Consider the following 72,089-nt stretch of genomic DNA (forward strand, 5'->3'; position numbering starts at 1 on the left):
ATTAAAGGACCGCCTACCCAACTGACGTCCTCTGCTTAAGCAGAAGAACGTACAACAACAGGAGGTTTAATAAAGCTTTATTTAAGCTTTAAAGTGAATAGGCTGCTAGCTGCACGACTAACTAAGCTAATTAGCTTACGGCAGCTACAGTTAGCGGTTACTTTAGCAACAAGTAAAGTTATCTGTTCATCAGGAAACTACGTAAATCACAGAGAGTTGAGGCAGAGTAGCCGGAGGAGACATCAGAGGGAAAACAAGAAAATATATTCTCCATAAAACACGATTAAGTTTCACCACAATCAGTGAATAAAGTTATGAAGTTGTGTATTTGTACAGTAATCAGTGAGGCATTCCGCTCCAGCGACATCTATTGTTTTTCCAGCCTAATCCTTGTCTCATGTATGGTCCGATGTATCCGATCACATGTGGTCGCTGGAGACGCATGTGGAGACGTATAGTAATGTCAGGTGTGCACAGACGTACTTGGAGCTGTCCACTTGTGTAAACAGGGCCATTGTGACTTCAATAACACGGTGAAATACCACAGTATTCTTGATTGGTTGATTTTATTCATGGATTTTTAGACGCAGGAAAAATAAAACTACAAATCCAAAGTATGACACGTTTAAGCGAAAACACTTATTTCCAACATGGTCCCAAGATGTTTGAAGACAAAGGAAAACACAAAGAAACACAACATAACAAATGGCTCATCTGTGTTGCATTTGTGGTCCCCAGTTTAACAAAGACCTATATATAACCAATGGTAATGGTGAAGATGATGCTGATGACAATAATGATGGTGTTACTAATGCTACACTGCTGCTAAACTCTTAAGTAAGCACTTAATGTTGACTTAAAGCTGCACCAATCAATGTCTTTTATACAAACAATGGGTTAAATGACAATGTGTAACGTGAAAGACCACCAAACCTCAGGCTTTAGCGAGGGCTGGGTTTTTTAAAAATGTCACTCCATCATTGGTGATAGTAGTAGTACCATATTGGTGTTGTTGTTGTTGTTGTTATTACACAACCCATCTTTAGTCTAGCATTATATGAACAAACTGATACAGAAATGTGGCAGATGAACCAACAGATATAAACTGCTCGGAAACATTATGACAGTGAGTCCTACACGTCATCATGTTATAACTGGGTTAGTACTGTCTGCACCAGCACGGTGCCTCTCTTGTCTTATTTGCGCTGAGGATCCAGAGTCAAACATTAACTTGGGCTAAATCAAACATAAAGTCTACTTTCACTGCATGTCACGGTTTCGCGGAACCACATTGAGGCATCGGTTTATTAGACTGTTGTCAAACCATTCAAAGAGAAAGCAGCTGAATACACCAGACCTGGGACCTGTGTTTCAGGACTCTGTCTGAGCTTTACGCAGGGGAAATGATATTTCTACAGGACACCAAATGATCGCTGAGTGCCTGTGTTCTGAGCTAATTTCTGTGAAGTTGGTTGGAAGAAGGATGCAGGTCGACAGATCACAGCTGAGGGACACCATGCACCCAGGAACGGGTTATGGCTTATAGCAGTAAGTTGACTGCTTGGACTGATGCTCCTTTATTGCAACTCTTATTAAAAAAAGGGGGAGGTCTGGTGTCACTGTGGGTTATACTGTCCTCAGTTTACCTTTTCCTGTAACCCTTCATTCATTCAGTTCCAAGTTTTAACTTCCACACGTAAAAGTCTGCTTAAGTGATGTGGGCATGGAGCATGAGAGGATTTTATTCAACTTGTCAGGGCAAAACCTGTGGGTGGGATTTTGGAAAGATTAGAGGAGATACACAACCTCATTCAGCGGATGTTGGACCCAGGACAATAAAAACAGAGGGAGATATAAAAAAACAAATGCAGGCAGGTAAAATTCTGTCTGCTGCTGTAAAAAGGAGCTAGATGGCAGCTTGTCAGTCATCTCCGCTGTGTGCTCCTCAAGGACTCCTGCTGCTGATAGGAGTGATTTCCTTCCATGTACCTGAAGTCCAGGCAGCACCCGCTGACTTTTGGTGTAACGTTAAAGCCAGGGAATATATGGAGAAAAAGACTGAGGGGCTGAAGAAAGACATGGTGAGGAACAATGCATTAATACTGATTAATACATGTGTCAGTATAAAAACAATCTAACATCATATCGCAAGAGCTTTCCTAATACATTTTCTTTTCTTCTTTTTATTTAGTAGCAAAAATGTTAAAAATGTAAAATCGTTGAACCTGTAGTGAATCGGCTTGAATCTCTTTATTGACTTATGAGTGATTTTCTGTGTGTTCAGGCTGACTGCGTGGGTTCAGATAAGCTGTCCTCTCCCGTGCAGCTACCATGCGTTTGGTTACACGCAGCCGAATGGGCAAATAAAACTGTAAGTAATACCTGACGTCCACGGAAACGGGTAGACACACCTTCTGTTCGTCTGTCATTCATAAATGAGCAGGATGTATGAGGGGTGTTTGCCTTGCCTCTTCGTCTACTACTACTACTATCAGTGAATACAGAAAACTGTGCAATGAGATGATGTGCCTTTTACAGTGTAATAATATGCATTAAGTATTCAGGTTGGATGTAGTATACTGTAGAAGATTCATCAAGCAACTTGACAAAAACGTGGCGGGAAACGATTACACAATGTGTGCCTTCTGCGACTGCCAACTTGACATGCCAAAATGTGCCACTCTTCCTGTCTGACAGCTGTGTAGTTGTGACTGCTAGGTTTTTGTTTCAAGTAAGATTTCACATGCATAAACACTTAATGGGTTAAATTTGAATGACACTGATGTAGTTTAGCAGGCAATTGCCATATAATTGTCTTTTTTGTACAATCTTTGCCAATTTTAAAAACATTACACGAGGAAGAACTCAGCAGTTCCACACGTGTCTTTAATTTGTTGGGGCACTGATGAGGATCTGGGCAAACAGAGGTGGTGGACAAACCATACGGCGCACTTTGTTAAGCTTGGCTCCCGCACACAGCAAAGCAGAAACAAGAGAGTCCACAGCCATGTTTGGAGAAACTGTACTTGCTAACATGCTCACAGTGACAATGCTGAAATGCTCATGTTCAGCAGGTGTTTATACATGTTCACCATTTTAGTTTAGCATGTTATCATTGGATATTGATGAGATTTGGTACATTTAAATTAACAACCCAGGCTGGTTGTTGAGTTTTATATTTATGGTTCAGAGATGAATTGCTGTGGAATTTACAACAGATATTCAAGGTCCCCAGAGGATGCCCTTTAATGACTTTGGTGACTTTTCCGCTAGTGCCACCTGCATGTCAAAGTTTTCACTTAAGTTGTGTCTCAACATCTCCACACATCCATGGTCCCCAGAGGATGTATCTTGCTGACTTTGGCAATCCTCTGACCTTTCCTCCAGCACCACCATGAGGTTGACATTTTAGTTGTTTATTGAAATATCTCAACAACTATCGGATGGACTGCTGCAAAATTTCATGGTCCCCAAAGGACGACATGCAATAACTTTGATCTGCTGACTTTTCATGTAACGCTAGCATCTAGTCAAAACTTCATTGTGTCCAATACTTTGGTTCAAGACCAAATACCTGCAAAACTATTGACATTCCCATCAAGCCTCAGCTGTACTTTTACGTTTTATTGCTAATTAGCTAATATTTTGTTGCACCTATTAAACCACTCGATTTCATTTCACAGCAAAATTCTGACAGTTTGTGTGTGTGTTCATTCAGCTCCAGCAGAAGCGTGCAGAGGTGGTTGGGGCCCTCCAGATGTTTCAGGACGGAGTGCACAGAGTGAATCGGACCTCGTTGCAGTGTCAGACCTCATTGTTGGACCGCCTTCGGGAACACACTGAAAATTATCTGGCTATCATCAATGGGCTTCAGCTACAGGTGATTAACATAAACGGGAATATATATTGTACAATGCTGTAAACATATTGTACATAAACATACAAAAAAGATCCACTAAAAAACTAAGTAAAATTAAAACAATTTATCCATATGATAAAAAAGTAATAATAAATAACTCATAATTAGAGAATCAATTAAGTTTGGATAAACAATGTGACATTTCAGATATTTGACATATAAATGAATTTAATATTAGAAATCATCAAGAAACTGACAGTTCTCCACTTGTTTCACATGACTGATTAATTCTACTTCTGGGTCTTTACAGAATGACACCGTGACACCGTCTCATTCTGCAGTACAGAACTGTTCCAGCCAAACCAGCCTGAACAAAGTGCTGGACGAGTACAGAAATCTGCTCAAAGGAAAACTGAAGTACCTTGCTATTGACCTCCAAAGCAGTATCTGCAAAGTAGAACACAGGACAACCAATACTTAAGATATTTGTGGCTAATTCAACAAATGGAAAGTAGCTTATTTGTGCTGCTGAGCTGTGTTATCTGAGAACTGATCCAAGACACACCAGGATATCAGGGGTGGAACTGCTCTGGGAGGGAAGAAATGACTGGGATTTGATTTGCTATAGAATGGTATGGTGGTGGAAATTTACAGTGGAAACAAGGATGGCTAAAGGCATCAACCAGTGAGTGGTTTTGAAGACCAAAGGAGGTGGCAATGGTTTTGAGATCTAACAAGACTAAAAGTCTACAGCCATGCTAGTGGTCCTGATAGCTAAATGCTAACATCAGCATGCTAGCATGCTCACAATGACAATGATTGCATGCTGATGTTTAGCATGTATGATGTTTACTGTGTTAACCATCTTTGTTTTGTGTGTTAGCATGCTAACATATGCTAATTACGTAATTAAGTACAGCTGAGGCTTGATGGCACCAGAGGGTTAAGGTTAAGGGATCGCCAATCGACTTTGGTGATTTAACAACCAACTGAAACTTTCACAAATATGGGTTCAAGGTCCTACAAGTCAAACTAATCTGACTGGAGTGCGGTTGTCTTATCTTGGCTTTACATCAGACCCCACACATTCATTTGTTTCCGTGTGAGTTAATCTAATTGTGCAATCATCTCTTGTAAACCACACTGCCAACACTAAAATTAGCGTAGTCTGGCAGGGCGCTTTGTTGGTCATACTTCTTGCAACGTGTAATCAAAACTGTGTCTGTAGTGCCCTCTGTGGGGGCTGGATGAGAGGTGCTCTAAGTTGGGTTCTGCAGTGATCTGCCCGCATGAAGACAAAGAAAATGGGCATATCGTCTCTTCTTCATTTCATTCATCTCCCTGAGACTGTGGAAGGCTGGCACATGTAAATCTAAATCTTTAAGCACTGGCCTGCAGGAAGGCTTTGATAGGGGTGAAAAAAGAGAAGAGGAAAGGAAGGAATAAAAGCATGGAAATGCAAATAAGAGCTTCAAAATATGAAACAGAATCTGTTAAAAGATACACTTGGTGATTTTGTTAAAGCACTCAGCAGCGCCCCAAAATGATTTAACAGACTTAACTTTTTAGATTTTGGGAAACTGCTGAGTGCTGCAACAAAATCAGTGAGTGCATATTTAAGTTTATCATGTTTTGTTTGATATCTTAAGATGTGTTAAAAATCCATGTCTGAATTTCTGAATGTATGTATGTATGTATGCACACAGACTGTTTATTTGTCTGCATTACTTTTATAGATTTTGTAGATATGTATATGTATGTATATGTATATATAATATATGTATTAATGCTACAGTATTTTATATATATAATAATATGTAATTCTTGCTGAATCACTGTAGGCGTAGTGTCTAGAAGATGTTTAGACTCTGCGAGTCAGACTCTGTTATATGTGTTAATGTAATATTTATTTACTGGGGAGGACTTTGGACTGTTTGGGAGGGGATGAGCCATTACACTGCTGCAATACTCTGTATTATTTGGATCACTTTTATCAATAGTGTCAACGCAGTCTGAACTTTCAAAATAAAAGCTCAAGACCTCGATGGAAAACAAGTGTTGCATCATTCTTCGAGAATACAGAAGTGAAAGAAGAGGGGGAACAAGTTTGGTTTGGTACAATCATTTTTCTTGGCTGTGCACTGTATTTTCATAGCCATAGCCATACGAGATGCCATTGTTGTTTTAGACAGGAAGTTTCACTAAACAAATCAAGTCAAGTCAAGCAGATTTACAAACAACCATCGTTGACCAAAGTGCTTTACAGAGAGATTTAATACAGGAGTAATATAAATATAAACACAGAAATAAATGAGAGGTGATTTAACAAACGCATATAATACCTTGATAAAATCATAACACAAACAGCATTTAAAAAAAACAACAAATAATAATACATACAAAATAAGAGCCAGAGTGTGGTCAGACATGATGTCTCCAATTAAGAGGCTAAAGAAAAGAACTGGGTTTTAAAGGTATCAATGGATATGTAATGGTTAGTGGCAAACTATTCCACAATTTAGGACCAGCAGCTGAAAATGCTCACTCACCTTTGGTTATTAACTGGGTGCATGGGGTGGAGAGCAGTGATTGGTCAGATCTGAGGGGTCTGGAGGTGGAATGAGGGATGAGTAGTTCAGAGATGTAACCTGGTGCCAGTCAACGCAGTGCTTTAAAAGCAAATAAAAGAATCTTAAAATCAATTCTGTGCTTCACTGGTTACCAGTGGCCAGTGCAGGGGAGATATGCTCTCTCTTCTTCTGCATTTTGAACCAGCTCCAGCCGAGACAGGGCTGACTGATTCCTACATAGAGAGAATTTCAGTAGTCGAAATAAAAGCGTTGACTATAGTCTCCAAATCTTCAACAGACAGGGATTATTTTAATTTTGCAGGTGATCTAAGAAGAAGCCGGTGCTGACAACTGAGTTGATTTGTTTGTCAAGTTTTAAACCAGAATCAAAGATTTTTTGTGTGGGACTCACAGTCAGCAGGGCCGAAGATTAGGTCAGTAATTATTAGGAACATTGACCAGAGAGATATTAATTATCGATAAAACACAAGGCACATAAGGGACATGTGCTAGGGTTCATATGTGAGATACTGTGTGTCAAAGAGGAGAGAGAAATTGATTCTGAGGAGTCAGTTTTAGGAAATGTTCACAGGTATCTGGTGTTGCTTCAGGACAATACGTGACTGCAGGTTGAGTACTGTATGTTTTGTATTAACCTCCTAAGACCAAAGCTCTATCTTAATTTCTCTTTGCTATTTGGGCTTATTGGGACCTGATAAGTATAAAAACTAAGCATCATCTGTTGACATGATGTGGTTCTGCATACGGGGACAATTTTGAATTTCCATATAAGCAGAATTAAGTATTATGGTATAACCCAAAATGTGATGTCCACGCATGTGGATGCCAGGTCCTAGGAGGTTAAATAAAACTTTGTGTCTATGGGCATGTTTAACGATGATATCAGAGAAATATTTGGCTGTCTCTGCTTTGACACACTGTTGATATTTAGCCAGACAGCATCTCAGATGCTGGTAAGAAACTTGGAGTTTAGGTTAAGGTTAAGTTCTCCTACAATAGAAGTTATGGGGTTTAATCACAGCGGAATGCATGTAGGCCTATTGATAATAATTAACCTGCATTTCATATTTAGTATGTTTTCTTCTGTTATCTTAGTATGTTCTACTTCTAAAACTTCTAAACTTCTAATTTTAAGGTGAAATCACATCAACATCACAGTTCCAGAGTTGAAGTGGTTATCTGTGTCTACCTTGAAGCGGCTCCTATCAGCAGGTGGCCGAAATAATGCCATGCTCTTATTGGCCCGGCCAGCCTGATCATATGACCGAAAGCAACAGGCTGGAAATATCACGAATGCGTTATGAGGGCTAGAAAACACAGGAAAATCCAGGCGGTAGATATTTGTCAAGCTAGATACAGACAGGCAAACCGTTGCAACTTGCAAGCCTTTAAAGACAAATCCATGTATTTCCCATATTTAAGTGTCTCAAACACTGGCATTCCTCTTGTTTCTCTTCTTGGTGGATCATTTTGACTGACCAGGCAATGGCTCTTAATACCTTCTGAGTAGTTTGGTAGATGTTTGTATATACATCTTATTTAGCCTATGGCCCTTTTTCTATAGGTCATGATTTATATTATAGTCGGATATGCATATATATGATGGCACGACGAGCAATTGAATCTGCGTTTGCTGTTTAAATAGCTTCTTTCTTTCCAATGTGTCTTGTAATATCTATTACATGGATTGCACTAGCTTGTCAATGGCTTTTATACTGAAAGGTTTAACCGGAAGTTGTACTTGTGATATAGGCGACTTAACGCTCGTGCATCACATGATATTCTGTAGTTTTACTCTGCGATTATTTAGCGACATGGACGACTTGAGTTTTAACTGCCTGTTTAACGACTGCTCATTTTAGTATATAGGTTCACTGCTAGTTTAATTTAAGTTATATTTATTGATAAAACAACCACGTATGTTCCTGCTCTGCTATGCGGCTAGTTATGGCTGAATTTGTACCAGTCGGCAATCAGGACGCGTCACTAACTTCCGAGAGAAACATTGGAAACGTTCATTAACGTGTCGGAGTCAGTCGGCGAAACAGCCAGAGACACATTTCAAGAGCGAAGCTGGAGGGACAGCTCGCTCTGAAGTTTCTCAGAGCACTTCATGAAGTTGTGAAGCTTGTGCAGAGGCAGGTTTCACTATGACAGAGCGGACTCCTCTTCTCCACTACCGCCTCTCCACCAGCGTCAATGAATCCGAGCCGCGGCCACCTCCGGCCGGGCAGGCCCTGGAGCAGCACCCGGGCAGCCCCAGACAGAGGTCTACCCAACAGCGGCAACCACAGAAACTCTCCATCTTCTTCGGCGTGGTGATCCCTACCTTGCTGTCAATGTTCAGCGTGGTAGTGTTTCTCAGAATAGGTGAGTGCTGATAATAACAGATGTGTATTTAAATCACAGCACACTGTTTTGTGATTTCCAAACAACAGAGGTACGCCAAACCCAATTCAAATTTCTGAGATTTTAAGGTTCATGGTGTATAACATAGCTTTGTCCTTTTTAGGAGCTACTAGTCATTTAGGTATGCAAGCCATTCATCACATTTGACTTGGTAATAGCAACTCAATTCAATTCAATTCAATTTTATTCATATAGCGCCAAATCACAACAAGTCATCTCATGACACTTTACAAAATAGAGCAGGTCTAGACCGACTCTTTATAATGTTATTACAGAGACCCAACAGTTCCCACCATGAGCAAGCAACAACACAATGTTCTGCTATCTGAAAAACCATGGAGAGCACTCGTGAGCAGTGTGAACCAATTCAAGAAGTTGAAACAAAGTTGTGCTTGATGACATTCAAACTGGTACGATGAACCCATTAAAAAGTTTTATCCCTCATCATTTCCCTCATTAAATCAGTACTGTTTATGAAGGAGATTAGATTGAGAAGCAGAAGAAGGATTTAATCACTTCTAGGTTTTCTACACACCAGCACTCAAAACCTGGGTCCTGTTTCTGTTTTGGGCCTCTGTCAGCCTTCTGGTACTTTTTCTTTCTTATTTATTTATATCCTTATTTATTGGGTAAGAATAACATTTTTGATCTGACTTATGCATAACCTCTTTTCTTTGCTCCAGTCTCAACAAAAGTTTGTGCACAGCAAAAATGTATAGTTTTTGAAAATTGCTGGACCTATTTCTTGAGGCTTAGGTAATAATTTGACCTGTCAATTGGAGGGATGCGCTTCAGACACTCAGGCTTTTAATTTTTAAGTTATGCAAAATAGAGTAGTTGTAACAATTTCCTCAAAATGTTGTTATCTGTTGGAAAGTGTTACTTACTGGTTTCTACAGGTTTCACTTCATTCAACTTCATTCAGAAGAAAGTTGTTGGTCATTTCGAGTAATATTGTGTTTAATAAGTTTAAGGTTAAAATAGCTGAAATAAGTAATTTTGGTCCCTGTCAAGAGGGTGCAAGTTTCGTTTTCCTGTGGAAAATGCATGTGCAAGCTAGTAATCATATGTCATGCAATCCACAGTTTCACATTTCTGCAGTCAAAGTAGAAAAAAGAGGCCAGTGACACCCGAGAAGCACCAAAAACCAGCACCAAAGTAATCTTCTCTTGTCTCTTAACTCTGTTCTGATTGTTTGGGTGTTGTGCTTATCTGTTTTTCTCCCTGGTGTACCTCCAAGTTGCCCCCCCCCCTCCAGTCTCATGAGCTGTCAGCTGCTGTGCAGTGGACACACATAGTCTATACACACACATGCACACACACATGCACAGACTCACATGGTCACACATAGTAGTTGTCTATATAAGACCTGGGCTACTATTCTCACACTGTAACATGCCAGTCAACACAGGAACTAACAGTGGTTTCATTGTGGATGTGAAACTGTCAGCTGTGAAAGCCTCACCATAGATGAGGATGAAGAGACTTCTGTGTTGTTGGATAACTTATCTTTCAAATCAGTCATTATACACTTAATATCATGGCGGTGTTTAAAATAAAAACATTTGGAGCTAAAAAGAATCCTACATATAAATTGAACTCTGTGCCCGCGGCCTTCTGGCCTTTTCCATGAGATTTTGGTGCTGGTGCTTTGTGATCATGTGACACCTACAGCAGTGCTGTAGATAAAAGCAGACCATGAAAACTGCAGCATTATGCAGTTAGTCACAGTTATTGATTATATAAATATGTTCAATCAAACGTCACAGCAGTATAAAGTGGTAATGATGTTGAAAATGTGCGTCTAACATGGTGTAAAGTGGAACTTTTCTGCCACACTTTGCTGAGATGCACATGACTTTCCTTATGAAGATCAGATATTTTAGTTATTCTAATCAGCCGTTGCTAACATCTGAACTGTTTTTGTTACAAAACTTGTGTTTGCAAGGAGGAGGTGTCACGCCTAAGTTGTTTGGAGCACTGGCAGGATTGAAAACTGTCAAATCCTGTCAAGCTGGCTCACAGATATTGATTTGGACCAGCTATCCTATAAAATGTTTGAATGTGAATCAAACACACATTTTATTGTTTTTGTCTTTCCAAAACAGAAAGGAGAGTTCAACCTAAAAGTGAAGCATTTCCATAAAACGTTTCCTGGACAGGTTATATATATTGAATCAGTTTAATTTGTTTTAATTTTTGTTTTGTTGTTCATTGTCTTCCAAACTCAGCAGAATTCTTATATTTCACACTTAAGCTACTGTAATTATAATGAATTTCACGTTTTATAATTGTTATATATGTGGTTAATGTGAATATTAGGGAAGAAGTCAACTCAATTTCATTCATAGAGCCCAATATCACACATCACAATTTGGCTCAAGGGGCTTTACAATCTGTACAGAATTCACTCAACAACGTGTAAACATTTGATTGTATTCATGCTGAATCCATCACGTCATGAACCTTTTCATGTTGTATAGGTGGTGTTGGTATTGGGACAGACCTTGTATCTTCTCAGCCTATCATCATACATTTCCAAAATATGAAAGCTGCCTCTGTTGGTCACTCCACATGTGATTCCAGCTTCACTTTCAGAGAGGATGGAAAGTTGAAATGAGTAATTTTGCGCGATGGTCACTTTCACTTGCAGGATTTTCACAAATATATCCGTCATTCTTCTAATATGTCTGTATGTCTACCATACACACTTAGTTGACTAGATGACGGTAACGGTGCGGACTAACGTGGCCCTGATGCCACTCTGAATGCTCACATCCTCTTTGCTGTGTGTGGGCTCTTCTCGGGAAAGTTTAACTTAACCAAAGTTCTGCTTTCCACCAGCTGACCGGGTGGCCAGTGTTTCATCTGACTGTGCTAGTGTTTTGTCTGACTTAGGCTTCGTGGTGGGACAGTCCGGACTGTACCAAGCCATTGCCATGTTCCTGGTGGCCTACTTCATCATCTGCATGACTGTGCTGTCAGTCTGTGCCATCTCCACCAATGGAGCCCTGGATGCAGGGGGAGCCTATTGTATCCTCCACCACACACACACACACACGATCACGATCACGTGAATCAAGTTATCAAGAGCGCACACTTGTACTGAACTCCTTGCCACCCTAAACAAAGACAAACTGTCCTCTTTCGAGCATTGTGTTCAGGGAAATACATGTAGTCTGTCTGTGACACTGAATGGGGACGGCCATGTTAACTGCACTTTACGACACTGTTTGCTATTTTGAATTGAATTTGGTCAATGAGTCAGATATTTATCCGTCAGGACAAACCATCTCCATCATTTTCTGTTGAAACACACACATTAACATGCACAGGACATTCAGACACACAGACATGACATTCACATACTTGGGATTCAGTTGTTGCATTTGTGACCTCCTGCAGATGATTTATATAAAAGTAATGCATTAAAAATGGATCATCTGCAGTAATTGGGCAACTTACTGTCTCCCAACAATTTTCATTTGCCCATATAATATTTTGATTGTGGCATGGGCCCAGAAATACACACACTCTATTATAGTGTTTTGACTGTTGAAACCTTCCAGCCGTAATCACGCCCTTTACCGACTTCCAATTGTAATCCTGAGTCCAGTCATTCGCTCTAAAGTGAATCTTAACCTCAGGTGAATAGTTTGACATTTTGGGAAATACGCTTATTCGCCTTCTTTTTGAGAGTTAGGAAGAGAAGCTCGCCACCACTCTTATATATTTAATATGAAGCTACATGTCCCTCTACCAGCACCTCTGAAGCTGACTAGTTAACGCGTTATATCTCATGTGTTTAATCCGTACAAAAAGCGAAGTGTAAGTGGGTTATGTAGGGGTTAGGTCCCTTTGAACACAGCCAGGCTAGCTGTTTCCCCCTGTTTGCAGTCTTTATGCTAAGCTAAGCTAACCGTCTCTTGGCTGGAGATATTTACCGTACAGACATGAGAGGGATACCTTCTCATGTAACTCTCAGCAGAAAAGCTTTTCTTTCCCTAACCCAAACCTATTTCTAATCTTAACTAAACACACACACACCTGTTTTCCGGCGTATCCATCAGACAAGTGCACTTTGCCTTAACGTCACTCAGACATGATCAGCCGAGCGTTGGGTCCAGAGTTTGGTGGCAGTATCGGCATCATGTTCTTCCTGGCAAATGTGTGCGGCTGCGCTCTCTTTGTGCTGGGTCTGGTTGAAGCCATTGTGGCCACCTTCGGCGTGCCAGAAGGTGAGTTTAATATTCAGGTCAGCCTTCCATACACTCAGTGTTCCTGAGAAGATCTGAGGTGTGAACGTGTAGAACTGTAAGAATATAAAGCAGGAAGTCTCTAGAAAAGAGCATAAAGCTCAGCCAGTGTTCCCTGGATAAATAAAGTGTTTTCTGTTGCAGGGCAGTTAGACTGAGGGTACAGACTGTTTATTACTGTGAAAAGTTGTTTGTGTCTTTTAAAAGGCACCAGAGCGTATTGACATTCGTGCTATAACATTACACTCTTGAACATATTCTGTCAATATCTCGTCCCTCATCGTCTCCTGCCTCGACACCTTCAAGACGGGACTCTGGCCACTTCTCCCTACCAGGTGCTGCCGTCGGGCTACTGGTGGTCTCTGCTTTACGGCACAGCTGTCGCCCTGCTGTGCCTGCTGGTGTGCCTGGTGGGAGCCCACATCTACGCCAAGGCCACCTTCCTCATCTTCCTGGTGGTCATGTTTGTCCTGGGCACCATCTTCATCAGCTTCTTTGCCGTACGCCCTCGTACCGTCGTCCTGCCCGGTTCTGCCACATCCAACCCGACGGCCAATGGAACGGGCCCCGTTTTTCCCACCACAGCCAACTTCACTGGCTTCAAGTTGGACACGCTGCTCGGGAACCTGTGGGGTAAGGTGGATGAGGCTGGGCCAAGAATGGTTCTCTCAGGATGTGCTCATACCTTATTTGAATTGCGGTGTGTTTGCCGGCTGACAACGATACAATAAAAAAAGTAGATTTAAAAAAGGGATGTCAATGAATAACCCATTCACTGATGAAAAACAAGGGAAGAGTGGTGTGAACGGTCAGAAAATGTACTGTGGTTTGGTTGTAGTACCAGGTTGCATCAGTTGTTCAGCATTATTTGCTACAGTTAATATTTTAGATTTGTCTGGTCAATCGTTGAATAGAGACAAAAAAAACACTGCAATTTTAAGTGAAGGCATAACTATGTTATTAGAATTTAGATTAAGATGAATGAATATAAGCCTCAAATACCTAATTTTACTTGGATTTTGTGGGACTTATGGGCCACACTAGTTGTGTGAAAACACTGTTATTATGGAAAAACCTACACATTTTTAATGACTAACTGGCTATTGATTGTTAACAAGTCCAATTATCAATCAAGGAAATTCTTTGAAATTTTCATCCCTAGTATAAATTCAAACTTTCCCCCCTTATTCGATTAGATTATCAAGTCTTTGCCCAACATGCTAGAGTTACTTTTGAGTTCATATGATTTCTTTGCAAGCCCTGATTCAACCCTATTGAACTTAGACCAAAGAAAGTGTAGTACTGATATTAAGCATCGATCAGTTTGACCACTACATTACATATCAATAATAACTTATTTAGACTGATTAAGGTGAAGGCTTTGACTACATTTAGCCCCCAGTTAAGGTCTTGTACTGTACAAAGCATTTCAGCACTATGGGATTTTAACAAGCATTGTGTTGTTCAGCTTCGAACTGGGATGGAAAATGTACTTCTGTACTTGCGTTAATTCTATGGCTTTATTGTATTGCAACAACCCTAATACAGTTATTAATGACAGATTTGTCACTTGATCCAATGTGTGAACAACGTAGGAATTTTTGTATTAAATTGTTATGTATTGGAAGAATGACCTCAGTGACATAGACTTAACTGTACATCCAACGTTTATGCTCATTTACAGTATTTCACTAAATCCACACACAAAGAGCTTTTTGCCTGCACTGCTGCCCTTCTCACTGCTAACTCCACTGCTGACCTGGGGGAGGTGCACTGCACTGTTGGCGGGGGACAGAAGTTTTGATTGATCTGTAACATATTCTCCGGTTCTTAATGTCCATGGAAAACTAACCAAGCGCTCCACCGTGTTTGCAGGGATTTATATCCAAGCACATGATTGCTAAGCTAATTGCTGAAACTGGGGCATGCACTCAGGCACACGTGAGAACTATTACACATTCAAGCTTTGAATAATCCCAAGATCTGACTGAATGGAGCACAAACACACACGTCAAATCATAATTTTACATGTGAATATTTTAAAGTCTGAAGATTCTAAGGAGCAAAAGGGCAAAAAAGTTTGTTTCATTGCATCAAACTGTTGTATTGAGTGCTTTACAAATTTAAATGTTGTCAATATTAGCTGTTGATGATTTTCTTTGTTTACCTTCATTAATCGATAAGCAGTTTTGTTTTTGTTGAAAGTCCCCCAGGTATAAATGCTATTATTCATTGATAGAAAAACAAGAGTAGAAAGTTCTTAAGTGTTAGTTGAAGTTAAAGTGTTGGTAATCAATACTGTCTTGGGTAGATATTGTATGTATTTCCAATTATACACATAGAATCATACGACCTCAAAGAAGATTTGTTTTTTTTATAAATAAATCCAACATCCTGTGATCGAGAAGATGTAGCTCCGTAAACAACAGGAAAGATGTGTAGAGAACGGTTTTCTCAAATGCTGTAAAACAGGAGGAAGTTTGGTGAGCAGGTATAGAGGAGTGCCTGCCAGTAAACCAAATTGAACTCTCTGTTAGAAGACTGATGGTGCTGCTAAAGCACAACTACGGTGACTCATCTGTTGTTATCTCTTCCCACAGCTGACTACACTGTGGACTACACAACAGGAACTATGATGACCTTTGCCACCGTTTTCGCTGTTATGTTTAATGGCTGCACCGGCATCATGGCTGGTTCCAACATGTCAGGTGGGTGAGGGCAGGCTGTGTGTGTGTGTGTGTGTGACCTGATTACCTGTGTGTGGACACTTACTCAACTGGTGTATTTACCAGGCGAACTGAAGAATCCAAGCTACTCCATCCCCCGCGGCACCATCACAGCCGTCATCTTCACCTTCATCATCTACAATCTGCTCTGCGTACTGGTGGCCTGCTCCTGTGACCGGTCAGTAACACACACACACACACACACACACACACACACTTGTATATGCACACACTTAGGCAATGTGATTGGGGTGTTTTAGACTTCTATTCTTTGATGTAGTGGTAAATAAAAATGAGGTTAAACTGTGTCTAGGTTTTACTTTACTTACTGTAATGCATTCAGTTATATCTTTGATATCTACAAACAAACAAAAAGCCCATAACTGAACATTAATCCACACAGATCCAAACAAGGTAATTAAACCTTTTTTGTTGATAAGAGTACAAGTGCGGCGCTGTTGTAATAGATATAGCAGATGAAATCCAATACTTAGTTGCTATCAGATAATGCAAACAGGGTTCATTTTCTGCTTCACCAAACAGAATTGGAGCATCAGAGGATGCTGATTTCAAAACCATCTATTCCCATTGAATGTTATCCAACACCAGCTGTCAGTTAATCAATCTGAACGACTGCAGTGTGCATGAGTGGAAGCGGACAAAATAATAGAAACGCACTACTGTGTCCATTCAAGCTCATTTTTTGACACCGGATCACTGACAACAATTTAGAGAGTCAGGTCTTTTATTCATTTTTCTGTTTGCACTCTTCTGTGTTATTCAAATGAGTTGCAATTACTGTATAATGCTTAAAGTAGTACCAGCAACAAATGCACAGGTGAGCACACTGAAAACTGTCTGAAAACTGGCTAGATCAGTCTACGCTCAACAGTGTTTTATGGTTGCAATCATTATTCATAAAGTTATAGAAGCTAAATGTCCAATGTACAAGCTGAAATGTGTGGCAACATATTTGTGTCTCAATCCTGAGTTTTCTGGGGGGACATAAGTGACGAGAAGAGAGACAGAAAAATGACCAGTGTCTTCAGGAGATCTATTAGTAGATCCATTACAGCATGCTAACACTGTAGCATACAGTATATTTAATGGTAGTGGACAGCTGTATCAACAGTATTAAGACTGACTAAACTTTTTAAACTACTTTCTGATAAGTAACCTTGGCTTTCCATGGTCTTCCAGAACTACCCACAATCTCACATAATCACATGGATAACGTTGGTGTCCTCACTTCACTCTTAAGGGGTAGAGCGGTAAAGTCTGTACCTTGATGTTGCACTTGGTATTTACTTCTTTCTATTTATTTGCCCTCCCTCCCACCCCCCCCCCCCTCTCACCCCCCCCCTCTCTCTATCTGTCTCTCTCTATCTGTCTTTTGCTGAGTGCCAGAGTTCAGTATTGATGTCGCTCTAAAGCGAGTGTTGCCAAGGTGCTAAACTGACATGACAGGGCTATAAAAGAGCATCGGAGATCAATACTGCCATCATTTACCCTGCCGCACCGTCCTCCCCGCGTCCCCCTACCACACACACTCGCTGATAAGAGTCAGTTTCTTAACACACCTTCTCTGCCTCTGCGGTACTCTATCGTTTCCCCCAGAATCACACATATTACCTGGACTTTGTGTTGGTGTACGCTTACATGTGGTTTTCATCTGTTGTAGATATTAAAGTAAAAAATGTTGGATATGCAGTCTATGAAGGCTAGAGGCAGTGCCAGTGTTTTGATGTGGGACCAAGTCAGCAGAGCCCCCGCTCACATGACCCAACAAAGAGGCCACAAAAGTCCCTCACATGATCTGTGTGTGTGTGTGTGTGTGTGTGTGTGTGGAGGGGAGGGGAGGGGAGGGGAGGGGAGGGGCCTTGTTCACACTTGGCATTAAAGTGTGTCTCGGTCACGAATGCATAGCTCTAAACACATTTTCATCAAATTCAATTCAACCAATTGATTTGGTCCCGTGAGAGTTTCAGGAGACCTGGATGTTTTACGCAGAAACATTTATTGAAACTCGATCGAGGAGAATCGGATCAACGGTACAAGTGAACACCGCGTGATTCCACCCAATTCTACAGGTTACTTCCTGGCGAGGAGTATTTAACACTGGACTAGACATCCGAGATTCAATATGTGGTCCAAATAAGGTTTTTCCTCACCCAGCTTAAGATGTGTGAAGATTCTATATCAAAACAAGGAACTGTGCTTACCTAAGTTAACATAGGTCACGTAGTATGTCGCGGACTGTCTCAGAAGAGACAGTATATCAGAGTGGAGTCTGGGGCAAAGTGTAGCCTGCCACAACCAAGACGTAGACAGCCCCGCCTCAACTACTGCTCTGAAAGAGACAGGCCAATGACCTACTGCTTTTAGGTTTACGTTTGACCCCAATGTGTCCTATTACCTTTTTAACCTGTATAAGGAGAATTTCTTCACAGAGATGAGGCACCAAATAGCCACTACAGTCCTCCCTCAGCCCCTCTCTAGCTGTGTGCTTGAGTGGAAGTGTGTGTGTTTTGTTTTATGTTTGGCAGCGGTCACAGTTTCCCCACAGATAAAATGTAATGGAAGCATGTCAGTGGAGCCCGCTCATGAGTGGTGCAGTAACTCTTGACACATGCAGCTGGAACTATCTGGAAACGTTACGCGTGTGGTGAAGTGCATGCTTACAGTAGTAGATGAAGATCGGCAGCGGCATGTGACATGCTTATGTTCAGGCTTCTGTGGAAATCTGGTCACATGACTTACTGTAGGCAGGAAATGTATAAGATTGTTGTTGATGATAAAAGGAACAGAGGGGGGGGTAGAAAGTGAAACATCAACTTCCTCTGAGCTGTGCAGACAGACAGACAGACAGACAGACAGACAGCTGTGTGATAAATAAAACTGAACTGAAATCCAGTTTTATTGCTTTCTTGCCCGGGACATCACTCCCTGTCTTATCTTCAGTTAGCTCGGGGTCGTTTGGTTTATTGAGGCTGACCAGCATTGAACTGATATGAGTGTTATCTTGCTGGAGAAAATGTATAATCATTTCTCAGAAGCATTAGGAAAATGATCACTGACGGGGCACTGATTGTGCACTTGTTTCTGTTCATCCTCGTGCAGGCCAGATGTCTGACTTTGGGATTTTTTGACTTTTATGCTTTTTTAAATGCTGGTTAATGTGAGCAAACGAGAAGAAAAGTTATTTATTGTAAACTTAAACCAGTTATTTCAATTTGGTAGATAGCCTCATATGTCTCAGAGTGTCTTTCTCATCTTGCTTTTAGAAGTTTATGCAGAATTTCCTGTGTTGCGTAAATGAATCTCACCATGTGATAATATCTCAACGGCTGGAATTTACTGTTTTCACTTCCCTAGATTAACACAATGGTGTGATTGTGCACTGTGGAAAAAGTCACCAGACAATATTTGACACCCAAACTCACAAAAATGTACCCATTGATTGGCCAGCAGCCACGATCAGGAGATGATAAGCGGGCCAATAGTGACAGTGACGGGTTCCACTGGTGAACAATTCATTTTCTAAAGGGGGAAACAGGAGCTAGTGTTCTGCTGTGTGTTTCATCTTCTGCTTTCAGAAAACCATTTTCATTCACCGCTGTTTCTGCTACATTAAGTCGGCTCACTCCTGCAAAAAATATTACAAACAATACCTAAAGTGCATCATACAACTTTATTGATTTTCTGTAAGGAAACTGGAGAAAGACCAACATTTGTGATGGCACAGCAAATTAAGTAGTAGCCATCTACCAAGTGCAGATTGTTCTAGAAATGAGGAAAATGCTGGTCATCCATTATAAGTACAAGATCACATACCTGTTCAAGTAAAGCATTTTGTGGAAGTGGCTGCACCGGAAGAAACCAAAACCCTGAGGCAAAAAAAATCACCTTACATTTATCTCACACAAGCAGTTGTTCATGTTCATCTCCAGACGACACACACACTCCGACACACACACACGTGTCAGGCAGGCTGCAGGGTTTTTTTTAGTCATTAAATTATGCAGACAGGCCGACGAAGCAAATTATCACGGATTAAAATATGACTGCTTCTATTAAAGTCATTCGACATGTTGCGGCGCCACCACGCCACGTGTCAGGGAAGCCCGCACGCCTCCAGACGAGACTCCAGGGTAACTGGAGGGATGGCAGTATCTCATTATTATGGGATGTCACTGAGGGACGTGGTAGGCAGGCCGATGTTTGTGTGTGAATCTCTGTGATTGAACTGGAAGAAGCGTAACCCTAACCTTAACCCGGTAGCGGTATATAGATACTTAATTAATTCTTTATAACACTCTATAATGTAGCTGTAGCCAATATAAGGATGCAGTATATGTATAACCTCCTGTCAAGCATCCCAGTTGGTGTATTTGTAATCATATTTAATTATATATGATTCACACATGATACAAATCATTCACAGGTGGGTTTTAAACTCAAGGTCCACTTACTAGATTTCTCCCTGATCTCAAGGTCTTCATCTGCTCAGTTGTCATGAGAATGAAGAAGATTAATACTATTAAATATAATGAGGATAGTGTAATATATTAAATGCTCAAATCAGAGGCGGCAGGGTAGAGTGGGGTTGGGGTCCACATGTTGAAGTGTCCTTGAGCAAGACACGCTATTTCGTAGTCATATGAAATCATTATTGATGTCTACGTCACAGGAGGAGTTGTAGTTGTCAACAACAAGACATTAATCAACACTCACAAGAAGAAATTAGAAAACGGCCAATATTTATCAAGGCATCCATTTACCAAGTGCAAATGGGTGAATCTGTGCTAAATCACGTATTCAAAGTAAGCATTTTTTGATAATTGCTCTCCAGAATACCCTTATCTCTGCTAACAGGGTGTTGGAAACCATTTATTTAATTGTTCATATATTGCATAAAAGTGCTAAATGGAGGGGTTTAAATAAAGTGTTACTGGAAGATGGTGGTTTTGTGACAGAATGAGTTTAGTGTGGTGCTGATGCTGTCGTCCCAACTGGGCCTTTCTATGCTGAAAAAAAAATATAAATAATATATTAGTTTCCACTGATAGATCCATCATAAAAGCAAAATGAAGTGCCTGTTGTAGTTGCGTGAGTTGTCCAGAGGATGGCAGTCACACTCTCTCACCAACCAGCCACTGTAATGGGAAGATTTAGAGTGACAAACTAACCTTTACATAAGGCTCCTCTAAATTGCTACCCTCTGCAAATTGTAGTTCTGCATCATAGCTTTAAAAGGCAAAGCAGTTAAGATTGTATTTAAAAGTGAATGTCAGGGCGGTGGGAGAGTGGCCGTTGAAAAAGATTGTACAGCGTTGTAACTGCCTACCTGTCTCAGGTGTGAGCGGGGCAGAAAGGGATTGTCAGTAACGAGGTAATTTAACCCAGGGCCGACAGCTTCGAACCTCGAACCTCAACAGCTAGAACTCTTCCATTATTCTCTGTATGTGGAGTTCTCACTGGTCATGGAATACCTGGAAAACCATGGAATAATAATAATAATAATAAGTCAGTGCCAAGCAGGTACAGTGGGGGTAAGTTTCAGAAGCATTTCAGTAATAAGTAATGTAGCTCCACTATGGCAGGTTGTGGATTCTACACCCGCTCCACAGTGGGAACCCTTTGACTGGGAGATTGACTTTGCAGATGCATTGACAGTACTGAGAGTGTTATTTTTTTTTTTTTTACAGCCGCATGAGCACATTTTCTGCTTCACAGCTATTAGCACTGCAAAGAAAATGAAGCTCATTTGGATGTAAAAGCTGTACAACTGGTTTCCAGGTCACTGTTAATAGAGCGGCCCCATATTTTGTCTGTTTTGAGATTATCTCTGATGATATGCCACTATGGTAAGAGGGCCGCTGATGATGGCGATGAAGGCTGAGGGGATGTGAGATAGAGGGGAATCTATTAACCTCGTGTGACCAGCTAGCCAGCCATGACAGATTGCCCTGTCGCTACTTTATCAAGCTCTTTCGGTAGAGTGTGTGTGATTGTGTGTTTGTGTGTGTGGATTAGGACCTTAAATCTATACTCAAAGCAACAGAATCAGCATGACGACTCCACAGTCTTTTTTTTTTACAATTTAAGAACTGGTTTCATGCCCGAATATTAACTAACTGGTTTAGTGTGTGTGGGGGGGTAGTGTTGGCTTGATTGACTTGTTTTTGTGTGTGTGTGTTTGAGTGCACACGTTATGCACACGTGTGTTTTCCACATTACTGTGCGTCAGTGACCTGTAGGCTAATCCGCCCCGCGTAATAGAAGCTTTTGTACTAATAACTGACTTGATAATTATATTAATTTGAATCTGCTGGGCCTTCTTTTGTTGTGCTATCTCTGACATGCAGCCTTGTGAATGTGTGCGGAATCCGCACCCCCCGAAGTGCCTCTGTCTCTCATCTCACTTCTGTTGCCCCCCCCCCCACACACAGCCTCTAATTCCTCTCACTTTTCTAGAAAAGTCACATCTTTCGTCACAGCACCAAAAAACATTCTGTATTTCTGCAGTCTCTTGTCACCCACACACTGTCTATTTCCATTCCTCTTTTTTCCTATCCCCCCCCCCCCCCCCCCCCCTTTACTCTGGTTACTTTTCAATCACATACTTTTGTTCACTTTTTGACTCATTCAACATCTTCTCTTCCTGTCTGCAGGATCTTTTCCAGCTCTCAATAACTCAAGGACCTTTACCTCCTTTCCCATCTGAAAAGGGGCTAAAGGTTCTTGGCCATAGTTTTCTACTCCCACGAAAAAATCCCTGTGATCCAGGTAGCATTTTACAATGGGTCACAAACTATTGGGGTAGAGTTTGCAGTAGTAAATGTTTGTGATTGGTAAATCTACCATTTTTAATATCTGATACTAATCCTCTGCTGGCTCTACCTGCATATTTAGCGTGCAAACTGACATTGGTATTGGTCTTCTCGTTTAACTCTCGGCACAAAGCAAATACGTGCATTTCCCAAAATGCCAAACTACTCCTTTAAACCGAAACAGAACCCCCTCTCCTCCCTTTCTCTTGGCACTATCGCCCCCCGGCAGCGTTCTTGGCTTCCCTTTCTCCTTTCTCCCTCCTCTCCTTGTCTATCATTCATCCATCCATCCACACAGCCGTGTTCCCTCCTTTTGTTATTCACCCCCTATCTCTCCACTGCAGAGATCCCAGTCACTTTCGCCCCCCCCCCTCCCCCCCACTCTCTTCTTTTTCTCACTGCTGTCCCCGTTTCTTTTTTTGAGTGTGTGTGTGTGTGTGTGGGGGGGGTAACAATGGTGGCAGTACAGGCCAAGTCATGTCGACAACATGTCCAGTCTGAATTAAAAGCTGCTGGGTTGGGAGGGAGAGACACTTGGATGAAGAGCAACAGAGGAGAGAAGAGGAGGATTTGGGTGAAAAAGAGGTTTAGATATTGTGCTTTTTTGGGTTGGCAGGCACTGCGTGTTGCCCATAAAAGATATGAGACAGTTTATTATAATTGATGAATACCTCGCCTGTTGTCTATGGGAAGCACTAAACTTGAATTCTTATTCAATTCAATTTTTGATCAGTTTCCACACAATGTGACGTCACTTCTGGGCTTCTCCAGTCTCTCAGTGAGGCTTTATTTCATCTGTCTTTCTGCAAAAACTGAAACGTGTTTCTGAGGTTTACTGTCCATATTCTAAGATACATGAGAATTATAGTACTTGCTATTATAAAATGAGCACTTCATAATTTTGACAAAGTTAAATGACGACTAATTTGAGGTTCAAAGTTCATTCTTGACCTTGGAAACATCTGTCGGGAAAAGAATCTCACCACAAGGAAAGTTTAGTAGCTGTTCTGGAGCTCTTGACCGTAACGCATGATCTTCCTCAGCAGATGAAGTTTGCCCAGTTGTCATGGAAATATCATTGGAATCTATTCCATTTTTTTCTGAGCTATTTGAGGACTTCTTGTTCGTGTTGGCTTAAAAGCTGAAGTTCTACAATCCTCTGACAAGTGGGCAATCTCCATCTGCTGATGACTGAAGATCATGTGATATGACTGAGAGCTCCAGAACGGCTACTAAATGGTGTGGTGGTGAGGTTGTTGTCTCACACGACAATTAACTTGTTGGGATTAAAAAAAAACACAGCTCCCATGAAATAGTTCCAGCACGGCATCATGTGGATGCGTGTAACGCCCACCGTTTCTCCATTATCGATGACATCAACTCTCATGCTCCTCTAATCAGAATCAGAATCAGAACTGATGCAGTGTCATCTCTCACTTTTTAGCTCAAATCGCTGCCGTCTACAAAAACGTCTAAGCCATTTGCACCTCCCTGTCCATTTTCATAGCTCACCACTCGACTGGCCTCAAAACTGGTGATATTTAACCCTCAACAGTCTGGGTCGCCCTGGTAGCTCACATTTCCTGTCTCTCTCCAAGCTATCACTATCAAATGAAGGCAAAAATGCCCAAATATGCCCAGAAATATTAAACAATGATATTAGATTCGTTATTAAGAAGAACTCTGGTGTTTTTCATGGCAATCCATACAATAGCTGTTGAGATATTTCAGTCTGGACCAAAGTGGTGGACTGACAGACTTGCTTTCCTTAGAGACACGCCACTAGCATGGCTAGAAAGTCACCGTCCCGGTCATGACAAGCAGAGTGGATTACATCTGGAACAGGATACTGAAGTTGGCTCTCTCTCTATATGTTTGTGTTCTGGGTTTCACTGGAGGCTTTTTTTGTCCAATGGTGGTATACAAGGCTTTTCCTTAGGTCTGTTTGACCTTGCATATTAGGAATAAAAAAAAAAACAGCTGTCAATGTTGCTATCTCATATCAGTCAGCCCCTAGTTACAAGCAATGATGGAGTAATACAAACAAGTGGCTGGAAATTGGAAGTTGGCGCAAAGAATGACTGAATAGAGAGACTGCAAATTGGAAATAGTGAAATGGAGAGCACCCACAAGACAAGATGAGAGTATCAGGGAAAATGTGATAAACATTATAAAATGTGAATGGGAAAAGCTGAGACTTGCAGTGTACATGTGAAGTGTTGGGAGAGAAGGGAAGGCTGGAGAGAAAAGAGTGTGTGTGTGTGTGTGTGTGTGTGTGTGTGCGCGCAGAGGCCTTGTTAGTTATTGATCCCATTTAATAATCCTTAACCACAGTCTACTCCTCTGAGAGCACTTAACTCTCCCTCCCTCTCCCCGGCTCTTACATCCCCTCTCTGCCTCCCTCTTACTTTCTGTTTGCCTCCCTTTCCTCGGCTGCTTCTTTATGTGTATCTCAGTATCTCTTTCTCACCCCTCGTGTGCCGCGGCTACACTCTGCCTACAAGGTCAAGGTGAAGTGAGGCTAAAGACCAACACTAAATCCCAGCAGTAAAGGGTGTAGTTCTGTGCTGGTGCATTTGTTGCTATGGAGTCCATTCAGTCATCTCTAAGAGGCCTGAGCTCATTCAAAGCACATCGGGCAAGATGCAGACGTTGTAAAGGTAACACAGGTCTTTTGCGAATTGAGATCCACATGTTCAGGCTGTTACTGCTCAGACTTTTTGAAGTGTGCTCTGAGGATTTGGCTGCTGGTTTTGCTTGCAGAAAGAGTTCGTCTTTGTTTTTCCCCCACTGGCGCGGTGGAAAATTGTGCCATAGAATTGTCACCTTTTCATGTCTTTCAGCTGAGGTGTTGCCTTTATACTCACTTTCAATTTTGGTTAGGATGATGGTGCACTTTTACAACAGACACATAGTCTGTGTTTTTTGTCATTGAAGGCCAGAAACCCTGAAATAAGTTCAATATGTATGTCTGGGTTTGGGCTTGAGACTTCTAATGAATGACTCTAATAAGTTGCACGTAGGATCCAGTATTTCTGGAGCTTGACCCATGCTAGGGACGACAGTATTTCCCACAGGTTGTTAGTGTTGTGTTATTTATCTAGCTGCACCGAGAGTTCAGTTTCAGGTGTCGAGGCTAACATTACTAGCTAGCCATCCAGCTACCCTTGTAAGTTTAAATAAGATGTGTAATGTTAACACATTAACAGTAACAGTACACAAAATCCACTAATTGGTATGTACCTCAGTTTTGGAGTCACCGTTTGGTATGTTTTAGGTACAGCAGGGAAAACAAAAAAAATGCAGAAAATTACAGTTGTGTCACTTATTTTGAAAATGGAAACATTGGCTCATTGGCTGTAATTCCTCCTGTAACAGTTAAAGCACTCAAATATTGCCAGTAACAAAAAATAGATAACACCAATGTCAGTAAGTCCCTAAGTCAATCAGCACGCTACAGCTGATGGACAACAACTGGTGCACTGCCTAAACTAAAACTGCGTGTGGAAGTTATCGAGATAAACAAAGTATTTTGGGGCTGAAGGTCCGCTGGTCCGTGTGCATTATGAAATGACAATTGCGCGTCTTGATTGATAAAAAAGCAAATAGGATATCTCAGTCCCTGCTGCTTTTATTTCGACCATTGCTTTTTTTAATCCGTATCTTGTGAGTCCCCCAACTTTATGAAAATGAAGAAAATGATTTGTGATTTATTGTGATTGGGATCAGGGCCAAAAACCTTGATAGGGACATCCCCAGTGTTGGCAGTGAGGGGTGTTTTGTGTCCCATGTACTCACATATCAAATCAAACTGCCTTTCTCTGCATAACTATTAAACCATTACTTTGCAGGTAAGATGGATCCCTCACTGTCTAATTTTGTGCCCCCAAAAATCCTGTTTTTAATTACAATCTAATAAGACAATTTCATGGCGTCTTTCAAAGCTGCAGTCATTTATTTTTCTGGCCACTTGGGAGCAGAAGAACTCCACAACAACCTAAAAACATCAATTCTAAGATATTATCACCTTTTAATGTCGTTATGGTGAACGTGTTAGCAAAGAATTGCCAATTTGCACATCCAGCAGACACAAAGCAACATTAACATTCATTCGGTGTGTTTTTGTCCACCCGACAAATGAAAATCCAATAATCACTCTCCTTTTAGCTTTTCGCTCTTTGGCCGTTAGACGTCTGACTTTCTTCACCAGCTAGTCGTTAACTTTGTCAGTCTGCTGTTTGCTGCAGGGCAGACGGTGTACAGGGGGAAACAGCTGCCTGCTGCTGCTGGAAAAAGGGTTGATAAGAGCAGAATTCGTTGGGCTGGAAAAACCAAAACAATCAGCTAAAGTTGGCTAAAAAGCATCGTAGAGGTGCAGAAGTGGGCGATAATTCTCTGTGAGTTTTGCACCATGAACGACCCCTTTCACATCACACACTCATTTAATTCCCTTTTAATATAGAAAGTATTGATCAGTGCAGCTTGGCAAGTTTTTCAATGTAAGAGTGCAAATAATGACTGCCTTCTACTGACTACTACTACTACTACTACTACTACTACTACTACTACTACTACCGTCAGCTTTTATCTAAAAACATCCCCGTTTGCAAACAGGGAGAGAAGGGCAAAAGAAAAATGCAGTAAAAATAAATGCTGTCCTTGACGGAGAGACTCATAAGAGGGATTCATCTTTGAATTCTACAGAGAGTCGGAGTATTGACTTACAGGACCATCATGTTCATATTGCAGAGACACAAATGGCCACATAATGGTGCAATGAGCATAACCGTGATGTTAGCCATAAGCCAGAGCCATCTCAGTAACTAGCTATGATCCCACTTGAGCATTTATTGGACATTCTGAAGCCTTTTTCTTCAGGATCATTAAACTAGATGATCCTGAATCGTTATGTTAGTCCTGATGAGGAGTGACCTCGCCCTCTGAGAGCGGAGACGACCAGGATCACAGCAGAATAAGCACCGTTTGTGATGAGAATTTATTCTTTTTTTAAATATTTTTATGCTGGTGTTATAATATACCTAGACACACACTCCTTCACAGCGCTTCATTTTTCATCGCGGGTAATTAATCCATAATGTTCGACCAAAGCGCTGGTGAATTATCAGAAGCACAAACACATGAAATGATGGATTAAAAGATGAATGCGCATGAATAAACAAATGAGGGCATGAATAAAAGTGGTAAACAAATGAGCTGAAGGATGGAGCGGGCGGGGAGGAGCGAGAACAATCGGCCGAACAATCTCTGCGGGCTCCTTTTAGTCGTTTAGCTTTGTTTCCTCCTCTTCTCTAAACAAGCTCCTTTAATCTGTCACTCGCTCCCTCGCTGCCTTTGTTCTCCCCTTTTATTTGAATGGCAGAGCTCATTTCAGCTAGATGATCTGATCAATAACTACTATACAGGCCACACACACACACACACACACACACACACACAGTCACATTTAAGCAGTACTCTCTTGATAATGAATACACAGTTTTGGAGGAAACAAAATTATAAAACACAGAATACATATAGTTGTTCATTCTATTATGACCCAACACATGAACAACAACACATGAACAACCTCCCTTTCGCTCTCACACACTCACACACACACACACCATTTGTCATCGCTGTCACCCAGTTTGCAGCACCTTTGTTTTTGAGAGCCAGTTTGGAAATGTCAAGCTTTTTTCGAGATTTATTTTGCTCCTGCTGCACGTCACAGAAATTAATAATCAGCCTATAAGTTTTGACCCACATCATCACTCACCTCTCTCTCTCACACACACACACACTCACACACACACACACACACACACACACACACACACACACACACTCCTCATCATCATGCTTAGGGTTTTTTTTTTTTTGCATGATTCTTCATTTTTTTGTGCAGCGAACACACTGAGACTCCCCTCCAAGCTTGTGCCTGTGTATCAGACCATTGAACAGTTTTTTGGTGTTATGAATATGTCAGAGAGTCTGATTAAAGCGATGGTTCATAAACTTTTCACTGCAGTGCCAACGGCACACACATGCACGCAAACACACACACACACACACACACACATGCCAAATAAACAAAGTAGTTGGCATTTCCTAATTTCGAGGGTGATGTTAACTTCACTGCAGAACCTTTGTTAAGTTGATTTGTGGTAATGCAAAAGCCTGTGTGTGTGTGTGTGTGTGTGTGTGTGTGTGTGTGTGTGTGTGTGGGCGTGCGCGCTGCCTGCCTCTCGGGCTCCATGTGAAATAATAGTGTGCTCAGATCTTTGGATGGAGTGAACAATACTTAACAGGGCCATGATAATAAGTATTAAAACCACTGGACCTGAAAGAAAACGTGATGAGACTCTTAATTAAGAGAGAGAGAGAGAGACAGAGAGAGAGACAGAGAGAGAGACAGAGGGAGAGACAGAGAGAGAGAGACAGAGGGAGAGAAGGAGAGCATGAAGACTGGTAGAAATAAAACGAGAGAGGAGAGGATTGAGACAGAGAAGCAAGAAAAAAACCCTTGAATGGGTTTTAAAAACATCATGATGAGGGAGATGGAGGTGATGAGGGAGGGGAATAGATGGATTGGATGTGTGTGTGTGTGTGTGTGTGTTGAAACACAAAGAGAGATTGAGATGGATCAGGAGAGAGAGAGAGAGAGAAAGAAATACTTTGAACTCTAATTTTCCTCTCTCTTGCTGTGTTATATTGAAAAGAGGTGGGGGGGCAGGCCGCAATCATGCACACCCTGCTGTGGTTTTTGTACTCTCTGATCTCTCTCTTTCTTCACGTCTAGTGCAGCATCTCCTGCGCAAACACACACACACACACATTCGCTGGAGTGAGCCCCTTATTCCAGGATCTCATCATTAGGCACCCTGGCAGAGTAATCATCACTTCTCTTCAATCGTTCTTTTCAATTGGACAAGTTTCGTCCCCCAGAACAAATGAGTTTGAGATGACACACAGCCTTTCGGACCACTTGATTTTGATCTCCTTATATGAATGTAATCAAATGGCTATAAAGATGATGGGCGTCTGGTGCATTTTCAAAGCTAGTTTGTAGTAGTAGATGTAGGTTTGTTCTTCTGTTTCTCTTCTTTATTCCCATTAGAAGTGAATGACAACCTACAGCAAAGTAAAACACGGTAGGTACTGGGAGTTACAGTATACCTGAATACCCGAAACTGCTCTTGTGCTTTCGGTTCAGAGCTCCACCTACAGTATCCTGGAATATTGAGGCAGATACCGATATCTATAATGAAATATAAGAACGTCAGTGCTGTGTGATATGAAAAGTTAGTGAGTCCACCACTTTAGTTTATCACCAAATTTAGTGCCAATTAGTGAATGTTAGCATGCTAACACGCTAAACTAAGATGGTGGACATGGTAAACATTGTACAGTCCAAACATCAGCATGTTAGCATTGTCATTGTGACGTTAGCATTTAGCACAAAGCACCGCTGTGCCTAAGTGCAGTGTCTTGGAGACCCTAGCGTGGCTGTCATCTCTTTTTTATTATATATATATATATATTTTTATTTTACAGTTTAACAATAAACTTTATTATCATCGCTGACAGTAATAGAAAACAGTAAACGTCTTTGAAATTTGAAATTATTTAAGATAATAACTATAAATAAAGAAATAGAACTATACTACACTTAGTTTGGCAAAACAATCCCAAATCATAGCACACTTACCTCTGGAGCTTTCAACTATCGCATGGTCTTTATCAGCAGAAGGGATTTACTCAGATGAATCAAACAGATCCATCTCCATTTCAACTAAGGATGAAAGTTCAAGTCAAAGTCAAATATTACTACTAGCCCCGGATGGGTTATCACGGTCTGTTTATTCATGATTAGTTTTGTTTTCTGTTTGTGTCTTTGTTGCTCAGTTGGCTGAGCCATGTTTCCACATATTACCTCATCTTTTCCCCCATCTTTTGTGTATTTCTACCTAAAACTATCAAATGAAACTAAAGATGCCATGAACAGAAAGAAAATGAATGGTTTTCTCGGTACTTGGTTCGTAGTGAAGGCCAGAACCAAATGTCCATGTGGAGTTGTTATAGTAATCTCTTGAATTGTTTTCTCCAAACCTTTACAGCGTCCTGCTTCAGAGGGATTACAGCTTCCTCCGAGACATCAACATCTGGCACCCCTTTGTCACCGTCGGGGTGTATTCCTCCACTCTCTCCGCTGCCATGAGCAACCTCATCGGAGCCTCACGCATCCTCTACGCCCTGGCCAGGGACGACTTGTTTGGTAGGTAACACAACCATTTCCTCCTGGGGAGGAAAGTCCTCTGAAACTGCTGTTGGAGTTCTTGTTGAGGGAGAGAGGCAGCTGGGCTTTGGGACTGAGACGAGCAGCACTGATGACGTTTCAAAGTAAAATAGACCTATTTTGTATGTTTACTACATCATTCAAAGTTTAAATGAACGTTTTTAGAAACAATGTTTTTCCTATTGAAGTTTGACAAAATCATCATCAATCATCTCAGTGAGCCAATAATTTAATTTATACCCCACCATCATACAGCCAGTAAAAGGTCAACAGTCCTCATTAAGATAGACTTGAACAAATCTGAACCTATCCTTTAATACCTCTGGCTTCCAGCGCAAATTAGTGTGTTTCAAGAATTTTCTTCAATGTACTTTTCTTGCAGAAGTGGTGTGATTCATTAATTCATATTTTATGACACAGTTTGAGTCACATCATATGTGAAATACCACCGATATTAAACTTACATTTGGTACAGTATTTTCTACTTATGAAGATGATTGACTCTGATCTCTCGGACTTCCTGAAGTGTGAATCTCACCAGCAAGTTTAGACAAGAATAAGGCTGAATATAATAATATATTCACATTTTTGCGCACTTCTTTTTTAAGGTAAGTATTTTTTGAGGAGGGTGACAGGCAATAAGAGGAGAGAGAGATGGAGAGCGACATGCACCAAAGCTCCTTCGCCACACTTTGATTTTCTTTTTTCATTCTTCACACAACTGCTTTTTAGTGTGTACAGCCAAGAGTGCCGTGAATGCTTTAAATCCCTATTTGTTTAATGCATTACGTTTAGACTACAAAGACGTGAGAGTTTTTGGAGAGAGATCAGGAAGGCCGAGTGATGATAGCAGGCTTTTTGCCCCATCTTCAAATGGTTTTGATATGTTGCACAAACTATTTCATGTTATTCCCATTCATCTTCTCTGCATCACATGACCGTATCGATCACATGAGCAGTCCCAGCAACAGTTGAATGAAAACTGTTTATCACAAATGTAAATCACTGTAACCTCTTCCATTACATTTAATATTTACCAGTATAATTTTTAAACCAAATTCAAATTCTTGAATATTTTAGTGCTAAATCTTTCTTCCGCAGTTCATTATATATGTGACCTCTCGTGTTTTTCCTCTCAACTGTACCTTAATGTCCTGTCCTAGCTTCTGTTTAACGTTCACTCTCCGTCATTCACAATTATTTTACCGCCATTGCACAGTCTGAAGAGACACAATGCATCGTGGGGCGGTTGAGTATGTCCAGTAAGCTCATGTCGCAAACTCAGAGATTCTTGCTAATCTAGTATACATCCGGGTATTTCTCGCGTACACAAAATCCACATACTATGCAGTTGGAACGCAGTACACACCCAATGATACTTAGTATGAGTAGTATGTTTAGTATGCGATTTCGAACACAGCCTCTGTCTCTCTGTGTGAATCCACGCTGCCTGCTGCTTTGTCATTATTAATGACTGTGAGCAACTTCCTTATCCCATCCGCTGCTCCTTTGTTAAGTCTATTGCAAATTGATTTGTCCTGTTTCTGTCTGCGTGTGTAGCCGTGCGTGCGCGTGTGTCTGGGGAGGTAAATGACTGTATTAGTGTGGAGTGATCAGACGGAGCAGAGGCTGATGACGCTTGTTCAGCTGTCTGTCCGCCGACAGCCAAAGGGTTAACGCAAAGATTAATCTGTTTAATTAAGAGTCAACGACTGTGGAACCGTAAATGTGTAACGTTCTTGTGACACAGTTAGTGTGACCACACTGTATGTGCATGAGTGTGTGTGGAGTTCTTGTTGTTGCCGTTCATGCATGCTGCTCACAGCTTAACCTTGCCACTGTCCTGTGCAAACGGAGTGATGGATGCGTCAATTTTCCAACTCACACACACAGTTTGTTCTGATCCCACACATCTTCCATTTCTTTCTTCTCTATAACTCGCTAATCTCGAACTCCTTCACCTCTGTCCTGCCTGTCTCCGTCCTCTCCATCACTCAGGATACTCCTCTTAGCCGCATTGATTTGACTTTAAAGTCTCACTAATTTAATTTCAATCCTTTATCAGCTGTGAAATTTAGTCTTAAAGTTGGATTCCCCCTCCACCAACGGTCACCTCCCCACCTCCAGTCTTCTCCCTTTTGAGTTGCTCTTCTTGTCCTTTTATTGACATGTCTTTTTTTTGTGTCTGTCTTTCATTCTTGATGCGTCACCTCTGCTGTACAGAGCTGCCCCAGGATTCAACACAAATGTCATTGTCATGAGATGAAATGTCATATATGAAAAAAAACCCATACAGCCCTATAAGGTATTCAGTGTCAGCTTAGTTTGTCTCCCTCGCTGTCTCGCCCGCCCACTCACTTTCCCTCTCTGTTGCTCTCTCTTCTTTCCTGACTAGATGTGCAGTTAATAACGTACATTTTTGCTTAAATGTCATTAACATTAGAAATTCCCATCCATCTTTTTCCATAGGAAAATGAATTATGAGAGAAACAGGGACACAATTCATGTGTTTTAATGCACTCTAAGTTACCATGGCCTCAAGATGAAGCTGTTGGAACTTTCCCTTCAACTTCAAGCAGGTCCAGGCATATAACAAGGGTTAGCTCATGTTTTAACTGTAGTGCACATCTTCTGAGGTGGCTTATTAACAGCTGAGTAATTGTATTAGTGGGCGTTCAGACTGAAAATAGCACCGTGTTATAAATATGCAATGGAATGCGTTGGAGGGGGGGCGTTGTGCAGGGCGACAATCATTTGAACTTGTGGGATGATGCGTTCAGCTTTTTTGTCAGCCCACCCTGCTTTTTCTTTGTTTTTTTTGTTTTTGTTTTGCTGGAGCCAACGCAGTGGTCCCATTCTAAAGAATGTGCGCTTGCATGTATTTGATTGGCCAGTGCAGTGTGTTGCCAGATGCCATCACCACATTGTGATGGATCTTAAGTTAAGCCAAGTTCAACTTTATTACCTGAGCTTTCTGTGTCTGCGTCCGCTACGTCAACACTGTGGTCTCTTTGAAATGAATGAGTGGGCTGCGTTGATGTGTCATAAGTCAAGAATAGCAGTGAGGAGGAGGTGTCAATAGAGGAGCTCAAGTTAAACGGTGCAAGTGTGAACTTGTGCAAGTATTAACAAGTGAACAGGCATCTCTCTGAGTGACATCAGATCGACAAGGATTGTTCACCTGTTATTTCAGTTACGCCACATTTTCCAGTGTTGGTAGAAATGTCCCCATTAAACCCAAGGAAGGTAATTAATTTTATACATTCTTTCTTTGATTTCTTTGATTTAAACCGTACAATTTCCCCCCAGGGATCAATAAAGTATTTCTGATTCTGATTTCCATCCAGGGTTTCTCTGATTTGGGTTTTAAAGGTAAATGCTGACATTTTTGTAGGGAAGATGCTGCTAGAGAATATTAAGTGTAATTTTCATGCCAATAATTCGCTAAAGTTTGTGGGTTTTTTTCACCAAGGTCTCTTTTCATCCCTGTAGGTAAGGTGCTATCTCCAGCTAAGAAGACGTCGCACAGTGGTAACCCCTGGGTCTCTGTGCTCATCTCCTGGTTCCTTGTGCAGGTTAGTGGTGATGAACAAATGCAGAATGATGGAGATAGTCAATAAAGACATTTGATAGTTGACAAAAGTAACTGGGAGTAATCATTAATAAGGGAAATCCCAGCAGTTAAGGCATCACATCTCCAATGTATTGCCAGATGACATATGAAATAAAAGTTATTTTATTTTGAGCTGATGTGGTGTAAAGACAATTTAACGTATTCATTTAAGTGTTGTCTGAAGAGAAACGGGGCTTAGAAATCATGTTTTCTCCCCTCAGCTCCACATTTTGTCCAAATTTCAGACTCATTTTCTTTGAATTGGGGCAACGTTCACTAGCTGGCTCTATTAAATTAAATTAGACCAAAGTGGTCTTTTAAGTTTTTAAGTCTCAATAATTGTATTCAGTTATTTGTTGTGCTGTAGTGCGATCAATGGGCCTAAAAATATAGAGCTTCAAGGGTCATGAATACAGATACAACACTGGCTTAGACTTTGTTTTAAATATTTTACTGAAATCGATAAGTTCCAGCTGAGCTACGGGAGCAATGAATCTCAGTACAAAAGGAAGGAAAAGAAGCATCAAACAAGCTACTATTATTTCTGGATAACAGATGCAAGGCTGGCTAGGTAGTGGGACAAAATCAGCCCAAGCTCCTGTTGTTTGGATTTTGAAGTCTCGTCTTAGAAACTTTCCTCAGACAGGAAGATCAGAAAGTCCTCCTGTTTCACTCGAGAGAATTCTTCCCTCAAACAGAGCTGATTCGTTCAGAGGAGAAACCTGATCAGGTTAGGCAGTTTAATGTCTTTGTTTCCTGTAACTGCTCAGTCTGCATCCACGCAAACCTGTCATAATGTTCCTTAAGTTTGTGTGTTTGCCTTGAACAAATAATGCTTGAAGTCATTCATTTTGTTGACTAATGCGTTCCAGAAAAGTGCTCCATGACCACTGAAGTCTCTTGGGTTTACTGGTTTTCAATGAGTTTCCCAGGAAAGTATGAATAACTGAAACAAACAATTTAATTCTGTTTGCCACCAGACAGATCTTTCAAAAGGTAAAGGGGCTGTTTTCCCTTTTCTGCATCTAAAACTGCATCGCGTTGTATTTTTTATCGATTCAGTGGTCGACATTTTCTTGATGCAGCTACGTGGTGCCTACATTTTGTGCTTCTACATCAAGAAATGCAATACAGATGCATTCAGACCAAATCAGGCGTTGCAGCTAAAACGCTAGTCCTCCCATTCATTTGAATGTGGGTAGTCAGTTTAGGCTGTGGCGGTGAGGGGGGGTGCCGAAAAAAAAAGTTGAAACGGATTAAACTTTTGGAGAAATGCATCCTGACATTGGAGCTCCAGAGCTCCCACACCGGCGCACAACCCTGTGCTAATCGCCGCAACGCCTGATTTGGTCTGAATGCAGCCTTAAAAGACAGTTTAAAATGTGTGTTTTCTAGCTGGCGTTTAAAAGAAAATCCAGAAGTAGTGATTAGGATTGTGAACCACATTTTAAGTGCCATGACAGCAAATGTATGGTCACCCTTAGTTCCTAATCTAGATTTAGGAACTGTGAGAGTACCTTTTTCCGCTGACCTCAGTGAGCACCCTTGTACATAAGGACTTAGTTGGTCAGAAATATAGCATGTAGAATTCTGGAAGCAATGGGAGGATAAAATTGTGGTAATGTGTTCTGTTCTAACCGTTCCAGTTAAAAGCCAACAGCTGCATTTGGGACCAATTGAAGACAATTTAGTGCTTTTTTACTGAGTGCTACTGAATATTGAGAGTTCCAATAATCAAGATGGGATGAAATGAAGGCATGAATAATCTTCTCCAAGTCATCAGCAGACAGAAATGGTTTAATTTTAGAGATACTGATCAAAACGAGACTGAATATCCCTTTATATTTAGTTAGTAGTTCAGATTTGAATTACTCCCAAATTTCTGGAAGGTTACTGCCATGTCAGAAGGTTATTCTTGACTATCGGGCGCATTTAGGTCCCGCTAGTTTTAATCGGTTGTGATGAGAGTCAGCACCTCCAAGTCGTTGTTCTCTGCTGGAAATGGTGGATTTCTCCCTCCGGGTTGGGAGTGAGTTGCTGCTCCAAGTGAACGAGGTCAAGTGTCTTGGGGAACTGTTGGGTCTCTGTAAATGATATTATAAAGAGTACGGTGTTGACCTGCTCTATATGAAAAGTGCCCTGAGGTAACTTCTGTTATGATTTGGTACTACATAATACAGTTGAATTCAATTTAACCTATGGTCATGAGCTTTGGGTAATGACTAAAGTAATGAGATTGTGGATACAGGCGGCCTTGATAGGATGGCCGGGCTCACCTTTAGAGATAGGGTAAGGAGCTCAGACAACTGGCGGGAGGTCGGTGTAGAGTCGCTGGTAGAAGATCACAACCCAGAACACTCATCTGGCTTGGGAATGCCTCGGGATCCCCCAGTTGAAGCTGGAAAACGTTGCTGGGAAGAGGGAAGTCTTACTACCTTCCTCAGCCTGTTGTCGCCATGACCCAGCTCAGGATGAGTGGCTGAAGATGGATGGATAGTTTTAATTCACACCCATTTGTTGTAGTTACAAGCAAAGTTAGGGCTACAAGGTGTGCTGTGGTCAAATATGCATTGTATAGGAGTACAGAAACCAGGAATACCGTAGTATTAGAACAGCTGAACGGAACTAACTGTCACTTTTTGCCACTACAAAATTAGCCTGTAGTGTTTTTTCTCTTCTGTTGTGTCTCCTAAGTGGGGGAAAGAAGTCAGTTTAGACTGAGGAGAAAATGTTGGCAAAGAGGAGGAGGGTGGGGATAGAGAGACAAAGAGGAGGAGGAGGAGGAGGAGGAGGAGGATCTTTAGAGCAAATAGGCCTGACTATCATCATTATCAGAGGTGAGTGTTAAAGGCTGAATGGCTTGTCATCATTTGCGCTCTCTTTCTCTCACTCTGTCCCTCTCTAGTCCTCTTTTTTTCCCATCCCTCGCCACTTTCCAGAAGTGGAGGAGGAGCAATTAGATGGAAATCGTTAGCTGCACCGCTGCCGCCATCAGAGATCATTGACTCTCTCTTCGTCTTTCTCTCTTCCTCCACCATTTGAATGATTCGCTGATGACAAAAGTCTGATTGTAATCTCGCCTCGAGCTCTCACACACTGCAGGATTCAAAGGAAAGAAGGAGGGGGAGGGGGAGGGCATGAGCCAAGGCTTTCTTTTACTGGACTTTTAAGTAAAGGGAATATAAGTGGACTACAAGAACAAGAAGAAGGAAAACAGAAAAAGGTAAAAGAGAAGTTTGAAAAGGATACGGCTGGATAGGTGTGATGAAAATGGAAAAGATGGACATTGCATATGATGATATTGAAATTGTCCCTCCAAGAATTTACAATTTTGTGATTGCAAGAATTAATGCAAATGCAGCTATAACAATGCTTTCCATTTGTACCAACCCATGCACAAAAACAGTCCAATTCAAAACCACTGTTTTGAGCTCAAGCCTTAAACAGAGGCCCTTGTTAGGGTGAAGGTCCATTAGACACTGTATGATGTGAAGGGAAGTTTGGCCCTGTTCATTTTCTTTGGGTCACTACTGAATTGCCTCTCACAACCATCCATCCATGTTTCTGCTGGTCATCTGGGGTCCAGGTTGCTTTGGCAGGAGGGTAAGCAAAGTAGCCTATATGTGCTTCTTCTTAGCCACTTCCTCCATGTCTTCCTAGGAGATCCTGTGGCATTCCCAGACCAGATGGAATACGTAACATGCTCGAACCACCTCCTTCCTGACTTCTAAGCCCAGCCACCCAGCAAAGAAAATGCCTTTTGGCCATTTGTAACCGTGATCTCATTCTTTTGGTCATTGCCTGAAGTTCATGACTAAAGCTGAGGGTTGGAATATAGGTTGACTGGCACAGTGTAGTGCAGCATCCGCATTGCCGCTGATGCAGCACCAAGCTGCCTGTTGATCTCATGCTCTGTCTTACCCTCACTTGAACTCGCCCATGTTCAGGGAATTCCTTAGGGGAATTTACTGTAACCGGAAAGTATTACACATCATGATTAGCAGTAAGTTCTTTAAACAGATATATCTTTTACAGCTGACTTTTATCCCAAAATAACAAATCAAATAGAATGGTCAAAAAATATGAGCTAACTTTCATGTCATTTTGGGCTACAGTAATCACCAAAAATCAGTTTATTGATCATACACACACACAAGGTTCTTGATTACTTGAAATTGTTATATATGTATAAACATATTTATTTACTGGCTTCATTAGCCATGCTGCATCTGAACCCAAACACACGCTTAAGCAAGCACTGTCCAATTGTCACCTGTAACCTGGAGACATTTCTGGAAAAGCAATGGCTTTGTAGTCCAAAGCATTACTCAGCTGCTTCCACTCAGTTCTTTTTATTTAATAAAAGTGTCTGTGTGAGTCCACTTATTTCAACCAAATTTATGGCAATTTATGCACACTGCTTTCCAGTAAAAACAGTCTTTCAAATCGCCACACAAAAACATACCCAGGAGAGATTTAGTGTGTGTGAGTGCGCACACACACACACACACACACACACACACACACACACACACACACATATCTCACATGCACTTTGTGTGCCGTGACAGCAGTTGTCCATGCTGGCCTGTGTCTGAGTTAATGGCTAATTAATGCTCTGTTAGAGCCGGATCCCAGGGGAGCGCTGGAGAGACACCCACTGACTTTGACTGCCAGAGGTCAGAGATGCTCTCTTACCCACTTTCTCTTTTTCACTCATCTTTCTTCCTCTTTCCTCTCTTCTTTCCATCTATCTTTTCCACTCTTCTTCTTTCGCTCTCCTCCTCTCCATCCTCATTGCTCCCTCGGTTCATCATTTTCTCTCTCTTTCTGACCGCCTGTCAATAATGCGACATCATTAATCTCAATTCCCCATCATTACCTTCTCTCCTCTTTCTCCCCTTCAGTTTACTTCTGCTTCATGGTCACAAAGTTAGTGATCACAGAGTTGCTACTTTCTCCCCTCCATAAATACCAATGATATGCCCTTGCATGCAAGAAAGTATACTTCAACTCCAGCGGAGTTTCTCAGCGGCCAATATTAAAACACATGATAATTGGAGAGAAAGACTACTCTGTGTTTGTTCCTAGCGACAGTACAGTAGTTACCTCCTTGTTCTGAGCAATCAGTCTCAGCAGCTCGCATACTGATGAAGAAAGCACACTTATTATAGATTAAGATCACAAATATGTGATTGCCTTGAAACTACTACAGTTCCTTAAATCTTTAAAGCTGCACCAACCAATGTTTTTATTTTAACAGTGGATCAAATGACGTAATAATAATGATAATATGATGAGAAAGGTTCACTTTAAGAGAATTTTCTCTCGACTCTTTAGCTTCTTTTAGATTTGTTTTTGCTTTCCTGCTCGTACATTTTACTGTTTTAGTTCACTCACTCTCATCAACCTTGTTTCTAGTAGCATCAGACAGCTGTTCTCAGTGCAAAAGCTTTGATAAACCCACTGTACACTACCTGACAAGCACCAAACAGCAAATAAATCCAGTTTCCCTCTGGACTTGATGCACACCAAACCAGAGCTAAAAGGAGGGTGAAAGTTGGACTTAAATGTGTCTGGTGGCCAGACTCGAGATGCTAATGTTGCTCTGTGTCTGCCTGATGTATGCTAAAGTAAGTTCACCAAAACAACTTTACAAGGTGATGATCCTGTATGTCCATGCTGTGTTTACAGCTTATTGCACTTTAAAATACTAAATTGTACTATGTTGACCCAAACATCTGTTTCTACATTATAAATGTGACCATAATTGTGGTTATTATAGCGAGGTGCTGCTCTCACTGCTTTCAGTCTTGGCTTTCACATCTGCAGTGAGTTACACACAGCCCTGTTCACACATTCGGATGTCAGAGAACATGACAGGGAGCAGTACTTATAATGGGGTCATCATTTCCCTCCTCTATTAGGAGTCACCTACTACTCTACAGTCAGCGAGGGAGGGTGAACCTCATACCTTCATGTGCTGTCAGTATTATTAGATGTACGACTCTCCCTCCAATTCAGGCACAGAGAATTCTAAATGAAACTCGACTCGGCTGTCACATAGCTGCCGTAGCTAACGTAGCTGAGTGCATGCAGCTGAACAGAAGCCTAGATACCATCTTAATTAAAACTGAACATTAGCCTCAATCAGTGGCTCCCAAAATGGAGCCTGGGGACCACCTGTGGTTTAATTTTAACAGGGTCTTGCTCCCTAGATGTTGGTCAAATCTGTCCTCGGTGCCACCTCTCAACTACAGTGCAGACAGATAATCATATCAACGGCAGAAAATCTTCATAAGGTTTCTTGGGACCAAAATGGACTCATGCTCAATTGTCTGGGGATCCTTGACTAGAAAAAAGTGTGGAACCTCCAGCCTTGAACAGCTTGCCTAACGCCCTAATTTAACATTTTTCAAATTATTTTGATGGCATATGTTTTTATTTGTACAAACAAAGGGACAATCCTGGGTTTCTGCCATTCCTCGTCGGTAGCTAAGGTTGTGATCTGATAGCCGGTTATTTTAGATTTGGTTCACAGTTGGCAAAATACCCCGATTCGTTAAGCTCAGAGGTTAACAAGTCTATTATTGAACCTTTTATTTCTCGCCACGCTTTTTTATTAAAGAGCAACGTACAAAACATTCAGGTAGCAGGCATTTTATATCTTCAGCGGCTCATCTGATTTTAAAGTTTTTATTATTTATTACTTAGTTACTTACAAAAAGGGATTAGAAAGGATTCGGATTCAATGAGCGCATTCAGTACTGGATGGCTGGGATACAGCAGAGTAACAGCATTGCTGTCTTCCACAGTGTCTTTCCAATACATTTGCATGTTAATGAATGCTGGAAGAGTTGATGTCATTTTCTGAATTCTTAACTTTTTTGTAGAAAAACAGAGCAGCTTTAAACGTCTTCAAGTTAAAGAAGAGGTCTTATGTCTCCCACATAGCGCCATTAAAGACATTTGAGCTTGCGTTGCCTCTTTCCATTTGAAGGTAGATGACAGTGAGTTAAACTATGTCAGTTGCTTATAAATCTTATTTTCACTCAAAAAGCACATGAACATGCAAATCATGTGCTTGACTTAATATTTTCGAGGTACGTTTTTTTGGGCGTGGGAAGTGGGTGGGTGCTGGAAAAGGTTATTTGAAAAAGGCACAAAAATGTTGTCTTCTGTGTGACTTTGGAACGACGTGTTGCTGTGAATGTTAATCCCCTCGCTGTTTTCCCTCTTTCCTTCTTTCTTTCTCTCCCTCTTCCTTTGTTTGCTTCTTTCTGTCTAGCTGGTGCTGTTTTCGGGGAAGCTCAACACCATCGCCAGCATTGTGACCATTTTCTTCCTGTTGGTGTATGCTGCCGTGGACTTGGCCTGCCTCGCTCTGGAATGGGCCTCTGCACCTAATTTCAGGTACACACACACACACACACACACACACACACACACTGTTTACCCGTCATAATGAAGGCCTGTGGTCGACACCCTGCCATGTGACTTTCTGTAGCACATTTTCCTCTCTAAACACAGTCCTTCTCTTCTTTATTTTCTACCTGGGCCATTGTTTATGTATGTGTGTTGGGGGGTAGTTGTTCGCCAGCTGGATGCTGCTATGGTGACAGTGTACTAATTAAAAGACATAAAACTGGCCACCGCTTATAGCCTCATATTGGAGAGAGACCAACAATAAAACAGTGAGTTTGTGTGTGTTTGTTTTTGTGGGGGCGCAGCCTGAACTAGATGCTCCAGTAACGTGGAAATGCTTAGAGATTTAAATTTACGGTGTTTGTGTGTGTGTTGTTTGTATTCCTAGGACACTTACAATGATCCTGATTTATAAAAGCTCCCTGAAGCCATTTTCACACAACAGCAGCATAACCGAAGGACAGTGTTGGTGTGTATGTGGCTGATATCAATGATTACATCGTGATATAAACATGGAGTATGGCATTCGATCCACTCTGCAACTTTTTACGAGTTATTCTATATTTCCTGTGTGAAGTGCTGATCGTGTCACAAATGTCTTTAATTTATAAAAATACATCCCCAAATCCAATAACCTATATTGTTTTTCCAAAGACATACCTTCCTTGATTAAAGTCCTCCACCGGCTGTGAAATACATTTGAACATGATAACTGCTGCAGTTTTTATTTGTTATGGAGAAAGTGTGTAAACACTGTGCATCACTTTATCGTTGTGGCAGTTTTGCCTCCAGCGTTGCATTTGGTGTTATGTATTCCTCTGCGGTGATGGTTGGAAATGAGTCGTAAGACGTGTGAGAACATTTGCAGCTTCCCACATCAGGGACACATCTGTCAAGTCTAGTTGAAACAGGACCGCAAACAGACTGCACATCTGGAAAACAAAGAGGTTCTTCCTATAATATTAATTCTCACACAACAGGATTAATTCAACTGTTACACTTCTGAATATTTTATAGGATGATGTTAGTGGATTTAATTGATTGTTGCATGTTGTAGTCTTACTCTGCTTGAGCAGTTTGGATTGAATACCTCTCTTAAAGACATTCACACGGAGGGTGAGAACTGACACATACTCACCTATAAGATGATGCCGTTCAACAACAGCTGCTTTCTTTGCTTCATGTTTAAATGTGAGCGCAGAGATGATGTTTGTGCCAATTCTCTTGTCACATTTAAGGAAGGATGGAGGAATGGAACAATATCCCAAAAGAACATTACACAAATTTCTCTGTGACTCACAACTGCATGTGGAAGAAATGGAAAGAGCTCTGTTCCTATGTTTTAGCATATATTTAATTTAGAGTTTAAGCTTATTTACCTTTTGTCTACTTCCACTGTACATTTACCCGTAACATTAAGCAATTTGGTCTTATGATTGGATTTTTTTACTACTTGAAAAATGAAAAATATGCAGAGACAGATGCTTTAAAGGAACTGCTGTCCCAGCACATAGAGAAAAAACAACATGATTTGTGAGACAACATGTTTTGATTCTGTCTTCCTGTGGGTGTCAGCTGACTGACAGGAAATGTACACATCAATATGAAAACGCTCCACTCAGGGACAAAACATGGAACTACGCTGTTTGTGTGCACAAAGAAAGGATACTTTCATGTTTTCTGATACTGTTGGGTCGATCGACGTTATTCTGCCTTGTTTCAAGACGCACTTGTCATTGATGCCATAGATGATCCCCACTAGATCATCGTCAGTGTTTCCCACCCAAGTATATTTTGACCCATTTTAACAATGACGGAGGTCATAAATACAGTTTTAACATAATCTTGTTTGCTCTAAATCCCAAGGAAGACGTATACGGTATACGTCAGCGGCCACAGAGACCTGTTGTATTGTTGTATTATATTGTATTATGGGCTGGCAGAAGGAGGACATTTTGAGAAAGGAGCCAAACCTTCCTTCCCAAATGTCTTTTTAGTGGTAAATAATTGCTTGTGTGCACATATTCAATTATTCACCTGCACCTGCCCAAACCATTACAAGCTAAATAAGATTTGCCCCTTTGTCCCAAGTGCACACAGTGACTTTTGAGTACCTGACATACGTGATACCTGAAACCAAAACATTGTAGTGATTAAAGTTCTTGGCCTATGATATTTGACAAGTTTTTTTGTAAAGCTTTAAAATTTGAAGTTGGCAGTTGGAAGTCGCTGTGCCTTGTGTCATTTCACATTTGAATGAGCATCAAAATGCGTCAATTTCGACTGCCAAGAGTGTGCACTGTCAAAGCCAGTGTACAGTTTATAGTGTTAGCGTAGTGAGGAATTGGTTGTTGAAAAGCGAGTGTGAGGGAATAACTAACTTTCTGTACAGCACACTCGGAGTGCCCAGTGTTTCCTCTGGTGCCCTTTATGTACACTGCTGTGTGCTATCTGCTCATGCCTCGTTATCACTGTGTGACCGCTGGCAAAGGCTACAGGACACAAAGTTAGCCGCAAAACTTTTCCTGCCGCCGATCTCTCCTCTCCCTGTCGGCCGAGGGAGACCCAGGGCCCCCGGAGCTGATAAGGCCGCTTGCTGTCTGGCCGGCCGCCTGCTTTGCGCCTCCTTCCTCTTTCCCCTGAGTAGTTAATTCTGTTAGTTCATTGTTGCTGTGTCACCGGGCAAATTGTAATGCCAGTTGTTTGTGTGTTTATTGGTTGAATTTTCCTTTTTTTCACTTGTGCTCTCTGCTTCTTTCACTCCCCTCGCTGTCTGGCTCTCTCCCACGTCTCTTTCCAGGCAAAAAGAATTAAAAGCCATTTAGCGCCGTCTCTCCCCCTGGGAACTGCTCTGTAATTAGCATAACTAATTTAGCAGAAATATTTCCCTTTCCCTTAAATTTGCTGTTGTGTAGGGGAGGGGATGGATTGAAATTATGATGTAGCGGAAAAGATGTCTGCTTGTTAAGTGTGCTTGTTTGTGGGTGTGTGTGTGTGTGTGTGTGTGTGTGTGTGTGTGTGTGTGCGTGTATACAACAGGAGAGTGAAGGTATGCAATTTGGAGACTGTGTGTCTGAGTCATACTGGGTGAACGTTTATTTTTTTTCTGATCATTGATGTATGAGTGCATCTGCCTCTTGGACTATGTGTGTGTGTGTGAGTATTTTCCTTCATTTGTGTGTGTTTGCAGTTTTATCTTTGTGTGTGTTTTGTGTGTCAAGGCTTCTGTTGGATGAAGCTTTATCAGAGGTGGCTCCAGCTGTGTGGACTGTTCCTTAGAGGGTGCTGTGTGTCCTGCTGCTGATTCTGAGCCACTTGGACTTGTGGCTTAAGCACTTGTGAACACACACACACACACACACAAACACACATATACGCTCAATATCACGGGGTCACTGGCCTGGATTCAGGACACAACCGAGTGCTCGCCACCGATGCCAAAGGATGTTTGTGGAGAGCGTGTAACTCGGTCACACACAGGCAATGACCTTCAGTCGGAGTGGGCGACTGAAAAGCAACAACAACTGGCAGCTCAACAGGAACACACACACATTTCTGCTCTTTTCACTTTTACCAGCTCGGTGCCATCTGATGTCCAAATTACAGCAGCGCTCTCTGCAGCTACGGTGATTGTCTTTGTAACAATCTGTGAATTGACCAGCTGAACCATTAGCTCCAAAAACAAAAGTGGTGTCCTCTGCTGGGCCCGTCCTTTGTCCAAATATGAGTCAGAGTGATTTGACAGATTGGGGTGTGTTAAAAATCCAGATGGATCATCAACTGTGTCTAGATGGATGAGAGACAGTAGGTTGTTAGAGAATCATTATCTGTTATGACTTGATGATGTTGAAGATAAAGGTGCCTTTATCTTCAGCCTCAGCTCAAAGCAGATATTCAGAGCTTGGTTATTTGGTTTGTGATCAGGGGCCAGATGCGTAAAACTGTGTAGATTGTTGACTACAACTGTGTGTACGAGGCCCATTTCAGCTCCCACAGTTTGCCCTTAAACATCTGTTTGCATATCAATACTTGTGCCCAAAGAAGTGCAGTTCCGTGAATCTGTAAACCATCATCGCTGTGATATCTCAATTATCAATGATTCATATCATTGAGCTCATATTGAAACAGACTAAACAGAGAAAGTGCGTCACAATCCAAGATAAAATTAAACGCTTATTAACAGATAAATAATGGCTCAAATGCAAAAGAAAAGTAATAAAATGCGTCACTCATGAATAATGTAAAATGAACTTTATAAATGCGCCTTTGACATTTTACAGAACGCTGTCGACTGCAAAAATAACACTATCAGTGCAGTTGGCAAACAATCTAAACAACGTTTTACTATAAAGTTACATCTCTCACCTTATATTCAATCTCCGTCTTATCATATCACCCACAGCTATCTTTAGAAAAGTGTGCGCACGCTGGTCTGAGGTCTGTGAAGTGCGCACATTCTCACTCCACATTCTTCCTTTATAAATACCAGCATCTTTGATATTGTCCTAACCCTCTACTGTGCTTCTCCACATTCTTTGTCAGGTATTTGCAGGTAGATTGTATCTCAGCTCGGATTGCTCGTGTCATGTTGCATTACAGGGACACTTTGTTCACTTGTTAAAGTCAGAGTTCTACTCGGCCTGTAAAACAGCTTTATGATGTCTTCTGTAACCCCAGAAGAGCTTTGTCAAGTCTGCGTATCTCAGCGTGGTCTTAAAGACTTCACACATTTAACTGGGGGTGTGGACTATTAAAAGATGGGGGCATTTACCAGGCAGGGAGGGTCTATCGATAGACCTTGTGTGTCCTTGACCCACTCTAGAGACTAAAAGTCAACGTATCTCAACCAGTCTTTTATCTCACAAGTCCCAGTTTTATGGAAATGCAAATAGACACATTATTATTATGTATTGATGTGTGTTCTACGTCACGATGGACATCACTTAAGCCTTAAATGGCAGTTGTTTTTTTTAATCCATCAGCCTCCTAATAATTACATTTTTAACTAACTGCTCTCTCTCTCGAGCACCAGCTGTCGAATATAAGACACAACATTAAAGACATTAAACATATATCTGAATCACTTTAAAGGAAAATTTCGGTTTATTTCAACCTTGCGTATTTCCCATAAATGTGGCGATTGTGTTTCTGTGGGTCGTGCTAACTGTGTACTCACCACCTCTGACATTGTATATCGGGACAAGCTGCTGTCCAAATAAACGCGTTTTTTCCGTGAGTAATTTCAAACGCTTGTCTCTGAGTTCGACCTAAAGTAAACGCAGGAAGAAGCCACCTGGAACGGCCATTATGGCTAACTGCGTAAACATTCAGCTCATATTATCGTGACAGGATCTCTTGATTTATGTTGTGTGGAGGTTTATCGGGTGACGAGATGATCTGAGACTGATCCCACCGTGCAGGTACAAGTTACATTGAGGTGAATTGGTTATCGTGTTATTCCAGGCTGATCCAATATCAAGTGGTTTCATGAGGTCAGTCCGGTCTCCACTGGTGTTGTGCCAGTGTTGGGAGGCTGCCTGACGTAACGTCTCATACACTCACTGACCTCTCACTGACCTCCCTCTTATAGAATCTGGCGTCTCCTGGCAGCACCCCCTGTGTCCGAGTGTGTGTGTGTGTGTGTAGGATAAAGTTTCTGTCCCTGCTTTCCCTCAATCATGATGTGTCTTTTGGCTAAAGGCCTCCTCCTCTCTCCATCTTCGTCGCTCTGCCGTTTCTTTTTCTTAATGTCTCTACGAGCTTGATTGGCGGCGATTATTTCAGGGCGCTTTTGCTGCGTCAGCTAAGTGACATCAGTCGCTGGAGAACAGGAGAGACAGCAAGTGGGGGTGAGAGCGAGGTGATTGTGTGGAGGGACCGCAGAGACAAAAGAGATGGGTGGGGGAGGGCGGACCTGGTGGGCGAGCTTTTATCGTAATTACACCTGCTCTCCGATGGGATGGAGAGAGAGAGAAGATGAGAGGATTGTGGCCACTGCTGTTGCCAAGTGATCAAGTCAAGAAGACATAAAAGCAAAGTTAGAAGACAGTGCAGCGCTGGTCACAGGCTAGGAGAGGGCTGATACGTCAGGGCGATATTGTCATCCACTTATAATATGACGAAGCTTCCTGCAGAGTTTAACAAGTCGATATGTTTTATTATTATTTCCTTTCAAAGGTCTCACTGGTGAAATCATTCCTCTGGGCTGTGGGAGGATTTTACCCGACAGCTTCAGGAATGTCAGTCTTTAATACCTGCAAATGAAACCTGCCCGACTCTGTCTTAAAGGGCTGCTAACACTCTAACTCATTTCATTAGCGTGACACACACTGGTGAGGTTCAGTGTCCCATGTGGTCTAAATGCTGTTTCAGAGGGTTTTTGTAATTTGTCGTGAGTGTATATACCTGAAAATAGTCGGATAAAACTCACCGAGATGGCAGAGTCTACTGTGTGAATATTAAAGAGTCTGAAATCCTGTGTTTACATCAGTAAAGTCCACACAGCAGGCTCATGTTCAGCAACCCAGCCGGTGTCACGCTATATGCCAAAGAATACCAAAGGGACAGGAGAGGTAATATTGCTGAGGACTAAGTTTTACATTTTACTAAGAAAGGACAACTTCAGCATGGTGATGAGTCTCGCTCTCAGAAATATCAAATACCTCAACTTATAAAACAGCGGCGGAAATCAGAGATATATACCAGTATTGGAATATACGTAAAGTAACGAGAAATTGCAGCACAGAAAAGATAAAAGTACACAGTTTGTCCACCAGAGGCCACCGACAAAGATGCTAATGTCAGCATGCTGACATGCTCACAGTGACAGTGCTAACATGCTGATCTTTAGCTGGTAATGTTTAACATCTTAGTAAAATTGGCTGATGAGCACTGAACACAAAGTGAAGCTGAGGTGTATGTTAAAGAACTTTAAACCCCTTGCAGCTGATCAAAACCTGTTAGCTGTTCCACCGACCAGACTGAAAAGCAAAGGGCGGCTGTGCCTTTTCCGTCACGGCCCCTCGGCTTTGGAACAGCCCTCCCCTCAGTGTGAGATCGGCAGACTGCAGCTCCTTAAAACTCATTTTTACAAGATGGCCTACACTTTTCCATTATCCATTATCGTACCACACATATTTCCTCTCTATATTACTATTTTATATTTTTATAATTGTTCTTGATGTAGTATTTTTCCATATCCATATCCATATATTTTGCACTTTTATTTGTTTTATATTCAAGAGTTTGTTCTTTTGTAGCATTCTATCTGCATAATATTAGATCATCTCCTATATTTGCATCTTATTTGTTTGTATATGTGGTTGTTTTCTTTACTTAATTTGTGCCTGCTTTATATTAGCTTATTTCTTTTATCCACAATTCATGTATATATATATATTATGTATGGGCTCTGTGCTGCTGGATATATGTGCTTTCATGTTTTAGATTTATCATACAGGGGAGGCTTACATGGGTCTGATTTTTTTTTTTTTAACTTTTATTCTGTAAATCCTTTAATCTGGAAAGCCCTTTGTAAAGATCGCAAAGTGCCATATAAATAAAATTATTATAATTGGACAAATGAAAGTCGTGACCTGATGATGGCACTAGATGAAAAGGCAGATCACCAAAGTTATTAGGATCCATCCTGAGGGTGAACATGACTGTCTGCACCAGACATCATGACATGGTTGTCAAGATATTTCACTGAAAACTAAAAATGTCAGAGATTGCATCCGTAGAGCCACGACTCTGTCGGATGTTTATAACTCTCAAAATTTCGATATCTGCCTCAAAGATCTTCTATCGATCTGGTTCCAACTACTAATAATGATTTTGACATATGTGCAGGATTTACTGTCTCAGGTACACAGGATGAGTATTGGCTTTCAGCAGCGTTGATCTTTAAAAGAATTCACTTTCAAGTTTCTAACCTTAGACCTCCTCACATTTTCCTTTGCCCTTCCCTAATCAATGAAGAAAACTTGACCAATAGGAGGGCTAATGACGTTGACGCTAATGATGTTTTATAGCTGTCTCTGTTTCCCCTCTCTTTTAATTAATAGCACTTTCCTGCTGCGTAGCGTTCAGCAGCGGTTACTCTCCCCCCTCTTAAATAGTTTAAATCTGTTAGTGGATCCGTGCAGGAAGCCAGTCAGTCATTTGAGCTGCATCGTGTAATTACAGCTGGGACTATTTTAATGGCTGTTTATCCTCACGGCAGCAGTTTTTGCAGGAAATTGGGGTCAATTACATGATCCTCCAAATATGTGAGCACTTCCATCTGCTGTGTGGCTCCCAACTCCATGACCTCTTCAACTCATTTACACTTATATGGAAGTATATTTTGACGGCCACATATGTACAATGAATACAGCTAATGCACTCATTCATATATGAATTCAAGCTCATGCGCACAAACACTGAGAGGTCTACAGCAGTCTGCAGCGGCAGCTTATTATCTGTGTGTGTTGTTTGTTTTAATTGCTCTTTTCCTAGTATTAACTCCACATTTGTTTTGATACTGCTGTACAGTCACGCATCAGGAAATGGCTGTGTGTGTGTGTGTGTGTGTGTGTGTGTGTGTGTGTGTGTGTGTGTGTGGAGAATTTGAGTTAAAGTAATTATAGTTTGGCTGACATTGAGATTCAGATATCACTTATGGTTCAAATTTGACCTTTTAGAATATATTTCAGCGTAACTATGGCCCAAATTTCATTGCTGAAATGTATATTGAGTGAAACGTTTCAGTAGAAAATATTTGTTTACCTTGCCAATGTAACTATTCAAAGTAAAGTAACACCTCCTTATCATAGTCGAGGGTGTGTATGTCTGCCCCTGAGTCCGACATCAGCTGCCACTTACTGTTAATTAGTATTCAACGTACAGTGGTTGTATAGCACAGTGGAACAACGAGACCAGATAGCTGCAGCCTGAACTTCTGGAGCATCAGTCACAAACACTGGAAAATGATATAGTGTGGGGCAAAATCATGATGCCAAAAGCCAAGCAAGAAGTCACGGCGCAAGATTTGTCCAAACCTTATATAACTGATATGTTGTGCCCTAGAAATATCTGTCTTCATATTCAGCTATTTTCATTGTTTCAATGTCTAAACAAACAACAGGCATTAAGTGTCTTAAATGTTTCCCAAAGAACTGTATTCCTCCCTCTGGTAGGTGGATTTAGACCACTGTGTGACACTGAAACTCTCCAGTGAAACCCGGACAAATGAAATTCTTTCATGGGTGTAGCAGCTATTTAAAAGATTGCCTCAGTCTTGGTGAAAGTTAGTTCATTTTCCAGATGGCTCGCTGACTCTTATGAAATTGCTGTATTTTCCTTCCTTTACTTTTTGAAAGTAAAATAAGATGGTTAATGGACACAGTCTCATATCTTCTTGTCACCTGATACAAACAACATGCTAGGCATCAGACCTTATGCTTATAAAGACTCAACATATATGAAGACACCAGTAAAAATGCACTGACTCATCAGTAATAAATCCACAGAATCAACAGTAAAACTGTGTTAAAAGTTCAGAACTTGATGACAGCACTACTTATCAATGGCCATCTGCCATCTTAGAACAAGACTAATGGCCCTATTTTCATGGCGCAAGCAGGAAATACTGTTTGGTAATTTCCTGGACTTGAAATTGGCTTTGCCCATCTGTGTGGTATTCTGGTGCTCAGGTGGGGGTAGAGGTGCAAACAGGTTGGCGGTTCATTCAAATGAGGCAGCACAAAGCGAGATGTTGGTATTTTGGTGGAAAATGTTTCTCACTTTGCTGCTACTAGTCTGGTGATTTTATTATTCGCAGCAAACGCTCGGCAATAACACAAAACAAAAATATGAGTGGAGGCAGTTGGACTTCCTCAGCCAGATGCGCTTAAATCGTCATCAGAAAATAAAGTTTACTGGGGTTAAAGCAGTGTCTGTATGAAAAGCTTCTCCCTCAGTTCAGTAAATCCCTGCAGCCATCTGAAGGCAGCAGGACACATGTTGATAAACCTAAGTGATGTGTCAGAGAGCAGTCCCATTACGCGTGGCCGTCCACTTCATTACATCACATGCAAACGACACCAGGCTGCAGTGAAATAACCCCACACACATCAGACTGGTTTGTTCTAACTCAGTATTCTGCGTGTTTATGCAGGAGACATCAGATTAGCGGAGCTCATTAGTCCTGTGTGTCACAGCCTCCTTTCCAACTTAATAAAAGAAAAAGAAAAATCAGCGCTTCATGTTTTATTGTTGAAATTTTGATTTGTTACAGTGCCAACACTGCTGTGTCACATGTGACCATTTATAACATGAGAAACAACAGTTATGACTGAAACGGCGTCGGACTGATGCGATTATATAAACCTCAGCTTACTATTTCTATTAATTAATTATTATTAATTATTTCTATCTAATCAGCTGTTAAAACCCACACACCATCACCCTATGCAGATTTGTGTTGCTGTGTGTTCATATCGTGGTGCTCTGCACCATTCGTATGATTTCCTGAAGAAGCATCTTTCAATTTCAATTTGTTCTTTCAGTTTTAAAAATTTGACCTGACCGAAGAGTTAAGGGTTCACCACACTGATTGGAATTCATCCTGAGGGGATCATGAATGTCTGTCAGCCAGCAGATCATCAAAGTCATTAGGATTCATCTTCTGGCCGCCATGAATATCTTCCAAATTTCAGAGCAATCCGTGGAACAGTAGTAGAAGATCTTTCCACCCATCAAGTAACAAGCCTTGGCCAACTGTTTTAATGCCGTGAAATCTTACGATGAACCAAGTATTAAATTCCAGTTCTGTTTAAAGACTAAGAAGGGGATCATAGAGTGTAAAAGATCATTCAGGATCTGACTGAAAGAAATCTGCCATTTTTAAAGATGGCCTCGATAGCGTGGGAATAAGGTCAGTCAGTAGTAATACTCTGAAAATGTCTGAAAATATATTTCTTTGCACAAAGACGTTAATAATTCATTAGCCATTTCAAGCCAGGTGGATGGATAACCATGTTAGAAGAATCTTAATTTCATTCCAGCTGTTTCTTCACTGAAATACTCAGTTGGTTTGTCAAATCCCTCTCAGTCTAAAGAACTGACATTTGGGATGTGAGCAAGCTAATAATAGCTAGCAATAGGTTTTTCATGTCATATCCTCTAAAGAACCTCCCTGAAGAGCTTCTCCATACTTGATTACATGGAAAATGTTTTGGCATTTCTCTCTGTCTATACCATAGACTGTATATGAAGATGGACGACATGACAAGTGAAGCCAAAATGTCTCCATCGCCCCCTGGTGGCTGGCTGCAGTATAGGTCATAAGCCTCCATGTTAGCTAGATGAGCATAGGCCAGATAAAAAAAATCAAAGTACACATCAAATACATTTTTCCCAAAGATGTTTTCTGTCATTTCAGGTAGTTCTCATCACGCTGATGTTTGTTCACGTGTTCGTTTTTCTGATCAGTTTGGTTTTAATTAGTTATTTGATGCTACAAAAACGTGGTGAAACGTCATGACTGACAGCTGAGATTGACTGCGGTGTGCTCGCGATTGGGTCGGGCGGGTGTATGGGCGGGACCTCGCATCGCAGCTCCACCTCCTGATCACCACTGCGCAGACTCTGCCTCCAAATGATGTCACCAGCGCGAGATGGCCAGTAGAGTTTGCCTTCATTTCTGTACAGTCGGAGGAAGAGGAGACGCGTCGGCCATCTTTATATACAGTCTGTGGTGGAGACATGTCGGCCATCTTTAGATACAGTCTGTGGCGGAGATGCGTCGGCCATCTTTATATACAGTCTGTGGTGGAGACATGTCGGCCATCTTTATATACAGTCTGTGGTCTATACAAATTGTTCTTTATCAGGTTTAATTACCAAATCATTGTCGCTCACGATTTACATGATTTTGTGTTTTGCTTCCGTCCTAACTTTGACCTCTCCTGTCTTCTTAGGCCCACCTTTCGGTACTTCACCTGGCATACGTGCGTGTTGGGCATCGTGGGTTGCGCCGTCATGATGTTCCTGATCAACGCCATCTACGCCTCAGCCAGCATCGCTTTCATGCTGCTGCTGCTTCTGCTGATTCACTACCTCAGTCCTACCTCCAGCTGGGGCTACATCAGCCAGGCTCTCATTTTCCACCAGGTCTGACACACACACACACACACACACACACACACACACACACACACACACACACACACAGTGAGACACACTCTCAATACTGCCTTGTCATTACTAGAGCAACTAAAATCTCATCCCCTCAGCTTTACAAGAGCCTGTAGCCTGTAGCGTCTGCCAAGCAATCGTTCTATCAGGTTTATAGAGACATGCAGACGCACACACACACACACACACACACACACACACACACACACATACACAAACAGACTGATCTCTGCTGCCGCTCCCTTAGCCAAGCCTTCTGCATTTAACAGACCAACACACACACACATTTCTCTCTTTTCTCACACAACACTGCCTTGTCATTCCTACAGCAGCCATCTATCACTTTTATATCAGGTTTTACCAGACGCACACACATACACATCTGCATCTTTTCCCTCTGCAAAGCTCTACATTTATTACACACACACATGCACGCATACTCACAAGCATACACACACAGAGCTTTACATCCCCCAGCTCTCCACGTCCTCTATGTGGCAAGCCTGTTGCTCTCAAGGAGAGGGGGCGCTGTTGCCAGGAGGGCCCGTTGCCGAGGGAAACCGTTGCCAAGGCTGCAGGCAGGGGTTATGGGCGGGGAGGGTGAAGGTGGGTGGGTGTGCCAGCGGCTTGTCAGGAGGCAGAACATTATTGCAACCACTTAACTTATTGAGCTTTTCCTCCTCGTCCTCCTCCTTCTCTCTCTCCTCTGCTGTTTCTCTCAACCTGAGGTAGCCCCCCCCACCACCAGGTGACCTATTAGTATCATGAATGGATTACTGAACAGACCTCCCGGCTACCAGGGGCCCCAGAAACAGAGGGGTGGGGGTCCTTGTACAAGTCTGTGTCAGTGTCTCATAATCTGTCCATGGATGTAAGCTATTTGGAGTTACAAATAGCAGCTATTTATTGATATTAATTCATATTAGAATATTTAAAGTTGTGTATCTGGCATTAATTTATTACATGGAAAATAAACAATGTAACTTTTAATAATGTACAGTTTATTATTGCCCATAACCAGGGCTCTAAATGTGCATCATTTTTACTCCACTTTTACTCCAGTCCCCACCCACAGATTTAAATGATTACACTAACTAAGCCTAGCAGGAGGGGTGAGCCAAGTGTTTGAATGTACATATCTCATACATGCACTCGCCTCCCTCCAGCAGTAGACGGTGTGGCAGGGCGCCAACTGGGTGACATTGAAGCAGGGACGGGAGACACAACAGCTCACAACAACAAAAAAAAACCACACACTGGGAGATAACAGGCGACTGACAGTGTTTAGGAGAGAAAGAGAACGCAGAAAAAGACAAACCGAGGCAAGAAATGCTGATGGTATCATGGGAGGGAAAGATAGAGACAGAATATAAGCCGGGAGAGGGGATGAGTGATTGAGAAACTAAGTGATGGATGAGACTGAAGCGACAGAGAAATGATGATAGCCTGATGGATGAGAAGACAGGGGAAAATGGAGCGATAAAGAGAGACAGATGATTAGATGAGTGGAGGCAGTTGGACTTCGCCTCTGAGACCTCGTTTTTTTTATTTTTCTTATGGCAAATACCGGACGGGAGCATGAAAACAGTTATGGTGATTATGATGGTAATAATGTTGGAAACGGTTGCATCTTCATTTTTGATTGATGGCTGCATAGACACACACATGTACACTCAGTAGCTTCAGGACCTTGAGCTACACTTGCATTGCTAAGACTGTCATTATCAGCCCGCTTTTTGTGGTTCTTTTCCGGCTAAATCCCTAAGTGGAGCTGCAGCACAAGAAAAGTGTCATTCTTTCATTTTTCCTACAATTTCATGTCACTACCTCACGTGTATTAAACACTCCCTAGAAGAGTTTTCAAGTCAAGTCATTGCAAAGTATTTTTAGTCAAGTGACGCTCTTCCATTTAAGGGATGTTTTAGCCAAAAATGGGCTACTGCTCTAAATGGCTAGTACTTCAGGCTCCACGTCCTCTCCCTTAATGCGAGGTGATTGGTGGACTCCAGTAAAGTTTGCTTTCTTCACATGGCATCCCTGCTGTGCTTGCGTCAGACGTGACTTTCTCCCCAGTTTTCTGGGTACTCACTCCACTTCATATAAGAACCACTCAAGAGTGCTAATGTGAAAAACACAGAATTACCATTTTAAAGTTATCCTTCATCAAAGAGGTGACTCAGACAGTGTAAGCGGCTTTAACATGGTGGACATGTCGTCACTGAGCTAATGGTCATTAATTCCAATGAGGGTATAAACTGAGTATTAATCATTCCTAGTAGGTTTAGATCTAATGTTTGGTTCCACTTGGTTACATTCCCTTAATGGTACCTTGATGCCACCTCATCAACACACTTTCAGAATCCTAATCATGGTCGTGTTATAGTGTGCGTTGTTGTAATACAAACTGATACACACCAGCATTTAAGCTCATAAGCAATCACAGATGGGTACATTTTTACCAATAACATTTTGGTTGACACGCATTCATGCATACACACAGGCTCACATGTGCACACAAACCCTTTGGTCTCTGCCACGGTCTCGTATTGTAATGGGATGTTGATTAGAGATATAATGTGTTTCTACATCAGAGAAGTTCCTGCAGTTACAATACAACAGCACATGCATACATACAGGATATTCAGAGTAACAACCCTCATCCCGATGCTCTCGTCTCCTGTAGGTGCGCAAGTACCTGCTGATGTTGGACGTGAGGAAGGACCACGTGAAGTTCTGGAGGCCTCAGGTCCTGCTGATGGTCTCCAACCCTCGCAGCAGTGTTGGCCTCATCACCTTCATCAACGACATCAAGAAGAGCGGCCTCTACGTGCTGGGACACGTCCAGCTGGGAGATCTCAGTAAGGACAGTTCAGTTTAGCCTCTAGAAACGGGCCCACTGTTACAACTACTCCTTATATTACATTAACTTTACACCCAGCGGTCACGATGGAGCGGACTCTTACTTTGAATCATTGTGATAAATCAGTCCCTTTTCCTGTGAACAGTGTTGACTTCCAACATGCTTCTTTCTTCAAAGTTTACTTCTGCACATTCTCTGCTATTAATTATGAGCAAAACAAACTGGGGATGATGGGATACAGTTTTTGTACATTATTATAATGATTAGAGGCGGCATTGACAAAAGTAAAAGCTTGTTTTTTTAAGAGCCATTTGTTGTACCACTCTTTACTAGAAAAAGTAGATAAATGTTGCCACTTAACTTAAGTGTTTGTCAAAATAATTGTGAGGTCTTTTCCAAATATGCAAGTATACGAATTAGCAAAATACTGTTTCGCAGTGAGCAGTGCATCATTTAATGGACCTTTTTAGCATGCTGGACCTTCCTCCATGACATCGGCTCATCTGCTGCTGTTTTATTTCCAGGGATGTAATCGTGCACACAATGCTCTGGAGACGTCTCCTTTTCTTTTTCTGCAGGAGCACACACTGGCAGAGTTTAAAGGAGCAGGGTCATTGATTGTTTTCTTTGTCTTTTGAGGATTTTGTTGGAGGAGTTTTTATGTGTTGATGGGAGACTGGGACTCTGAATGGACTCTTCAGAATCCAAATCCTCTGAGTGTTTCACAGTGGAAAAAAAAAATGACATGTTCATTAGCCACTGAAGAGCCCTCCTCTCATTTTGAGTGCCTAAGAGGCACTTGGTCTTGAGAAATATGAAGGAGTCATTCATTCACATAATTTCATTGAAGAGGAGTTTGTTGCTGAGGACTCCCAGCCACTTCCACATTGCCCTCCTAATGTATTTTAAGTCTCTTCATCAGTCTCTCACTTGTCTAGCAGCTGTTTGCGTTAAAGCTGAATGCAAAGAATACTTATCCATAGGAACAGCAGCGTTAGGAGTCCTAATTCAGCTCCAACTACCACAGGAATTGTCTATGAAGTTCGCCGATGTGGCCTTTGGATTGCTCTCTACATACATATTGATGTTTTTTTTTGAATGATTGATCACCTGCCTGCCTGTTTGTGCTCCCCTGTATCTTTCTCTCTGTCTCACATTCTGTCTACGCTGTCACTTGTGCTTGCATCTTTCTCTCTCTGCCCCCCCACGTCTCGGCATCTTGTCTCGTATCTCTCTCTTCTCTTTCCTTTACCTTCTCTGAATCCCATCATACTTCTGTTGAACTGTCAGCTGTATTTCTCACATCATCCCCTCTTTGTTTTCTTCCTCCCTCCCAGACACTTTACCATCCGACCCTCTGCAATCCCAGTATGACTCGTGGTTGTCTCTGGTGGATCATCTAAACATCAAAGCTTTTGTCAACTTGACATTGGCCGATTCTGTGCGTCATGGGATCCAACATCTCCTCTTCATCTCTGGACTAGGTCGGTGTCACCATCATCACCACTAAATGTCTACATCTATCTCTCAGTTCTACAGCTGCTGATGCTACATGTAGCTGTAGCTGATTTTGTGCTGTGTGTATTTCTGTCCTTTGTAAGTGCTAAAACAAGATTGTGAAGTATTGTATGTGATTATAGCATTATTAAGTGATTATGTTGGCATAATAATTCTGGTAAATATTGGTGCAGCCCGTTTTGGTCACTATGATTACTTCTACTGGCTTTAAATCTGACTTGTAACTGATGTATTTCACCTTGTTATCAGGCAGGAGTTTGACTGCTGGTTTGGCTGATTTTTGAAATAATTTTTCAGATGTTTAGTTTTAGTCTGAATATCTAAAAAGGGTTTCATTTAAACTACTTTTAGTGCTTTCACTTCAAATTCCACTCCAACTTCATTCAGTGCTTATACTTATACACACTTCAATTTCTTTTAGTGCTTACACTGAAACTGGCACTTCACCTTCATTCAGTGCTAACCCTTGAAGTTTAACTCCATTCAGCACCAATTTTCACTTCAATTTTTGGCTTAAACTGAAACTGTAACTTCATTCAGTACTTCCATTTTAACTGCCATTTCAACTTCTGTCAGTTGTGCTTCAAAGTTCAGGTGCAGTATTATTATTTCCTTATTATTTTATTATTATTATTATATATGTTCAACCTGTAGCTGTTACTGTCATACAAAGCCATTTCAAAAGACTCAACATGAGGACATTGAAACTGTTTCAGTTTCAGCTTCAGATGTTCAGTTCATGCGAGCCCTGACATTTTAACAAGAACATTTGTCCTTTATAGTTGATGTATTTCAGCTTGTTTTGAGGCGCGTGTTGTGCTGTAGTTTTGGTTTCAGCACTAAACCAATATTTGTGCATGCGCTCCTCTTCAGTAACAATCATCCAGACTTAAAAGAGATTTGACTCTCAGTGGTTTTCTAGTTCTTTCCTTGTTATTTGCTGTCTTCCTGCTTTCCTGAGAGTTGTCACTCATGTCTAACTTTGACCACTCTTACTTTCTCCAGCTCTTTCTCTTATCTCTCTCCGGCTTCCCACATCTGTCTTTTACTTTCACTTCATCAGATAAAATGATTGAATCTCTAACCTTCACTGAACAACTCAAGAAATCAATGATAATGATGAAGAAACAGTTTGCATTAGATTGTAACAAATGGTGTCGTCTCTCTGTCCCTTGTCTTTCTTTTCTCATTCTTCCCTTCTTTTCCAGGTGGGATGCGTCCTAACACCCTCGTCCTCGGTTTCTATGACGACTGTCTTCCAAAGGATAAACTGATTGATCCGACACTTTCTACCAGTCAGTCCACAGATCCCTTTGGCCCCTTGCAGGAGCTTGAGCAACAATCCCCCCTCTTCCACTTTACCTCCCTGCGGGGGTCCATCGACAGACAGGATTATGGTGAATGTGGGGACGGAAAGAGTCTAGGATCCCAGGAGTACGTCGCGATCATTGCTGACGCCATGAAGATGCTTAAGAATGTGGTGCTTGCCCGATACTTCAACAACTTTGACCGAACCCAGGTCCTCTCGCAGCCCTCCTCCTCTCCAGGGAAGGGAGCTGTGTACGTTGACGTCTGGCCGGTCAACCTCCTGCGTCCGGACAGCAGTAGCTACGTCGATACCTGCTCCCTGTTCCTGCTGCAGCTAGCATGTATCCTCAACATGGTGAGATCCTGGCGCAAAGCCACGCTCCGCCTCTTCCTGTGCGTGGAGGAAGGACGAAGCGTGAGGGGCTCGGAGGAGAAGCTTGGCCAGCTGTTGAAAGAGTTGAGAATTAAAGCTCAGGTCCACCCCGTGCCCTGGGACCAGCAGGTGGCGCTACACTGGCAGCGCCAAGGCGAGTGGGGCAAGAAGCAGCCGCCCCCATCCCCTGACACCACTGAAGAAGAGAAGAAGCCTGGAGCAGACGACGAAGACGACTACGTCAATAGCTTCCCGAGCAATGCCACGCGCCTGTCAGACGACTACCTGTCAGCTGTCAATAAGCTGATCCTGGACACCGCCCGCCCCGCCCCTGCTGTGCGTTTCCTGTACTTGCCCCGCCCCCCAGCTGACACCCGCCGCTACACCACCTACTTACACCAGCTGGAGCTGCTGACTCAGGATCTGGGCCCCACGCTGCTCATCCACGGTGTCACGCCTGTCATCACCACTGACCTTTGAACACTCCCCCTCCCTTAGATGCTGAGGCTGGTGAGTGTTGCAGAGGGTCCTCAGACCTCAGCAGTGCCCATGGTACTCACGGACTGATTGGGGAAAAGTTAGCAGCCCCTTTTAAATTGGACCCAGACGACTTTAAAGGACGTCACTGCTAACTCACTGATACCATCTGCACTGCCTCGCACAATATGGAGGCACAATGTAGAACAAAGTTTCTAGAGATGCAATCTAGTTTTAGAATATTTCAAATGAACACCGGATATTATACTTGGCCACTTGAATCACAAAAATCTTGACCGTCTGCATATTCGATCCTTCTTGTGTTCTCAACTTCTCCCAACAAGCTTCCGCATGAAACAATCAGACTGATTGAATGTACCAAAAGTAAAGTTAAAAGATTTTCAGACAAATGTACAACCTGCCAAACACAAGCCAGTCAAACGCAGCATCAAATAGAATACAATCTTCTTTTTAATCCATTTGTACCCGCATTACAATACTCATCAGTGGTCCACAAGCTGACCGGCCCAGAGGGGAACGTTTCGATTTCCAGTCCGCCTCTGTCGCTCCATCAGCTGCTTCTTCATCCGTACAGTATCTGCGATGGAGAGAGCAGTCCTGAAATGTTTTCTGTGACTGCTGCTGCTCAGATTCCTTAAAATGATCATTCCATATGCCTTCAGGTCTTAAAGTGCCTTGCCTAGTTATGGAGCTAAAGTTTGGACTCATTCCATCATGGACAGAAAGCTGGACTGCGTTACATCTTGAAGCAGTCATTTGCAGGAAATCTGCTTTTCCATTTTAGGAGCTTAGGACAAAGGAAACAGTTGAGCAGTAATAACGACGGTGCTACTATGGAAGTCTTCAAAGTTTTATTCCAAAAATCATTTTTTATGTGTTGAAGACATTCCTCTTTTTTTCTTTATGTGCACTTTTCTCCTTCCTCTGCCAAACTGCATGTAGTGCATTTCTCCAAGATTCCTTAAACATGTTTACAGCACCAACAACTACTGTGATTATCCACAACATTACATTGATGGTTTTGATGTATTTTCGGTACTTTTAGAATAGCTTTTAATCACCAGTGCTCATATTTCTTAACCATTAATGCTGAAGTGCCTCAGTGTATTTTAATATTTGCTCAAGTCTACATCCTTTGCCTTTACCCAAAGTATTTGTAACATTTGAAGTGAACCTCTGTAACTGTTGCTGTATAGCGGCTGTAAGTGGCATTTATGGGAAAAGCGTACTGTACCCATAGCACAAGAACTGACTCTGTAATGTCAACTGCACAGCAATATCTATCTACGGAGTATGCTAACTTTAGCTAACATTAGCCTCAGTAAGGTGCTGGTCACACCACACCAAGTTGAGAAAAGGAACATTTTATTGCTTATAAATTCAGTTTGGCATTTGTAAGAGGAAGAACGTGACATTTTGTGTTACTGAGCGCTCTGTGGTAAACAGTGTTCCCATTCCCTGACACTTTGATAATCTGTATCCTCTAAGATCAATGTCAGTTGCAGGTTTATTGTAAAGAAAAAAAGTGGGAGGGGGGGGTTTGGCGTCCTTGACTTTTGAGTCTCTTAAGCGATTAATAGATTCATCCTGACAATCTGCATCACGCTGACTTTGGCACATCTGTGGGGTTCAGATCCATATTTGAAGGAAGGCTGGTTCTTGGATTTGGACTTATCTTGACATCCCTGTGTTTGAAATGAAATGTATGTTTACTATGTTTACCAATTGGATCCTTCCCATTTCCACGCATGGCTCCTTGTTTGGACACTACACTCCTTAACAAACCATTGACACTACCATCTCCTCAAATCTTTGTCCTGGAAAAACACACTCGTTTATTGAGGAAATGAAATGATCAGTGTTTGATTTCCTGTTGAAATCTGAAAATATATATTTACGTTACGAGATGTAAACTGAAATGACTGAAAAAATAAAATGTTTGTACTACGTGTCCTTTTTTTTTTTACTTCCCCAGGAGATTGTTTGCGAAAGCCAGATCAAACTTAACAAGTGCTCCAGACGTCAGGACTTTGTTTCATTTCAGCTGAAGACCAGTTTGTGCGTCTCAGAGCAGAGAGCTTCTTTTTTTTTTTGCTTCTGCTGCACTTGTTTGTTTGAGGTAAACTTTGGAAATAGAGGCTGAGATAGCTCAGCAGCTCAGACGGAGATACTAGAGGGTGCCAGCCAGCCAAATTACCTTGTCCTACAGTCACCCTCGCCGCCAACCAGGCAGAAATGGATTCCATCTCCGCTCTGAGGTGAACAACAGATTGCAGAAATAAGCCCAAATAACCATCGATATCTGTTCAGGAGGAGGGAGGCTGACATTTATCACTGAGGGAAGGACCCTGGCTCTGAGAGGATTTGGTGTGTGTGTGTGTGTGTGTGTGTGTGTGTGTGTGTGTGTAAAGAAACATGTTCAGGTTTGTTGATGTGTGTTCGTATGTTTGTGTGAGTTTATTGAGAAATTAATGTCAGCACTGCCGACTATTGTGCCTTTTTTCAATCCACAAACACCAACCAAAAGACTAAACTATATTACAAATAAAAGCAACTTATAAATACGTCAGTATTTTACATATGAAAAATATATATATATTTCCAACTTCAAGTTCATTCATCTAAAAACATTTGCTTTTAAAAAGCTGCCTGTAAATGGCTAAAAATATTTGTATCTTTCTGTATATATATTTGCAGATGGTTGCGTGTGTGTGTGCACGCAACACTGGTTTAATTAATTGAATTTATTTGATTGGGACGATCTAACAATTGAACATAGTTCTGATACCGAGCATGAAACTGATGGGCTGCTGTCCCTAGTTAACCCTTTTACATGTTCAGTGTGTGCAGTTTTGAAACTCTTCACCGCCTCCAATTCACAAATGCATGTTGTGTTTAATTGCTGGTGGGAAACGAGGACGCCCCGGCTCTTCAGCGTATACATGTGGAATATCAACGTGGGAAAGGCGTGTTTCCCTAAACATACAAAAGCCTTGCCTGGGCTGCTGATGTGATTGCTGATGATTTGACACAAGTCTGGATTTTAGTCCTTCAAAGCTGGATTAGAATGTATCTACGAGTGCGATACATATATATTATATTATATTTCTATTTCTTATTTTTTACATTTTTGTACATACTCTTATTTCTAAATTAATGCTACTTTCTACTCTTGAATGGGAGCACCAGTACTGTATAATTTCCCCCTGGGGATCAATAAAGCATCTCTGATTCTGATCTGTTGTCTGAGCAACAAGTCCTGAAGCCCAAACCTGCTTATTGACGGTGAGCTGAGAGAGTTCAGATACAAATGGCTCCTTTTCTTGGAGAGATTGTGGATGAGAAGGTGTAGATTCTTCCATCTGTTTGTGTTATTATTCATTCATCATATTATTATTATTATTGACCTAATCTTCACACTATGAGTTAAATACCTATATATGATAAAATACACAACAAAATAAAATCAGTGCAACAAGAATGCACATAAAATGACAATTATGAGGCTTCCCAGTACTCAGCCAATCATATGAGTTTAAACTCTCTGTTTCAAAATAAGAGCGCACTGTTATTCAACATTGAGGATTAATAAATCAGTCCTCTACCTGCGTTCCAGAGAACTCCCAGGATTATTTTAGCCTGACAACAGCATGCTAGCCCAGATAACGGGGCCCTGTGCTGAACTAATTAACATAATGTTAAAAGACATTAGTTCTTAAATTGTTGTGTTGGGACCAAGGCAGTTTATGAGCATGTCAACAGGAGTCAGGAAGGGACACAGCCTCTACATGCTTGGTGTGACAAAAACAGTACAGTCAGTGAGTTTGATGTCATATGACACATAAAACTACTTATTTAAATATCTGTTCAAAGGGTGACAAGCTATCGTTATGTTTTTTGCCACTCAAGTTTTCCACTAGCACTTGAATGCAACATGCATTTGTGGATCAGAGACTGAAAAGAGTCCACGGGGGTCAGGTGATCCATGCGCGCACCTTCAACAATCAGTTAATAAATGCAAAAAGCATGTTTAGACAGTTACATGCAAAAGCAAATGTCATCAGCTGTTTGTCCAGATTGGCTGGTATTTGTTTGTGGATTGGAGTTTGTGAACACAACAAAATACTCAGAAATCATCATACACATTTGTGATTCTTGTTTTTCTTTGTGGATCACGAAACATGCATTTGTCACCGATATTTGACACTGATTTATCTGCACACACTTCAGGCTTCAGGATAATGTTTTGCATTCAAAGTGTTTTGCTTGTTAAAACAAAAAAGCTACAGGCTACAAAAAAACAAGAGATGGTGACAGGAAGGAGGAGGGTGGCTGTGGCGGAGGAGAAGAACCGCTCACCCAAAGGGGTTTTCCTAAGTGTGTGTGTGTGTGTGTGTGTGTGTGTGTGTGTGACAAAATCAGAGATGGAGACCATCAGGGCTAAGTGTGTGTTTGCCTCCGAGTCTAAAACTCTGCTCTGTCATGTCTGCAACCCTGATCAGAGGAAACTTGTCACTACCTTGTCACTTCCACCGTGTGTCATAGCCCTAACCACCAGGCATGCCTCTGGAATTCTCTCTCTCACACACACACACACACACACACACACACACACACTTCATCACTCATCATTTCTACCACACTTTCCATTTCATCTCCCTCTCTGCATCTTCAGATCCACTTAATTTTACATGACACACAGATTGCCAGAGTCATCGGATGGATCGGAGAGGAGGGTGGGGTGTCAAGTAGAATTTGGTCACACTGACACCCAGATTCGATTACTAGTTAAGGTTTTCCGGAGGCCAAACAGACCCCTGGCTTTTCCTGAGAATCATGTTTGCATTCCAATATGCAGAAAGTTTGTGTGCACATTCAGATTACAGTGCGACACAGCAGTCATAGTCTGATTGCTAAAGCGTCTGAAGCAACTCCTCACTGCTGTGATTGCACGTCTGCTGTATATTTTCAGCAGCGTGGCGCTACCTCACATCCATGTATGTGTGCGTACATTGTATTACGTGCTCCTTAATGGCAACAATTCCAGGGTGAAGGGCACTAAGTGGCGTCATGTAAGCTTAAAGTAAAGGCAAATCTCTTCATGTCAAATCACAGCCCCATTTTCTCCATGAAAATGAGCCGGCGGGCACTTCACTGTGTACTGCTGTAACATACATTGTCAAGAGAATTTAATATATATATTCAGTGTCTGACCTGTAACTGAAAGAATGGAAAAGCCTCCAAGAGAACATTTGAGGCTGTAGATTTAGACTTTAACATGATACTGAGATATGTCACATTACGAACATTGACCTTTAATTTAATTTAAATTTAATTTAACTGTATAGAAACCTTTCAGACCATGCTGCTTTAAATAAGTGGGTGGAAACTGGGGAAAAGGTTCTTCCACATACGTATAATGTCTAACAGTGCATGTACCTGGTAGATGCTGTACAAATGTGTCAATATAAATGTGTACCAGACCGGTGTTTGTGGACATTAAGGTGTTTTAGAATCACATTAAGTGTCCCACTGAATCAAAGGAACCACAGATGTCAGGGCACTAATCAACCTGTCAGACAGACCCCCCCCCCCCCGGAGAGAGTTCAACTCAGTCACCTATAGCTGGAGAACATAATGTAACTGTAATTACTGTTGCTGCAGTAATTTGGTCTAAGACAGATGTGGACGTGTGGACAGACGTGACCGCCGAACGTCACTCTGTATAATTCCCAGTTTTACCAGTGAAGCGTATGAACTGCAGACTGGGTGATAACATGATAAACTGATGATTTGCAATAAATCAGTTGCTAATAATGCAGCAGACCTGCCCCCCCCCCTTGTTTCACCAAACTAAGACTCATCATAGCAAGACGCTAAACCTCTTCATCAAAGCCCAGTTTAACAGAAGCAACAGGTGATCATGAATCATGGAAGCTCAGTCACATAAACTGCATCAAGTCGTGACGTGGTGGTCTAGCCCTACCACACACTCCTCGAAATGCAGATTTAACTTCTGTCTTGCTGTGTTGTGTCTAAGCAGGAAACTTGATAAGCTGTTTAAACTCAAACACCTCACCAGGTTGTTTCGTGCACTTGTTTGAATAAGGGAATTGAATCAGGGTGGAGCTTAAGAAGGCAAATCTGCGCTGTTTATCTGCCCTTTGGAAGGTGTTTGAGATTTCCTCAAAGCTGTGACGCGTTCTCTGGATATGAGCTTCAGGTACTGTGCTGTGGAGGAGGAGCTCCGAATAACGGAAGAGATTCATTGAAAGTGTGCTTTAGACAGTTTGCATGTTATTGTTATTTCTTTTCTAATATGCTGCTGGATGAAATGATTAATCCCACCGCTCCTTTACCGCCACTTCCTTTCCCTCCCGTCCTTTTGAGTCACCAGCCGCCGATGGTGCGCACACACTCAAATTAGCATACTTTTACAGTAGCAGCAGTGTGTGTATGTGTGTGTGTGTGTGTGTGTGTGTGTGCTGCATCACACTACGCTCCATGTTGAGTTCCCCCGTCGTGCTTTTGAATATGTATTGTGGATGTGCTTGCAGAAGCCACAGGTTGCTTATTCTGTTTCATGTCTGACCTCCGCAGCAGTGCGACATTTCATTTCCTCACGCAGGTTGGACGGGATGAAGAGCCTACTGGCTGAACTGTCCCACCATGCGACATGTGTGTGTGTGTGTGTGTGTGTGTGTGTGTGTGTGTGTGTGAGATAAACAGATCACATCAAATGGAACCAAAATGAGGAAACACATCTCCACTATTTCTGCCGCACAGAAAGGTCTCTGCTTCCTGTTTATCCATGGCCTTGGTTCAAGTTTAGCAGGAACAGTGAGGATGCTTTCTGAGGCTGAACACAGATAACACTCCTAAGGTGTGTTTGCGTGTGTGTGTGTGTGTGTGTGTGTGTGTGTGTGTATAAATGATAAATGTGTGTGTCCTTGATTGTATTCAGGACCATTGTGAAAGCTCTGCGTGTCCCTGAGTGGTGGAAATGAATTGGTGCTGTTGCCTCGGCAGATTCTATATTAATTCCATGTAATTGAAACAGGCTGTGTAAACATAGTGTGTGTGAGTTTGTGTGAGTGTGAGTTGGCAACCTACAGCAGCAGCCCTCCTCTCTATCACTCTCATTTTATCATCTGTTTTCCCAATGTTTTCCCCTCATCCACTCTCCATTTATCCACCGAGTGTCCCGCTCCTTCCCCCTCATTTACCACCTGTCCTGGTCCTCAAAATTAATCTCCATGTTTCTTCTTATTTCTCGCCACCTTTTGTTCTCTAACACTTCTCTTCTCGGTCGGCTTTTATAAAAGGTGCAGCGTGTGGCGTTTTGACATCACTAGGTCATTACTGCATTGATTTTGGGACATTAGGTAAATAACTAAACAAATGAGCCCATCATTTAGAAGATTTAGCAGCCCTTGCCAGCCCTCTACGCTCCATTTATTAGCCTTGCTAGCAGAGTGACTCTATGGACGGCAACAACACCAGTTGGCCTGTCCACCACTTTGGTCCAGACTAAAATATACACAACATAACATAACAACTACTGCATGGATTGCAGAGAAAGATGATGATGCATACTGACTTTGATGATGAGATTGATGTTTTACTTTTTTAGTGAAATGTCTTTTCAATGGTTTGCCTTGACTTTTGGTTTCCTGTTTCCTTTGGTTGCCGTTGAGCCTCTCCAGTCTTTGTGGCTCAACAAGCCATGAGACCAGATGACAGTTTGCCTCAGAAACACTCTCATTTCCTTACTGGAGCATCACAGTTCCACCTCATCTTGTGATCCATTGAATCTCAACTTTCTCAATGACTCAGTGCAGTAAGAATTGAATCATGGTCTAACTATTAAGCTCTAAAGGACCTGACCACTCAGCTGTGGTGTTGTGAATAATGTTCCCTCAGTCTGCTTAAACAATATTAAGAAAAGGCACACCACTGCTCGTTTCGTCTTCAGTAATCAGGCCAGTGATCCAAAAGAAGAACAAAAGGAGGCGAGAGACCTCATCGGCTCCGTTCTACTTCAGTCTTGCTGTCATTATCTGTCCACCTCTTATTTCACTTGCTGTCACCTCCTGCCTTCTCCCCGCCACTCTACCCGGAGATGTAATCACATCTATTCAGTGATGAAGATGAAATTACCTCCTCCCTCCACCCACTCCGCATTTGAGCCTGGTTGAATCTGGTAATCCTTTTGTAGTGGAGGGAACAAACAAATTACGTCTCCTTACACAGTCAAGACAAGAGTGATCACTTGAATGCAGTCTGACAGAGAGTGGAAGGAGCAAGACGGGAGGAGCGCGGCTCAGTGAAATCAGAAAGGTAAACGGCTACGAGTGTTGGTCTTTGTGTGTCTTTACAGCGGTAATTAGTGCATTATGCTGTGGGTAAAATGCTCAGGCCAGCCGTGCAGAGGAAATGGACAAGTAATGGAGTGTAACCTACGCCAAAGCACACCCACGGGGTTCATTTAACACACAGAAACACACACACACACACACACACACATACATAGTTGAGAGTGCATCCATTAAACACAGAAACAAAATGTCATGGAAGCTAATTACAAGTGTTTTACTTAAATGATCATTGGTCTGTGTGACTAATCCGATTTCAGAAGTTGAAAGGCAACTTAAAGTCATGTAAATCAGCACAGGTGCTGTTAGAAGTTCAACAAGGTGCCCGTGACAGCGATGCAGTGAAGTCAGGGTCGATGAAAAGACTCCAACACTCTAACATTGTTGGGGCAGGGAACTGGTTCCCATTGAGGCCACTCAAGCCACAAATAGATGTACTAATGGCTCTTTAAGGTCTCAATAACCTTTGCTCCCTATTATAAGCTAACTCTTTGAAATGTGTTTTTCTTCTCCGCACTTCAATAAAGTAATTTCATGTCACACAGATTTAATTCACTCAAATTCAGAAGTCGCCATGGTTACTTTCTCTTCACAAATACAGAAATTGTAATAATAAGAATCAAACCTGGAAATGGCAGAGTGTTTTGTTGCTGGATGAAGTCGTCGCTTGTTGAAATATGTGTGTGTGTTTGTTTGCGGAGGCAGACTGATGTCTCCTGACACTTTAACTGCTTAGTGTGTTCTTTAGCCTCTGTGGAAAATAGTACTGTCGTATAAAAGTCAGTCGTGCACGGCAGAGTTTCTACTGGGAAGAGGGGGGGGGGGGTGGACTGGGACACAGTGATCTGGGCAGAGGAGTTGAGGAGCAGGAGGAAATGAGATAGGACATCTTCATTTAGTTTTAACATCTGCCTAACTCTGCAGTGCAACCTGCTTTGCTCAGGCAGACAGCAGCAGGCTCAGCTTCTCACACTAACAGATGGATTTAGACTTTTAGACTCAGACGCTCGGCAATATTCGCTGCCTCAGGTGAGATTTTAGAATTTGGTATTGAATCAAGCGTATCAAATCGGTCTTGGGATATGAAAAGTTGATGCGTAAATGGGATTTTCTTTTTTAATTAGTCAATCCGCTGCCATATTTCAGGGCCCCACCTGTATGGTTTGCGCCTCGAGGCGGTGAATTGTGTATATTTCTCAATTAACTGTCATGAAAAAGAGGTCGAATGGTAAAGAAGGAGCAGACGTAACAGTAGGAGGGATATGACAGCAGCTGAACCACACAGTCGCATTGTTCTCCTGCACCGGATGGCCGAGGCAACTTTCCTTTTACCCTCGCTGTCTGTGTTTCTGCCCGTCATGTAGCACACGCAGACCACGCAGATGCACATGGATGTCAAGGCAAGATGTATTGTATATGTGCATGCGCTCAGCTTTGTTGATCAGTGTGTGTAGTTGTGCTTTACACTTAAATTCAGATCAGCCCTGCTGCCTTCAGGTGACTGCAGGGATTTAATCAACTTAAGAGGAACACTTCAATACAGCAAATAAGCTTTTGTGGATGACAGACATTTGTAAGAATCACTTAGAGCCGCACTAATGTATATATTTATATTAACAGTGGATCAAATGACCCATCTTGTAGTGACAAACCCACAGAGAATTATCACTAACCTCCCAGTTTTGTGGATCATTTTAGAACCTTTCAGCTTGTTGTTTTGGTTTTACTTCTCTGTTTTGATTCAGTCTACACCTGGTTTCCAGCAGCAGCAGCAGCAGCAGCAGCAGCAGCAGCAGGCAGCTGTTTTCTGCAGATGAAGTTAGCAACTACCTGGTGAACATAGTAGAGCAATAAGCTGCTAAAGAGTCAAATATTTTCCCAGAGGAGTTGGCGGAGACCAGTGCAGAGCTAAAAGGAGAGTGAAATCTGGGCTTACAACAAGACTCCAAATGAAAGCTAATGTTGCTCCGCTGGATGTTCCTAAAACGCCGGCCCCATATGACAAAGACAAAAAGAAAAAGAACGAATGAATGACATATCAGTTCCCCTGCCTTACTGGCATCCTTTGTTTTTATCACATTTAAGCATCGTGCCAGGTGAGAGTGTGTCTTTGCACACCGCACATAAGAGCTGATCGAGCTTCTGCTTTATTTAGAATAAATACAATATGTGTTTTATCAAAAAGTGGTGACAAAAGAAAGAAAAAGACCTGCAAAGAATTTGAGGAGTTATGTAACGGATATAAGGAGGATCAGGTTTTGCTCAGTGGGGGCTCATGTGGTGACAGTTACGCTGTAGCTTTTAGAGATTATGTGCAGTTAATGGAAAGTTCACACAAACGTAGTAATATAAACTCAGTGTGTGGGTGGGTGTGTGTTGTAGAGTGTGTAGTAAATCTTGAGGGCTGGACTACTGTCACTCCTACTGTCACCTGCCCCACCACACACACACACGCACACACACACACACACACACACACACACCTTCACTGTGTATGCATAGACACACATGATATCAGCAGTAACTCTGTAACTCACTCCTCTCTCTTGCATTTTAAGTGTGTGTGTGTGGTCCTGTTGTATGTCTGTGTTTAGTTCCATAGTGGGAGCTGTGGGAGCTGTGGGAACACTCAGACTAAAGTTATTTGGCTCCGACAGAGAAACGAAAGAGGGAGAGTGTGCGAGCAGAGTGAGAGAGAGAGAAGAGGAAAATAAAACAACAGATAGAAAAAAAACCAAAGGCTCCCCTCTGATTGAATCTGTTGAGGCGTGGCATTGAGATAGATCACAAACAGTGATGTGTGTGTGTGTGTGTGTGTGTGTGTGTGTGTCCCCGCCCGGTCTGACCGTTACACAAAGTGGAAAAAGATGGAATTTCCCATCCATTTCTGAAAGACACGTGTCAGTACGTGTTTGTGTTTAGCAGTTTGAATGTGTGTGTGTGCGTGTGTGTGTGCTATAAACACATTA

At 41.8% G+C, this 72,089-nt stretch overlaps 2 protein-coding genes across 2 annotated transcripts; both read left to right on the forward strand.

The window, feature by feature from the left end:
• The first annotated feature begins 1,907 nt into the window (after positions 1 to 1,907).
• Positions 1,908 to 4,455, forward strand: LOC139285927 (erythropoietin-like). Its single transcript, XM_070906617.1, has 4 exons — positions 1,908 to 2,081; positions 2,285 to 2,371; positions 3,719 to 3,880; positions 4,170 to 4,455. The coding sequence occupies exons 1-4, from the start codon at positions 1,911 to 1,913 to the stop codon at positions 4,338 to 4,340; spliced, it is 591 nt and encodes a 196-aa protein (XP_070762718.1). The 5' UTR covers positions 1,908 to 1,910; the 3' UTR covers positions 4,341 to 4,455.
• Positions 4,456 to 8,507: 4,052 nt separating this feature from the next.
• On the forward strand, positions 8,508 to 60,727 carry LOC139285544 (solute carrier family 12 member 9). The gene is made up of 13 exons (XM_070906115.1): positions 8,508 to 8,820; positions 11,758 to 11,892; positions 12,960 to 13,097; positions 13,422 to 13,748; positions 15,716 to 15,823; positions 15,908 to 16,019; positions 30,792 to 30,949; positions 34,463 to 34,545; positions 41,872 to 41,996; positions 53,972 to 54,164; positions 56,872 to 57,046; positions 58,386 to 58,532; positions 59,775 to 60,727. Exons 1-13 carry the CDS (start codon positions 8,601 to 8,603, stop codon positions 60,725 to 60,727), a joined length of 2,874 nt encoding a protein of 957 aa, XP_070762216.1. The 5' UTR covers positions 8,508 to 8,600.
• The last annotated feature ends 11,362 nt before the right edge of the window (positions 60,728 to 72,089 follow it).

Source organism: Enoplosus armatus, chromosome 5 (assembly GCF_043641665.1).
Source record: "Enoplosus armatus isolate fEnoArm2 chromosome 5, fEnoArm2.hap1, whole genome shotgun sequence".
Classification (NCBI taxonomy): domain Eukaryota; kingdom Metazoa; phylum Chordata; class Actinopteri; order Centrarchiformes; family Enoplosidae; genus Enoplosus; species Enoplosus armatus.

Excerpts from the sequence above, each read along its gene's own strand:
- LOC139285544 (XM_070906115.1), top strand. The coding sequence starts at position 8,601 with ATGACAGAGCGGACTCCTCTTCTCCACTACCGCCTCTCCACCAGCGTC. Across the intron at positions 8,821-11,757 it reads GGTAGTGTTTCTCAGAATAG|GCTTCGTGGTGGGACAGTCC; the intron begins GTGAGTGCTGAT and ends TGTCTGACTTAG. Across the intron at positions 13,749-15,715 it reads GCTGCTCGGGAACCTGTGGG|CTGACTACACTGTGGACTAC; the intron begins GTAAGGTGGATG and ends CTCTTCCCACAG.
- LOC139285927 (XM_070906617.1), top strand. The coding sequence starts at position 1,911 with ATGGCAGCTTGTCAGTCATCTCCGCTGTGTGCTCCTCAAGGACTCCTG. Across the intron at positions 2,082-2,284 it reads AGGGGCTGAAGAAAGACATG|GCTGACTGCGTGGGTTCAGA; the intron begins GTGAGGAACAAT and ends CTGTGTGTTCAG. Across the intron at positions 3,881-4,169 it reads TCAATGGGCTTCAGCTACAG|AATGACACCGTGACACCGTC; the intron begins GTGATTAACATA and ends GGGTCTTTACAG.